The 72,089-nt window shown below is 45.5% G+C and overlaps 3 protein-coding genes, 2 long non-coding RNA genes and 1 pseudogene across 6 annotated transcripts; 3 read left to right on the top strand and 3 right to left on the bottom strand.

Moving 5' to 3' along the window:
- LOC136528261 (dehydrodolichyl diphosphate synthase CPT3-like) overlaps positions 1-398 on the bottom strand; it is a 1,034-nt pseudogene extending 636 nt beyond the window's left edge.
- Positions 399-961: 563 nt separating this feature from the next.
- On the top strand, positions 962-1,685 carry LOC136528263 (uncharacterized). Of its 2 annotated transcripts, none has more exons than XR_010777025.1 (3): positions 962-1,099; positions 1,208-1,379; positions 1,458-1,685. It is a non-coding gene; the product is annotated as an uncharacterized lncRNA (long non-coding RNA). The 2 variants fall into 2 exon arrangements; XR_010777026.1 differs by lacking the exon at positions 962-1,099 and adding an exon at positions 1,107-1,127.
- A 12,553-nt stretch (positions 1,686-14,238) lies between these two features.
- On the bottom strand, positions 14,239-17,948 carry LOC136525444 (expansin-A17-like). The gene is made up of 2 exons (XM_066518427.1): positions 17,795-17,948; positions 14,239-14,951 (listed from the first exon to the last, which is right to left on the bottom strand). The coding sequence occupies exons 1-2, from the start codon at positions 17,946-17,948 to the stop codon at positions 14,239-14,241; spliced, it is 867 nt and encodes a 288-aa protein (XP_066374524.1).
- Positions 17,949-37,138: 19,190 nt separating this feature from the next.
- On the top strand, positions 37,139-46,129 carry LOC136527658 (homeobox protein BEL1 homolog). Its single transcript, XM_066520449.1, has 4 exons — positions 37,139-38,173; positions 39,133-39,536; positions 39,705-39,765; positions 44,863-46,129. Exons 1-4 carry the CDS (start codon positions 37,568-37,570, stop codon positions 45,328-45,330), a joined length of 1,539 nt encoding a protein of 512 aa, XP_066376546.1. The 5' UTR covers positions 37,139-37,567; the 3' UTR covers positions 45,331-46,129.
- Positions 40,565-43,201, bottom strand: LOC136528548 (uncharacterized; the record flags this gene model as incomplete). The annotated part of the gene is made up of 5 exons (XM_066521523.1): positions 40,565-41,027; positions 41,112-41,356; positions 41,568-41,643; positions 42,236-42,332; positions 42,454-43,201. Coding segments are annotated over 5 exons (1,470 nt in total), but the record flags the coding sequence as incomplete, so codon positions are not given.
- A 13,344-nt stretch (positions 46,130-59,473) lies between the features above and the next one.
- LOC136527120 (uncharacterized) lies at positions 59,474-60,345 on the top strand. The gene is made up of 3 exons (XR_010776679.1): positions 59,474-59,604; positions 59,664-59,975; positions 60,048-60,345. It is a non-coding gene; the product is annotated as an uncharacterized lncRNA (long non-coding RNA).
- Positions 60,346-72,089: the final 11,744 nt, after the last annotated feature.

Raw genomic sequence — 72,089 nt, 5'->3', positions numbered from 1 at the left:
ACCCATTTCATAGCAGTACAGCAAGCTTGAAAGGCTTCTCAGCCTTCAGATCCTAGACCAAAAGAACACCATTTGTAGGAAATTCTGAAGGCTTGAAAGAACACCATTTGTAACCATCTCATCAGGCTTCTCTGCCTTCAGATCCTAGACCAAAAGCAAATAAATAACAACTGAGCAGAATCTTACATGTTGTAAGAATATTTGTCCATGTCAGCATAGCAAAAAGGTTATAGCTCTTTGAGGATTTTTACAAGCCTAATAACTGATATCTAAATGCTTTATCAAGAAATTAATCAACATATGCCGCTGCAAATATGAAACTCACCACAGAAGGTGAGGGAGAGATAACTGACCCCGCCATGATGAGGGACTATGCAACCAATTACCAAAGCTGCAAAGGCAAGAGAACAACTTATCTTCAGTGTTCACACAAAAGTTTGCACAAATTGTTGGGCCTTTGAAAACACAATTTGATAGCAAAAAAGTTGATCACTAAATACAAAAGAAAAGAACTTACTTTGGTGCCATTAGGAATTAGCTGCTGCAGCGTGCTTAGTCTTTCATTGATCCTCTCTCTTCTCCTCTGTTATATAGTATGACTAAGCCATCAGAAAATAAAAACTGCAGATTCAGTGATCATTGTGAAATTAGCATTAAGTATTTCTGACCTTTGCTGCTGCTCCAGAACATGGACTGCAGGTGAGCAATCATCTCAGATTCCTCGCTCCAAATAGAACTAATAATGCTATGCCAGATATCATGAGAACACAAGATTACTATGACACAATTAAGCAATGAGGTATATAGACATATATAGCAACTGGATCATGCAGACATTAAATAAGAAGCAACATCCACATCATTTGCCAAATTGCATATATTCAACTGAATTATTTTTAGTGCAAGGACAAACATTCCAAACTCGACAAGTGAGCACACAAATAAAATGTAGAAGCCTACTGTGCTGGTGCTTGGCCTGGTGGAGACCCTAATGCAATTGAAGTAGCAACATCTGCTTTACCGACTGGTGTATATAACCAAGCATTACATTGGATGGCCATTGCACATGCAGAAGCCTATGACTACATACATTCAGAAAGTGCGTTAAAAAACATACATTCAGAAAGGTATATAATATGTTACTTGAAATGCAATTTCTCATGAATTTCCACAATTCTGAGTTGAACTCTTTGGTGGTGTTTTACAGCAAAAGTAAAAGGAAGCCAATCGTTGGTGTCGCTCATCATGTATCGTTTACACGGCCCTATGGTCTATTTGATGTTGCTGCTGTCACACTGGCTAATTCATTGACCCTTTTCCCTTACATTGATAGCATATGTGATAAATTGGATTTTATTGGCATCAACTACTATGGGCAGGTAAATTAAATACTAGCTGCTTAGATAAATGATCTGAACATGTAAACAACAGGAGTTGATTACTCCATTTTCATGCAGGAGGTGATATCAGGCTCTGGTCTAAAGCTCGTGGACAATGATGAGTACAGTGAATCTGGTCGTGGTGTTTATCCTGATGGGCTGTTCCGTATCCTGATTCAGTTTAATGAACGATACAAGAGCTTGAATATACCTTTTATAATTACTGAAAATGGAGTTTCTGACGAGACTGATCTGATTCGGAAACCATATATTCTCGAGCACCTGTTAGCCATTTATGCTGCAATCATTATGGCCCGGTCTTAAATTAATTTGTGATGAAACATTCCTTACTGTCATGTATCTGTAACTTCCAGCACTGATAGACATTGTTTTGAAGGGTGTGCCTGTGCTTGGTTATCTATTCTGGACGATGTCAGATAATTGGGGATGGGCAGATGGCTATGGTCCCAAGTTTGGGCTTGTAGCTGTTGGTCGTGCTAACAACCTAGCACGTAAACCTAGGCCTTCATACTATTTATTCTCCAAGGTGATCCCTTATCTCAGCAAATTATTATACAGTATCCTGTGTACACATTGTCCGCAAAAGTATAAAACAAATCTGTAATGTTTGTGCATTTTGTTTCTTGGGTCCCTTGTTTTGCATAAATTGTGCAGACTTGTGATAATTTAATTTCTCACTCTTTTTTTTATACATATGAGCATTTGGTGTTTCTCTGATGATCTTAACAAAATGCACTTGAACTTCAGGTTGTTAAACTGGGAAAACTACAAGACAGGACAGGCTGGGTGCTTGGAGGGAGCTGCAACAGGCAGCATTTCAGAAGAAAACACGCCCATTTTTCAGGGCAGTAGATAAACATGGTCGGATGTATGCAGGTATGTGCTGATTCTTCCCGAAACATTCTGTTATATTATTAAATTGACATTATTCATGTGTAATGGCTTGTTTCTCTTAAAACAACTTGATAAGTAGGATAAACAAAAACTATTGACATATTGTAAAATATGCCAATGGCTACTGCCTTCAGGCTTCTTGGAGTCGAGAGTGTCGCTCCATGTTAGTTTTTCTTATATTGAATTCATACCACAACTCTTTACAACTCCTTCAGTTGAGTTACATAATTTTTTTTGATACAGTTGAGTTACATAATTACCAAAGGGCATATAGAGAGACAAAAAACCTAACTGAAATAGAAATTTTAGTTGGTATAAACTGTGGTTGCTGTCTCCACCTAAGAAAAATGAGCCTTTTGTTCTTCAGGGGGTTTAGATCGGCCTATCCAGAGATCATTCATATTGCGGGATTGGCGATTTGGTCATTATGAAATGGAAGGCTTGCAGGATCCTTTCAGTCGCTTTGTAAGATCCATTTTTTCACCAATTTTGCGCAAGAAGAAGATTCATTACATCGAGTATAAGGATATTTCTTATGCTATTTCTCCCTGATGCTTGTTACTCTAGTTGGTGAGTCGAGAGAATTTCAGAATCTGATTTTTGATTTTTCCCTTTCACCATATATCATCTATCTAAAATTGCTTGCTCTTGTTTCTGTAGATAAGTAGCATGATTTGTTCTCTAGATAAAGTAAATAAAAAGTTCTGTGAAGCAGAAGTTTCTCTTTTTTGTGGATAAATTGCAATGTGCACTATTTATCATGGCAGTAAGGATCTTATATATACCTTTCTTTTCTTTTATTATTATGTAGAATAACAACATACAGCAAATAAATCCAGTGAAGAAAGAAGTATACCTTTGAGTCTCAATCACAGGTCCTGAACAATTCTTCACTATCTTGAAAGTAAACAATACCTCCAATAGCAACCTTCAGTCCTTGCTTAGCCCAAAATCTCCACTGCAGTACATCAGAATCATGCTTTACTTCTGTATACATATAGCCACACATAGAGAAAGGAAGTATAATATATACATTTTCAGGGGAGAAACAAGGACCTGAAAACTCGATCCAGATTTGACGGAGACAACACCGGTGGCCAAATCCTGAGGGAAGCAGACTTCAACTGAAAATAGGGGCGGTGGAGATCGACGGAGAGACGAGGGGCGTCGCGCCGGGACGTGCGCTGGACGGGAGGGAGACCAGGGGCAGTCAGCCGCCTGGGGATGTTCCTGGCCGGCCGATGGCTGCCCTAGGGCCACGCTCGGATGGCCGGCGGCGGGCCTAAGGCCACGCCCGAAGGACCACCCGCAGGGCTAGGGCCACGCACCAGAGGGGCTACGGCTGCCGGCGGGCTGGTGGCTACGGCCGTCGGTGGGCTGGAGGTAGATCTAGGCGACAGCGGACCTAGGGCAGCGAGCAGCGGCCATGGAGCTGGGGTGCCTAGCGGCGGGCGGTGAGCGGCGAATGTGCAGATGGGGGTGGTCTTGTGTGGCGAGCGGCGGACTTGGAGCCGGGAGCGACGGGAGCGGCGGACTTGCGGAGTGCGGACTCTGGCGGCGCGTCTGGGATAGGGTTGGGGTGGCAGCCGCGGGAGGATTTACTTTTAGGGTGTTTTTGTTTTTTTTTCACTCTCTTTTCTATTCTATACCTCACGAAGGCAGGCGCCAATGACGAAAATAGGGCGCGACGAATCCATTCCTGTGCCTGTGTCGTTTTTTTTCTGTGAGTTAAAAAAACCCCCACAGAATAATTGCTATTTTTCTGTGGGTATGCATTATTTTTCTGTGTGTATTGTAACGCACAGAAAAATAACTCAATTATTCTGTCGGTTTTTTGATATTTCTGTGGGTATTTTTTGATACCGACAGAAAAATAACAAACTTTCTGTGTGTTCTGGGAAAAACGCACAGAAAAATAATCACCCACAGAAATATTCGAGTTTCCAGTAGTGAGTGCCATGGTCACAGCACTCGACAAAGCTGGAAAAATGGGCGTTTGGAAAACCATTTTTCCAGCTTTGCCGAGTGCCATGACCATGATACTCGGCAAAGAATGTTTTTTTTTTAAAAAATCAAAGTTTGCCGAGTGCCGGCCAGAGGGCACTCGGCAAAGAAATTTTTTTAAAAAAAATTTCAAACTTTGCCGAGCGCCGGCCAGGGGGCACTCGGCAAAGAATTTTTAGGAAAAAAAAAATAAAACATCTTTGCCAAGGGCCAGAATAGAGGGCACTCGGCAAAGAATTTTTTTAAAAAAAAATAAAAAATCTTTGTCGAGTGCCTGTAGGGTTGGCACTCGGCAAAGCGACCGTTGACGGGGCCGGTGCCGTGACGGTCGCTTTTCTTTGCCAAGTGCCCGATAAAAGACACTCGACAAAGAGGGCTTTGCCGATCAATTTTTTGCCATGCGTTCTTTGCCGAGTGCCGCACTCGACAAAGGCTTTGCCGAGTGCAATTTAGCCTTTGCCGAGTGCCTCAGACACTCGGCAAATAACTTGAATCCAGTAGTGTCCGGTTGTCTAGCGCTAACGACTCAACCTGCCAACATGAGGGACATGTCGATTTTACAACAATTGCTGCTGCTGATCAGGCGTGTGCAACGATATCAGAAAACAAACACATTTCAGGGATGCTAAATACTGTATTCATAGCGTACATTTGTCGACGCAAAAGATTGTTCTTTTTACAACAGCAAAAACACATACTCAATTCTTTTTTTCGCTAACGGGTTTTATAGCCCGTGTTTCATTAAGACGAAAGAAGTTTTTTAGTATAACCGGTTGTTAGACCTGCTACATCAAATCGTTTGGAGTGGCAAGCGATATCATTAGCAAGGCTAACAACCTACGACTATATAGCCCTAATATACTATACGGTGGTCGATGGTGCAACAAAGTCGGTGCCAGCAAGGAACGCCCAAACAGAAGCTAAGGGGGTAAAGCCCGCATCGATCCACTGTCCACCTTCGCCATGGATGCGCTGCGTGACAACCGGCGGAGTGGAGACCTCATTCCTGAAGATCCTCGTGTTTCGTTCTTTCCAGACCTCCCAAGAGACAAGGAGCACCAGTGAATCAAACCCCCGACGTTGCTCCGAACTAAGCAAAAGTCTTCGATGCAGCCACCACTCGATTGGGTCCCCTTCCCCCAAGTCCGCCATGAGCTGCTGGAGGCCGACAGGCTGCAAAACCCTGAACCAAATTTCCTTAGTCACCACACAGCCTGACAGGAGGTGGGCTACCGTTTCGGATTCTTGGTTGCAAAGGATGCAGCCGTCATCATCTTGCAAGCACTACTGGATTCAGGCGCTTTGCCGAGTGCCTGCGGCACTCGGCAAAGCCCTAAATACACTCGGCAAAAGCTTTGCCGAGTGCCGCACTCGGCAAAGAGCAGTCGGCAAAGAACCCGTCGGCAAAGGTTTCTTTGCCGAGTGTCACCTCAGCACTCGGCAAAAAAAATCCGACGTCAACTCTGACGGCCTCTTTGCCGAGTGCCACCTCAGCGGCACTCGGCAAAGAATTTTTTTCTTTTTTTTTTTGAAAATTCTTTGCCGAGTGCCATACTCTTGCACTCGGCAAAGAAATTTTTCCTTTAAAAAAAATCTTTGCCGAGTGCCATGGCTCTGGCACTCGGCAAAGCTGGGAAATTGGGCCTCTACTTCCCAGCTTTGCCGAGTGCCATGGTCACGGCACTCGGCATAGCCCTCTTTGCCGAGTGTGGCACTCGGCAAAGAGGAGAAAAATGCTATTTTTTTGTTTTTTTGCTTTCCATCCGCACAAACAAAGAAATCACATATATATCAACACACAGCACAGGATATATCACATACACATCCATATTCCATCACATACACATCCATAACCCATCACATACACATCCACCATCCATAATACATCACATACAAATCCATTGTCCATAATCCATCACATACATTCGCGTCATCCATGACAATATCCATCACAATATATATATATATGTCTCTAGTAGTAGTCCATAAGGCTAAGTCTAACACAAGTTCATGCAACATGAAAAGAAACAAATAAACGGTACCTACTTCCAGCCTCCCCACCCGAAGTGTGAACTGCCACCTTGAAGAGGGCCAGTTGTCCACCCGGCCTATGGAGAAGGGCCACCTTGAGGAGTCCGGTTCGAACCCGCCGACTGTTGCTGCACAAAGGAGAAGTGAATCCATGAGTATCTACAGGAGGACCGCACAAGCTAAAGGAATAAACAACCATATATACTCACTGGAGTCCCTACAGGAGGAGGAGGAGCCACAACTGGAGCAAGCAGCGACTGGGGCACGACCACACCTGGCAAGGCCTGAAGGCTCGCCATGAAGCTGAACATGTCCTGCAGCCTCTGCGCCTCGGCCACCCTCTGGGCTTGTACAGCCTCCATCTCTAGCCGATGGGCCTCCGCCTGGGCCGCCTGCTGGGCCACCAACCTCCGCAAGTCGGCCTGCAACATTCCACCCGCAATGTTTAAACAATGCAAAGGCAAGGTAGATGTGTAAAAGCAATGAACGACGAATAAAACAATACTAACCTGGAGTTTCGCCATCTGCTGCTGTGAGCTCTGCTGCCGAGAGTGTATGGGGAGGGAGGAGCTCGTGCTCCTTGCTCGAATCTCGGCGAGGTTGGGAATAGAGGCGGAGTCGACTGTGCTATCCGTCATCCAGTACCGGCCGTGTTGCTTCCCTCCTCCCATCCTCATCAGGAGGTCTGTGTCCTAGGGCTGGGTGGCCGGATCGAAGTCCTCCCCATGGCGCTCGCGGGCCGCCGAGGTGTACTCACTAAGCTTGCTGTGGACGCTTGCGTTGGTGTACGCCTCGGGTCCGTCCGTCGGGTTGTAGGTGACTTCCGGGGCCATCGCCTTGCCCTTGTGTGCCAGGGCGTACGCCATGAACTCATTGCATTCCTGGCCTTGGTGCGCCTGGGACTGCGAGGAAAACACAAAGATGATTACAAGTAATGAGAATTGAGCGTTAGAATAAATAAATAAAGATGAAAACACAAAGAAGATTACCCATATCTGGGCATACGAGCTGAGGCTCCGGTTGCCTTGGTGGTGTGGCGCCCCATCCATCTGCAGGCGGCAGTCCCGACGGATGTTGTGCTTCTCCGCCCACTCCTCTGAGAGCCACCTGTCCACAATAGCCTCCCAGCAGAGGCGGTGCCTGGCGCACCAATCAGGACATTGCTGCATGGAAGGAGTCAGTATTAATGTTTCGTACTTACCGAGAGGTACCGCTCCTTGGTGAGCGTCCTGGTCCTGGCATCAGCCTTCCTCACCACCTGACCAAGGACGTCGGCGCTGTAGTTGATGATGCACTAGAGCCACGTCTCATGGTACAGGTCCGAGAGTCAGGACCTACAGACCTTGTCCTGCACTCGCGCCGCCCCGGTCCTCAAACCCTTCATCGCACCTAAAGAAGTCCTGCATATAGACATCATGTATCGTTTCATTATTTCAAGAATGACCAATGAATGTGTAGTATTGACCAATTTAGTGCGATGAAGACTCACCCAGAACTCAGCCTTGATCCGCGCCGCAACGGTGCTGAACTCGCTATCCTCGACGGCGTAGAAGTGGTCCCACGTCCAGGGCGGTGAAGTCACTGAGACATAGGTGACCATGCCAAGGTAGTGTTGCTGAATCAGAAGGCCCAGGGTGCCATTGATGTGTCGGCCCATTTCGGACACAACTTCCCAGTTGCTGCAAGAGTCATTAAGAAGAATTGTTAGTCTCCAGTTCAATTTTCAACATATCATATGAAATAGTAGTGAAATAATACTTACTTGTCGCCGTTGGGTCAAATCACCAGGCGCCGGTGAAGTGGGATCGACCGCACCGAGAGCTGCGAGGGCCCGCACAAGTATACTCCCGATGAGGTAGAGCCAGAGACAGTGCAAGTGGAACCCCTTCTGTCGCTATCGCCGCCTCCCCGTGGTCTGACGAGTCAGAGGAAGTGCCACCCCCTCGTATGTGCAGGTCCACCGCCTGGTCGTCCTCGTCCACCAACAGGGTGGCAGCCAGCTGCACCCTCGTCCTCAGACGACCGTGGGGGCGGCCGCTCCTCATCCTCCTCGTCGACGGCTCCGACAAGGGGTCCTCCTCAGCGTGGGGTGGTGAGCGCTCCCTCATGTAGAGGGAGTTGATCCCCCCGACGGGCCTGCCTTCCGCCCAGCATTTTATCGAGTGCCTGCAATTTCAAAGAGTAAACCAACTAGCACAGTTAAATTACAAGTACTTATAAAGAGATGCAAAATGAACGAAACATAATTGCAATAATAATAATAATAATAATAATAATAATAATAATAATAATAATAATAATAATAATAATAATAATATAGTATTACATGAATTAGAAATATTCTTCACGATCGGCAGCAACTAGATCATAGGTGTCATCATCACTATCAATATTGTCGAGTAAATCGGGCTCATCTCCATCGTTGTCATCATTGTCATCGCCTAACTATAATCGCTCAAGCATTTGTAAGTCCTTAGTATTTTGCACCTCTTCCCCGTCGTCCTCATCTCCATCGTCCTGATCAATGTCATTGTCTACTTCCATGCCCATAAGCGAAAACATGTCTATGTCAAACCTCCCTTCTAGCCCCTCTGGTTGATAGAACTCCCGTGTGTTTGGGTCAAAGTTGTAATCCTCATCGTTTGGGACAGGCAGTTTACCGTGCGGCGATACCAACTACACAAGGTACCAACCGATAAGATTGGGGTCTTTTTGGCATACCCATGGGAGATAATAAACTTGCGTGGCCTGTTGAGCCACAATATAGACATCATCTCCTTGATAGACAGAATCCTGTCGAATTTCGACTTGTCCAATCTCAGGGGCTGTTCTCGTGACATTAGGATCGAACCAATGGCATTTGAATACGATTTGACTAGGAGCTTTGCGACACTCAAAATTGAGCTCGTATATTTCTTCTACTATGCCGTAGTAGTCGCGCTCATCGGTGCCGGGCGTACGAACTCCGGTATTCGTGGTTTTCCGATTGGGCCGACTCCGCTCGTAGTTTCTTGTGTGAAAGCGATAGCCATTCACATCATAAACGGTGAATGATTTGACCTTGTAGGCGAAGCCTTTGGCGAGCCCTTTCAACTCAGCATCCATTTCCGCATCCTTGCGAGCCTGCAAGGTGAGGCCGGATAGATCGTTACATTACTCGCTCGTAGGAGCAAAGTGGGATGTCAAAGATTGAACGAGGTAAATTGGACGGTACCTTCGTATTGAACCAGGATATGAAATCGGACACACCATCTTTGAGAAGACTATCTTCTTCTTGAGGGGAAGGAGCCCTATTCCCTCTCTATTATTTATTCAGAAATTCCCTGAAAAAACAAGAGATAAGGGGGTTCGATAGATGGAGGATAGTGACAAGGGCGTATGTAACAAGCTCATTGAGAACTTACTACACATAAGGCTTCACTTCGTCAAGGTTCAACAACACATACAGCATGATAGTGCGCCACTCATCATGCCGCAAGGTCTTGGTGCCCGATGCGCTTGCCTTTCCGAGTTGCCCTTTGAAAAGGCTGAGGTTCGATGAACTCTCGTCCGCGTTGTAACGAGGGGGATGATTGTGCACGCTGGGAAGGACATCCTTATAGTATGCTATTGTGAAGTTTGACACCTCCTCCAGAATGAATGCCTCTGCCACAGAAGCCTCAATTTTGGCTTTATTTCTACACTTTTTCCGAAGAATCTTTAGACATCTCTCAATTGTATAGCACCAACGGGCCTGCACGGGCCCCCCCATTCATGCCTCGTACGGTAGGTGCAAAATCAGATGCTGCATCACCAGGAAGAAGCTGGGTGGGAAGATCTTCTCCAACTTGCAGAGCAACACAGGTGCCACTTTCTCCAAGTCATCAATCACATCCCGAGATAACTCCTTGGCACAAAGCTGGCGGAAGAAATAGCTCAACTCTGCCAGCACGTGCCACACATGCTCAGGGACGTATCCCCGGGTCATCGCAGGAAGGAGCCGCTCAATCCATATGTGGTAGTCATGACTCTTCATCCCTAAGACTCGCATAGTGGACAAGTTCACTCCCCTACTCAAATTCGCCGCATGCCCATCAGGGAACATTAACGTCTGGATCCACTACAGTACTTCCTTCCTTTGGTCATTTTTCAAGACGAAATCGACCGGAGTCCTTCTCCATTTCTTGCTGGGCGCGGGAGGCTTCATCACTTGCTTTGGCCTATCGCACATCGTTGCTAGGTCCAGTCTAGCCTTAACGTTGTCCTTTGACTTATCAGGAATGTCCATGAGTATTGCAAAAAGCGCCTCGGTGATATTCTTTTCTATGTGCATTACATCAATGTTGTGTGGAAGAAGAAGGTCATTGAAATAGGGGAGCCTAGTCAAGCCCGATTTATGAGTCCACTGGTGTTCCTCACCATATCCAATAAAAACCACATTTCTCTTTATCATCTTTAAGAGCCTCTATCTCAGCACGGACCTCGGCACCGGTCATCATCTGAGGTGCAGGGTCGGTGACTTGAACCCCTTTCCTGAAGTTCTTGACGTCTCGTCTAAATGGATGGTCAAGAGGGAGGAATTGACGATGTTGGTCAAACGTAGAAAACTTGCCACCCCTCTTCAGCCAAGTGAACCTCACAACTGTCTTGCATATTGGGCATGGGAACTTCCCATGAACACACCACGCGCAGAATATGCCATATGCCAAAAAGTCATGCAGGGAGTAGTGGTACCACACATGCATTGTGAAGTTCTTCTTTGTAGCTCGGTCGTATGTCAGTACCCCCTTTTCCCAAGCAAGGATCAATTCATCAATGAGAGGCTCCATGAACAAACCCATCTTGTTCCCCAGGTGTCCATGAACAAACCCTTGGGTTGAAACATGACGCCGGGGGGGAGATTGAGGGGGATCACGAACACGGGCCAACAAGTGTACGGGGCCACCAGCAATCCATAGGGGTTGAACCCATCTGTTGCCAGCGCTACACGTACATTCTGAGCCTCCTCAGCTTTACCATGGTGTATGCCATCAAAATGGGTCCATGCATCGCCATCCGATGGGTGTACCATCTTGTCAGCATTGTATCTTTTGCCATGTTTGTGCCATGTCATCTGTTTCGCGGACTCCTCTGTCATGTACAGCCGTTGGATCCTCGGTATGACAGGAAGGTACCGTAGGACCTTCGCGGGGACACCAAGCTGTTCCTTCTTTCCATCACTAGTGTCGACCTCCAGATACCTAGAGGATTTGCACTTTGGACAGTGCGTTGCTTTCTCGTGATCTTTCCTAAATAGGATGCAACCATTCGGACAAGCATGGATGTGCTCATACAGCATCTTAAGGGCACGAAGAAGTTTCTATGACTCGTACAAGTTCTTCGGCAGAATGTGACCCTCCAGAAGCAGGGATCCAAGAACTGCCAACATACCATCGAAGTTGTCTCGACTCATGCTACACTGCGACTTGAACGCCATTAGGCGTCCAATGGCATCTAGTTGCGAAACCATTGTCTTTTCATGAAGGGGCTTCTATGCTGAAGACAGCATATCGTAGTACGCCTTTGCGGATTTCTCTGGCTCATCCTCTAATCCTTCACCGAACCGTGCCTCCTGAAAGTCATCCATCCAGTCTGCTACCCCGGCATCTCCATCAAAAGCCTCGAGGCGTGGTCTCACCACCTCCTCTCTAATACGGTCGGCTTCACCATGGTGGATCCAGCAGGTATAGTTTGGCGTGAATCCATACTTGCAAAGATCTTCCCCCACGTTCTTCCGATTCTTTCTTACACGGTTGTCACATTTGCTACAGGGACACGGCATCCGACTCGACCCTCTAGCAGCCTCGCCAAATGAATGCTCCAAGAAAGCATTAGTCTTAGTCATCCATTCTGGGGTCATACTTGCATGGCCCGTGTACATCCAATCACGGTTCTCCATCCTCTGGCATATACATATGTAAGCGAGTAATATAACCAGCAATTGCATCTGCACGGCATTCCTACCATCTAATAGGTGAGGATAGGTCCTAATCCCACCCGCGGATGCGTAGATGAGGTCAGTTTCAATGCTCCGCTCCTATCCGAGACAGAATTTCGGCAGCACCTCCCTGCTGTTCTCCCGATACACGTCCTACAAGGGAGAGTGTGTATCTGGAGAACAATAGGGAGGTGATGCCGAAAGTCTATCTCGGACCGGAGCGAACTATGGAAACTAACCTCATCTACGCATCCGCGAGCTGTCCAAAATATGTGGACAATCCGAAAGAGATACGGTCGGAGGTATGCATTGCATATCTGCGACCGTATCTCTTTCGAACGGGAGACGCCTAACTGGGCTACGTGACCATATAAAACATGCATGCAAAGAAGGAGGGGGTTATACCTAGGGTGGCGGTGGAGTCAAGCTAGCGGGGCAGTGGCGTGTTGGTGCAGTGGCGAGGCGATGCGGTGCAGGCAGACCAGCAGCGCCGACGAAGACGGTCGGGGTCGCCGAGTCCCTCCCACGGGTCCTTCTCCTACACAAAAAGGCAATAGGTTAGAATCCATTGAAAATTTCGGCAGCACCTCACCTGCACAGGGAGGTTTCCAAAACCTGCAAGAAACGTAGGCGCGATGGCCAACAACCACATATATACCAAACATAGGCACGAAGGCCAACAAACATATATATACCAAGACGAGCCATGTACTTTAGTTCTCTTTCCATGCAGATGAAAGTATCAAAGTAGTACAACAACAAGTACTACTACCACTACAACTACTACTAACACTAACACTACTACTACTAACACTACTACTATCACTACTTACTACTAACAATACTACTAACACTACTAACTACTAACTACTACTACTTACTAACTACTACTAACACTACTAAGTACTACTACTAACTACTACAGGTGTAGGGCATACCTTCGCGACGAGAATGGCAACAACGAGGGTCGGCGACGACGGCGGGGGCGACCGCAGCGACGTGAGGGTCGATGGGCCTAGGCCGGCACCTTCCTTCTCCTCTCCTTCTCCTTCTCCTCCTCTCTTCCCTCCTCCTCTCATCTCCCCTTCTCCTCTCTTCTCCCCTGCCTCCTCCTCCTCTCTTCTGAAGTGGCGCGGTGGCCGGGGCGGGGAGGCGCGGTGGCCGGGACGGGCGCCGCGGTGCGGCGTCGGCGGCTGAGGGAGAGAGAAATGAGAGAAAGCGAGAGAGAGAGAGCGCCGGCCGGGCGCGGGTGAAGGGAAAGGGCGGCTTTGCCGAGTGCCAGATCGACGGCACTCGACAAAGTCAATTTTCTTCGCCGAGTGTCGTGATCTAGCACTCGGCGAAGTTTTAAAAAAAATTCAGCAGCTCTTTGCCGAGTGCCAGCTGGGCGGCACTCGGCAAAGTTATTACTTTGCCGAGTGCCAACCCTAGGCACTCGGCAAAATAATTTTTTTTTGTTTTTTGCCACCAATTTTTTTTGAAGCTTTAGTACACTACCACAAATAACATGTTTAAATTTGGGACATTTTCATTGCCTTTTGGCATATTTCTATAGTTTATTTTGTTTTGTTGAATTTTTCCAAAAAATGTAAGTTTGAACTGCAGGTGCATCGAATAATGGATTACATTCATTCAAAAAATGTTATCCTTGTTTCTTAGTGTAAATTTAGGCTAAATCCAGGAACTGTCTCGAAATTTCGATCAACGTGCTCACGGGGCAACGCCGCCAACTTGCGTGGGAGTGGTTTTTTAATTGTATAAAATGCGAACGAATTCCGAAAATCATGAAACTTGTCGAGTTGTCGCCATATCGTATGCGTATGCCGTGGAAAAAATTTGAAAAAGTTTCGAGCACGTTGTCACGTACGATGCTCACAAACCAGCATATCAATCCATCGTCGTGGATCGACAATCAATCTGTGATGATACATGAATGAAGAAGGAGTATGATAATCAATAGAAGTTGTTGGATCCCTGGTAGGAGAGTCCAGTGGACCACCAGGCGGTGATGGCGTCGTCGACGACGATGGTCTTCCGCGGCGAGCTGTAGCTGGTCGTCCTGACGACGAGGCCCCGGGTGTTGCCGAGCGCGGCGAACACCTGGTACGTGATGCCCCAGTTGCGCGACGCGGGCACGTAGTTGCAGTCCGGCTCGCCGGCCCTCTTGACGGCTAGGTCGCCGAAGTCACCGCTGCCGCCGACGTTCATGACGTAGAGCAAGAGCCAGTAGTAGTTGCCCTGCACGTAGAACCTGACCCCGCCGGAGCGCTGGCATGGCACGCGGCGGAACTGCACGGGGACGATGCCCGCCACCCGTGGCGCGAGGATCAGGAACGACGGCGGCGCCATGTCGAAGTGCTGCCGCGGCGGGTTGCACCACCCGCCGTTGTCGCTGGGGAGATTCCAGTTGGGCGGGCACAGGTTGGTGCCGGTGACCACGACGGACGGCGAACCCGGGTTGCACCACCGGGAGTTCACGCACCGCAGCTCGTAGCACTGCCCGCACCCGCTGCCGCTCGCGAACAGCGGCGTGCTCAGCGCCGCCGTGCGCGTCGAGTAGAGCGACTGGATGTCATTGGCGCCGTAGCCGCACGCGCCGCCTCTGCATGCGTTCCAATGATCATTTCCATGCAAAGCCGCAAAGGCATAACACATACATGCATAGTCTAAAATAAACCTGTGGTCTTTGGGTCCTAAACTTCTTTTTTTATTTCTGGGTCTCTATATAAACTTGTTCTAGGCTCCAGCCCTAGTTTAAAATAAATTTGAACCCACTCCACACGCTGACATGGTATGCTATATAACTCAGCGTTAACGTGGACATGACATGTTTGGTTCAATACTTAAACTTATACGGCAGTGTCATATAGGTCCCTAACTTCAATATCTAGGTTCCTAACTTATAAAACTGTAAATCTTATCTTAGTTCTCAAACTTGCTAAACGAGCCACATAAGATACCTAAACTTGTATGGTGTTGCTATCTAGGTCCCTAACTTCCAAGGCTGCAAATACAAGTCCGCAAACGTGATAATTAGACCACACCAGATCAAAATTACTGTTGTTTAGCCCAATTAGCAAGTTTGGGGACCTAGATTAGCAATTTTGGATATAGTGTAACACCCTATATCTAAAATCTGCTTATATGGCCCAGCTCCGTACGTGAAACGGATCTACATATGCATATCATCTCTCTTACGCAAAATATTTTGGATCATGCCATGGGAGGGCGAGTCATGCCACGACACAAAATATTTTGGGTCATGCCGGCACGACATGAACGTGAGGGTCTATTGTGCCTGGGATCTCGGTATGATGGGCTACATGGCCCGACGCGCATTTTTGGCCGGCACGACACGAAAATGGCACGTAAGCACTCCGACAACGCTACAATGTGATTTTTAGCATTTACTATATTACCACTCATCTAATCCTTGAATCGATTATAAAAATCATTAATTAGAACTTTCATGAAAATAGTACACACGAATTTTTTTTTGTATATCACAAGCGGATAAAGAAAACTAAGAGAAATACTTTGAGGGTTGTGCTTGGGCCGGCATGACCTAAAACGTGCCGGCGTGCCACGGGCCGTGCTTGAGCCGAAGAAAGATTTATCGTGCCATATCGGCACGGACAAACGTGTCTCGCGTGCCTATAGCACTACCGGACTCCTTGAGTTTGCCGAGTGCCCGAAACACTCGGCAAACGACATAAAACACTCGGCAAATGGTTCGCCGAGTGTAACACTCGGCGAACAGCACTCGCCAAAAACAGTGACGGCAAAGCCAACTTTGCCGAGTGTCTTTTATCGGGCACTCGGCAAAGCCTCGGCAAAGTTGAAACCGAAAAAAACCCGAAAAAAATGGGAATTTTTACCCAAAAAAATGGAATTTTTTTTATCGATGGAGGCCCCCACCGGCCAGCGCCCACCCATCTACGGCATTTTTCGCGTGAATTTCATGACTACGCGGCCAACGCGATTCGAACCCGAGACCTTCCGCTGTGCGTACCTCCTCTACCACTGCACCACACTCTCACTTGTGTCTGTATTCCGTTTTAGTTCCCAATATATTATACTAAACCGAGTGTAAATTACATGTTTGAGGCCCTAAACGAATTCAAATAAAAAAGTTGTAAACTACAAAGTTTCATAACTTTTCGAGATCTACACTTTTAGTTTAGGAAGTTTTTCCATCCGAGGTCGTTTACAAAATTTGAATTTTAAAATTTTGAAATTCAAACACAGTTTTGCATGACAAGATGTTTTCAAATCAAAAAGTTGTAAACTACAAAGTTTCATAACTTTTCGAGATCTACACTTTTAGTTTAGGAAGTTTTTCCATCCGAAGTCGTTTACAAAATTTGAATTTTAAAATTTTGAAATTCAAACACAGTTTTGCATGACAAGATGTTTTCAAATTAAAAAGTTGTCAACTACAATGTTTTATAACTTTTCGAGATCTACAAAGTTTATTTTGGTTGTTTTTTCATCCGAGGTCGTTTGAAAAGTTCGAATTTTAAAATTTTGAAATTCAAACGCAGTTTTGCATGACAAGATGTTTTCAAATCAAAAAGTTGCCAATTACAAAGTTTCATAACTTTTCGAGATCTACAAAGTTTATTTTGGTTGTTTGGTCATCTGTTCATCCGACATGGTCGTTCTAACATTGTTCACAAATCTTATATATCTCTCTTGTAGTTTCATAAACTACAAGAGAGATATGTTAAATTTGTGAACAAATTTATTTTCACTTTGTCGTATGAAGAAAAAACCAAAACAAACATTGTACATCTTGATGAGTTATACAACTTTGTAGTTGAAAACTTTTTATTTGAATTAATTTACTGCTTCAAAATGTGCTTTGAATTTTTTTTGCCGAGTGTAAAAAAAATAACACTCGGCAAAGAGCCTCTTTGCCGAGTGTTAAAAAAAACACTCGGCAAAGAGCCTCTTTGCCGAATGTCAAAAAAACACTCGACAAAGGAGTCTTTGCCGAGTGCCCGAAAAACAACACTCGGCAAACCACCTGACACTCGGCAAGGAGCCGATCTTCGGTAGTGTAGGGCACGCTGAAGCGACATGACGCACGAGGGTGTGTGTCATGCCGGCACGGTATGGCCCAAGTCCCACCTCTATATATCGTAATTACTACATACAACTAATGGGTTGGGGTGTTACGTACACGGATCTAAATAGCATCGACCCACAAGTTTAGGTCCCTTTTCTGGTCCGTTTAGCAAGTTTGGAAACTTGATATGCATTTTTTTATGCACGGGGGGCCTAGATGACACGACGAAGCACGTTTAGGTACTATACCCAACAGGACTGATGCGACGCCGGTATGTGGAGCAAGTCAAAACTTATTTGAACTAATCCTAGAGTCTGAGACAAATTTAAAGATCCAGAAATTATAAGAAAAAAAACAGAAATTTAAGACCTGGATTTAGGACTTAAAAAAGATTATATATAAATTTAGGAACCGTCAATATATTTTGCTCTATAGTACATGCATACTCCAAGTAGTAGAACGTGGCGCTGCCTTCTTGCCAGTCCGACGTCGTGAAGGGCGCGGCGGCCTGGTCATAGCCGCTGCCGCTCGCGAGGTGTGCCGCCATGATCACGGCCGCGACGACGGCGATCACCGGAGCTCTCGACGCCATGGTGTGTGTATATATATATTATATATATATATTATATATATATATATATATATATATATATATATATATATATATATATATATATATATATATAGACACACACACACACACGCACCGTAATGTAATGTATGTATGAATTGAATAGAACAGAGCTAGCTAGCAAGCTCGCCGCCGTACGTACGTACGTCCGGCCGGCCGACGACGACCCTTGTTGGTCGACCGATGGAGATGGATATGACGACTTGTGCTCTGCTGGCCAGACGACGAGCGGGTTGACGTCGTTTATAAAGCAGCAGCAGTTAGCCGCGATTGCCCGGCCGGCGGACCGGCGGCTACGACGTGTTGGGCAGCACGTTGAGATGAGATCGAGGGGAGGGAACGAGGGATGATGATGTACCTGTACAGCTGCACTGCACAGCTCGTCTTCGCCTCCGAGAGTTCGTTGTTGGCCGCACGATACGTATTTCCAACTGGTCAAACTCCATGGTCGCGCGAGGAATGCTTATGCTTCCCATTACAGCACAACATGCTAGGCACGCAGCACTGTGTGTGAAACATCCGGTAGGTGGGACGGCGACGGTTATCCTATTCCGTTGGCAAGATTGGCCCTGTTCATTTTTAAGGGACGCAGCCCAAATCGAATGAGCAACGTGGGCCTGAAACGTCCGGTCCATAGCGACGTGGTGGTAATAATGGTATGTCTCAAAATAATTTTCTGCATACAGTTTACAATGTACATTTTAGTCTTTTGTTTTTCAGGTTTATGCATGAGTTACACAGCCAATTCCTATTAGTCCAGCCTCTGGCTATTAAAGAGCAACCTCACAGTGTTCACCCAAAAAAAAAGAGAGCTAGCTCACAGTGTCCCCCCCCCCCCCCCCCCCCCCCCCCCCCCCCCACCCCCAAAAAAAAAAAAGAGAGCAAGCCCACAAAAATAAAAAAAATAAAAAATAAATAAAATTTAACAGCAACTTAGCACTAAGCAAAATAACCATCCATACTTGGCAAAGACCATGATTGTCGTTGTCTTCACCATACGACAAGCCTATTTCAGTTTCGGGCTATCATTCTCTTTCTAGAGGCTGGACGAGAAGCACGTCCGATAAGTAGCCCAAAAATAGCCTACAAATAATAATGTTTTAATCATCAAAGCTCCCCCTTCATTTTTTATGAATTACAAGGATGCAGGAGTACACAAACACACATGTGCACCTCTATGAACACACACATGCAAAACCTATAATATCTCTATGAGCACCTTCAAATATACAACTGAGCCAATAAACCACGAAGTTGACAAAATTACCACATATGCCTCGCTGTCGACGGGCATATCACCTATCAATGAAAGAATAGTGAAACATCCTCAATTTTCCCGCGAAGGGAAAATCCACAGAATGAATTATAATATGATGAAACCAATAGTCGATTCCATCATATTATCTTATATCAGTCGATATCACAGTCATATATCGTAAGGTTACAAGAATACAAGATATTACATCACTGGGGAACACACCTATTACAGAGTTAATCTAGCGGAAGACTATTGAGTGGAGGCTCCTCCTTCGCAGGCATCATCAGAGTTGGCGTAGTGCAGCGTAGATTCCATCTTCGAACCAAACTTGAGCGTAGGCACGAGACCTCCTAATCCTTTTAAAGTCAGCTTCTCTGAGAAGCAGGAAATCTGCACACCGCCAGATGTGTGCAGGCCATGGTCAGCACCGATGAGCTTTAGTGGAAAAGATAAACAAGGGATCTGGCGATCCTAATATTTGGCTGTGGTTTGCATCCTTAGCGCATGAGAAGTAAATAAAATTTAGTAATATAATAATATCCAATTTTTAACACATTCATCACCACACCATCCTTATCCATCCATATCCATCCACCAACCCATCCCAACCATAACCACACCACCATCACCACATCTCATCTCACACACTCGGGTCGACGGGCCGACTCCCTCTCGGCACTTGTCTCAACGGCCCGCAGCCCCTGGCTCACGGCCGGAAAATACCCCAAACCCTGGAGGGAGAATAGAAGGACTCATCTCCTATCTAGTTTAAGCGAAACCCAGGAAATGTCCATAGCTGACAAGTCAGCATATGTATCGATCGATCAACCAAACACTCTGCAGAGGTTTTACATACCCACAAGATTAGCCATCCTCGGAGCCATGTATCTCCTAGGCAGAATTCCGGTCGCTTGCTAGCCTAGAACGATGCCACCCTACCTCTTAGCCCTGGAACATCCCAAGTCTAGTCTGGGATGGCTGATACTGTGAGTCGTAGACAGAGCCGGGGCCCACCGGATGTCAAGAGCCGGTCCACAAGGCCTCCTGAAGTCTCGGAAGGGTGTGGGGGGAAAATCCGCGCACCCCGTACCTCCTTGCACACGTTCGCCTAGCAGTAGTGGCATCGTCCTACCAAGTAGTCCGACCGTCCCGCACCATATAGGGCGAGTGGGATGTAAAGGATTCCCGGTGAGTCTGAGTACTAGTAAGTCCTTAGGGATGACCAAGCCAGAATGTCTTCGTCAGGGTTTCCATTTTACGTGCCACCACAGCACCTCTACCCCGGGCTCCACCTCTCCGAGGTTCACACCCAAGGTCACCTCCAGTTACCATTTACCCGCCACAGGTATTCCATATCCCAGTGCCCAGGTAGCACCACATGGCAAGACTCGCCCCAGGCTCGTCGTTATTCTAGCTCGGTCGACACAACCCTCACTCTCCATGCACCCAAGGCACACACGCAGCACGCTCATACACCACCAGGTCCGGCACCCATAGCCAAACCATTCCTAGGGGGGTTCACCACCAGCATCACATCCCCGATATAATGCGAAGTGGAGTTAATAATACGTATAGTGGTGTAATATGCAAGCAAGCAGGCAAGTAAGCATATATAAGTGAGCGAATGCGCAAAGCAGGGTGACGTGGTAGAGTGGGTTGCATTAGGGTGGTAATGGCTCAGGTAGTAGCATGCATCAATATACTAGCAAATGATTAAATATAAAGCGCTAGCAGTTCTAGATATTATGCAATGTCTAATAGGATTCTCTAAAAGAGGGTGCTGCCATGACACCTGCGATGTAGAGGTAGTAGTGGTTCAATTCTCCATCTGTTGGTGTTCAATCAGCGGGGTCGTCTCCTCCTGAGTCGACTCCATTCCGCAGTCCTTGTCGTCATCCACGTTCTCTTGATCCGATCGTCAGCTACTTCGCGAAGCGACACGCAAGGCAAGAGAGCACTCAACACTCGAAAAGACAACAAGACGTAGGAAAATCCAATAACACCGACGAGACACGTTAAGATACACGGTTTAGCCCTCTCGGTGGTTGTCCAATTTCCTCGGGCCCAAGAAATAAGAGTGGTGGTTTGCTATGCATAAGCTTAAGTCATGGCCAAGCCAGTATGGCTTTACGATAAACGGTTTAAGCCAGAGCTTATCCAGAGCAAACACCATGGCTCACGATCTTTCGATCCGGTGTCATTGAATTGACGAGGATTGAAGGTCGAGCCCCAAGAAAGAAGAACGACGGGGTTCGGCTCTTATAGCCTTATCCCGCAAGTCACAACTGGACACGAGTAGCAAACAAGAATGATTAACACTATTGTAACTTGGCTCCAACGTTCTTCGGTTCGCCCGCTATGGTAAAAAGCGGTAGCGCAAAGAGATTGGGCAGCAACGGTTCCTCTCGATCCACACGACATAATAACGTCGGGAGCCGAGAAGAGAGTCGCTCCACATGGCAAAAGATGCGGGGGTTAGCTAGGCACATCCATGTCATGTTCTCGGTCACATCTTCGGAAAAGATGGTTTTAGACGGTCGATCGGGTCGACACGCACGGGTCCGAGGTACGACATAGACCATAGCTTCGCTAACTTAAAGGGAATAGTCCGGTCTTTGATTCAATCGTCATTGGCAAGACGGAATCGAACAGAGCGGGCTATCGGTGCAACGAGAGCAAGAACAACAAGGGACAAGGTCTGCTTCTTCCAACACTCGCGCCACGACGAAAGACGGGGCATTGGAAGGAAGCGACAAACACCAAGTGCGTAAACTACTCGTAGGGTACCCGACCTGGGTGCACTGGCACTAAGTCATTTCTCAGATCCGCAGCGGTGCGGTTGTCACCGCGAGAATCAAAGAAATGCGATGGTCATACAAGGTACAAGCATACGGGGGTTTGAGTACGAAGAGTCAAGTAAAGGAAAGGAGTGGCGTAGCTCCATGGTCATGGCGAGGCGAACTCGCGGCCACAAGCTACACCAATCGAGTTGGCATCCATTGTTCCATGATTGTTATCTCCCAGGTTATCTCCCACAGGACTTGGTCTTGAAGGGCTCAAAGCGTGCGGGTGATATCCGCATTGATGTTAGTATCGAATCCATCACGACCATGTCCTAGGGCCGAAGGCAGGAGCTAACACTCGCGGTACAATGAAGTCAGCTAAAAAGCGAGGGGTTGAGTTACACTCGGCATCACGGTCATGGCGAGACGGATCCCACGATCGTAACGTCCGAACGAGGTACGATCCCTCAGCCGGCTCGAAGGCTCGGCACACAGGCAACAACACCAACAATCAGCGATAAGAACCAAACACGACCGAAGACGCATCAACTCGACACGACTGAGGAGTAGCACATTCCATAGCGATGGGGATGGGTAGACCTGCACAAGGGCACGGTGCAGACAGATATAGATAGATCAAGATCACGTATTGTAAGTGGTCGAACAAGTATAAGAATGAGCGGAAAGGGCTTTCGTCGGTGGTCGGAGATGTCACCGAGGTGGTCGATGAGATCACCGTCGTGGTCGGAAGGCTGGCCGAGGTGGTCGGAAGGCTGGCCGAGGTGGTCGGAAGGCTGGCCGAGGTGGTCGGAGTGCTTTGTCGACGTGGTCGGTGAGATCGCGGAGGTGGTCGGAGTGATTATCAATGTGGTCGATGAGACTGCCGAAGTGGTCGGGAAGGTTGCCAACGTGGTCGGAAAGGTGCTTAAGGGTTGGTCCACATCGTGGTGCTCGTCAACGGTGGTCCCGATATTTCCTCAACGGCACGCACTTGCAAGGCAAGGCGACCGGAACATCGGAAAGACTCCTCTTGTCATCGGTGCGATGCTAGGGATCATGCAGTTTCTCAACGGCCACATTGACAATGTGGCCAAGAATTTCTGAAAATCAGAGAAGGGATGGAAAGGGGCAGGCTTCAAGTGGGCTGCTTCTCCCTGCTGGTGGCCCATGGCAGGGGCTGTGCGGGCCACAAGCCAGAGTGGGCTGGATTGGCTTGCTGGCCGGCCCATCCACGGGGAGGAGAAAGAGTGGAGGAGCCAGCACTTGGGCTCCAGGCAGTCGGCGCGGCTGACAGCCCAAGAAGGGAAGAGGCCCAAGACTTGAAGAGGAGTAGGCCGGCCTGTTTGTTAGCCCAAACTGCAAGGAAGAGAGGGAGAGCCAGCACTGGGCTACTGGGCCGATGTTGCAGCTGCTGCAGTCGGCCCAAGAGAGAAGAGAGGGAGCTGGTGCTGGGCATTGGGCCGGCTGGTCTTTTTTGGTTAGCAAGTCGTCCAGTTGGGCTTTTGCTTGGGCTGCTATTGCTGGCGTAACAGCCCAATAGCAAGAATGAAGCCAGCGTTGGGCTTCTTGCCTTTGGAGGGGGCTACGCCGGCCAGGCCAATCAGCGGCGGCCGGCGATGTCGTTGTCTGTGCGCGTGCAGGGTCACGACGAGGTCCGCCATCGGCGTAACACCAAGGCGAGGCGGAGCCTTGACTGGTGAAGGCAGGGGCTGTGCGGGCCTTGGCAAGGCAGGGGTCGGCTGCTGCCGTGCTGTGCGTGTGCGGTGGGCTGGCGACGGCGAGCATGACCGACCAGTGTTCGCATACGTGCCTTCACGAGCTGTGTTCGTGCGATGGCTAGGCGAAGCGGAAGCCGCGGCGTGTGCGGTGGCTTGGTCTCGACACGGGGCTGGAAGGCGGCACTGGGGCTCCAGGTTGCCGGCTGCGTTCCCGGGCGCCATCGGCCCGGCAAGGCAAGGCCGTGGCCATGCACGTGAGTGTGCGTGTGTGTCCTGGAGCGGAGTAGCTCCGGGGTCAAGCCGGCGTCGAAGGCCGGGACAGGGTCGGGGCTTGGCGTGGTCGCGGCCGTGGACGAGGCGTGGAGAAGAGGTAGACGCGCGGTGGCGGACGGAGGACGGCGAAGGGGTGCTACAAGGCCTGCTGCTTCCCTGCGAAGTGAAGAAATGTGGCACGAAGGCCGGGCTCAGCACGAGTAACGGTGGTAAGGGAAAAGATGGGGCCCTGGGCTTGGCGGGTCTGGTGCTTACCGACGGGCTTGGCGCCAGGCGTCCGCGCGGTGCAGTTCGTGGCCGCGGGGAGGGCGTCGGCGCTAGGGCTCGGCGCGGCGCGGATGGTGGCCAGGGCAAGGCAGGGCGAGCAGAGGTAGGCTCCTGGTGGCTTCGGCTGTTGGCGAGGTGGCTCCCCGTGGTGGCGTCGTGGTGATGCCCCGGCGAGGACGACGGTGGCTGGGAGGAGTGGCGAAGCGCCCAGGCTGCGGCGGAGGCACGGCCGTGGCGACCACTGCTCCGCGCGGAGGCGAGCACGGAGCGGTGCCGCGGATGGTTGGCTCGGCAGCGGAGTTCATCGCGGGAGAAGAGGGCGACGTGGATGGGGAATGGAGAAGGAGCGGCGGCTTGGAAGAAGAAGAAGATGGCGGCGGTTGCTGGGAGGAGTTCCAGAACGGGCGGCGTCGGGGGAGTACTTGTAGCGCGCCAGCTAGGGCTCCAGGCGCTGTGGACGGCGATCCTCGGCTTCCGTGCGGAGAAGGGGCACGCGGCGCGCATCCAGCGGCACGGACGCCGAGAGGGAGCAGGTGAGGGCGCTGGGTTTTGGCGTTGCGCGCACGCAACATGCAGCGGTCGAGTGGCGGCGGCGGCTGGGAGCGGCTGCGGCGCGTGCGTGCTTGCCTAGGGTTCCGGAGAGATGGCTTGGGCCGGCTGGGCAAGGAGAGGGCAAGCTGGGCTTTCAGCTAGGAGGCCGGCCGTGCATGCAGCGCTGGTTGGGCCAAGCAAGGTGGAGGTGAGCGGGCCGGCTGCGTGAGAGTGCAAGCGAACTGGGCCACGTTGCTAGCTGGGCCAGGCTGGCTGCTGCGTCGGTTGGGCCAAAAGAAGGAGCGACGGGTTGGGCCTCCAGCGCAAGTGGAAGAGGCCGGCTGGTGAGGTGGTCACGGGCTGAGGAGGCGAGCTGGGCCGACTCTGCTGCTTGGGCTAGTTTGGCCTTTTCCTCTTTCCCCATCCTGCTCTATTCCTTTCCATTTCTATTAAATAAACCAAGGGCTTCTATGTGGGGTCCAGTCAAGGGTTGGCATTTTACGGGCATTGAGTTGAATAAGATAGTTGGTGGACTATAAAAATTAGGTCAAGGGGGGTTCGATACTAAGGAGATGAATTGAGAGAGAGGTAGAAGGATTTATGAGAGATTCCAGAAGGAGTTAAAAGGATTTGCTACGGACTTGTGCTCTCCAACACAAAACACTAAACCAACAAAAGAATTCCGGCAAACTCCTACAAGTAATTCTATATGTATGCAACAATTTATTTATAAATTGTTCCTAGTTCGACCTAGCATCTACATGCTTCACACATTGCAGGGAAAATTTTTTAAAAGTTCGTATTTTTGTTTTCCAGAAAAATCCGGGTTGTTACAAATAGTGTCTTAAATTCTGGATCTAGAATAATTTTAGAAAAAAAATGTGAGAAGTTAAGGACTTAACTTTGGGTGGATAGGTTTCACCACAAGAAAACTAACTAGCTGAGCTACACTCAGTTCACATAAACCTATTCATTCTGACCGAACAAAATACCCTAAGGAAAGCGTTTGGAACTTTGGATGTAGATATTGGAGGTGTTGAAACTGAATTGTATACAAAACTGCATCATCCTTGTTTTTTGAAATGGCTTACAATACCCAATCTATTGTTTGGATGTACACGATCCATCTTCTTCTCTTCCTCGCCACCGTACCCATGACCCGATGTCTCACATCACCGGAGATGGGGAAGGAGTACGTCTGTAGGAGGTAGGGAAAAAGGAGCATTGAGAGAGGCACTAGGGATCAAGGGCATGGAGAGGGTCAGGGCAGCAATAGTGGATAGCGTTGGGCTGGGGCAGCGTAGAGCTCTAGAGAGGGTGGAGCGGCGACGGATGCATCAAGGTTGGAGGTGCATGTCCCGAGAGAGTGGTCATGATTCTCCGACCAGGGGGGATTTCACGAGGCCACTTCTACTTTTAGTTTAGTATAGGGAATGGGGGTTGTAATTCTAAATCTCAACTCTACAGACATCCCAACAATAGAATTGGGGAAAAACCTAATTCCAATTTTCAATTCTAAGCTCCAATATCCATATCCAAGTGGGGTATAAATTATTTCACATTCTCCTACACAAACATGAAACGGAACACATGGTATCTACTTGTTGTCAAGGTCAAAAAAATCAAATGTATATTTATATATATGTACGTCTTATCTCTCTTCGTGTTCATGTACTAAATAGCTAGAGACCTAGGACAGTATATCTTTTTTCAAAGAAAAAACAAATATTCCTACAACTACAATTTTTATAGCTTAGATTAGGGTTACTTGAGCTAAGTTGGTAAAGTTTTTTGTCGTGATGGAAAGCTATCTATCGGGGTTCAAGTCCTCGATTTGAGCACGTCGACAACAAGGTGTATACGACGACTTCATCAATATCGAGATTTGTCTGTTCAATCTTTCAGAGGTAATCATAGAGGTAGAGTGTACGTACGTATGCTTGTAAGGATGAATGAACATGCATATATGAGTGTTTGTGTCTATATTGTGATTAACAAAGATTAGCATTAATTATCTATTATATATCGTAGAAATAAAAACCATGATCAGAAAGCAGCTAGGGCAAGCAATGCTACGCAAATAAAGGACCCATATTTTTGCTTCGCACGCCATGTCTTTTTTTCCCGAAAGATGTGTCTCAACTCTCACGTTGTGTCAAACACACTAGATTTACCGGTTCAACTCAATTCTTTAATTTAGATATGCTCATAGGGATAGTGCGTGTGCGTATGTTCATAGGGACGAGTGAATGCTCGTGTATATGAGGTCTCGCAAAAAAAAGGATACCAGAGCTAAATTATTTGCCTTAACCGTGCAACATGCCATAGCTCCTTTTCATTTTGATGATGTGGGACTGGGACCATAACAGGGAATCTGGCTACAAACAATAAAACTTTCCATCCAAAAAAAGATCCTTGCTGACTTTTCTTTATAGTTGTTGTTTCAGCTAACTTAATAAGCAACATTATTTGTTTATTTTATTATATTTATATAAACGTTCCTTTCATGTATGTGGTTTGGTTGATGGTGGTGGTTATCCCAGTCTAGGATCAAACGTGGCTGGTTTAAGGCCTTTCGTGTCCCTATCTAACATAGATTACGTCATTAATTGAATTGCTCCCACAATTTTGAGGAGCCTAATTTTGCCACGTCCCTTTTTTTTGTGATCTATGGTGATATAAACAAGATGTTTTTGTCAACTACATGGAATTTTTATTTTTTTCATCGGCCGTCGATTATATATATATATATATATATATATATATATATATATATATATATATATATATATATATATATATAACGGGTCAAGTTTTTTTAACCCGTTAGCTGCGGTAATAGACCAGCCAGCCTCTCGTGTGTGCCTAGGAGGAGGGAGTAACTACTCCTAGGGAGTAGGAAATTTTTTCCATATATATATATATATATATATATATATTCCTATTGCAATCCTATGGTCCAAAACCAATCGGAACCTATTCATCTTCTTCCCCTTCTCCTTTTCCCCAAATATATATATCTCGATCTCGTAGCAGCGTCGTGATACAATCCCTTGTCTTGGCTGAAGTGGCAGATCAAGGATTAGGACTTAGGAGTATGGGGCTCATTTGTTTGTTAAATTTGAGGGTTGTACATGTGAGGGTTTGATGCCTCCATGGTAAACTATCATTTTTCCTTTTGCTTGGAAAAAGCTAAAGCTATACTGCCTCCGTTTGGAAAGAAAAATGCAATTCCAGGACGATTGATGGATAAAGATAATTGAGAAAACATGCAACTATCGATCCATCGGTCATTCGCTAGATTACAATGCTATGAGCATATTTCATATTGTTGCCTCGTTGAAATATGAATGGAGGATTGTAGAGCAAAGCATATGACTGCATGGAGTCACCGAGTCAGTACATCGCAGCAGTGGCTAATGTCTTTGTGATGTGCACCTCCTAGTTTCAACATTTGGAAGCCAATTAACTCATTATTTGTTATGCAAAACAGTACTTATACATGTTGTATGCTGAAATTGGGACTGTCTCTGATAATCTAGAGCGTCTGGGGAGGGGGCATTCCGAAAATGGCTCTTATAAGCCTGCATCCCCAACATGGGAATAGACATATAAGAGAGTTTTTGGGTTCTTGAGAGCTTGGGTTAGGGAAAGGTTTTGATCTACCTCCACCACTAAAAGAGAGAGATCTGAGGAGGATTTGGAGCCTCCCAAAAGTAGATCTAGGAAAGCTTTAGAGCCCATTCAAAACTTAGTATGATGAGTATTTACTATAGAAAAAAAAATTCAATCCTTCAGATAGCATCCTAGCCGTCCTTGGCGCCAATGCAGCACAGATTGGTGGTCTATCCATCCTCGCTTGGTCGAGTTCATGGAGAACGCGCTGGAGCGGCGACTAGAGATGGGGAGCCGACCCCCTCTTCGCACTGGTGGCGTGGGAACTGTGGAAAGAGCGAAATGCAAGATGTTTCCGCCAAACCGCCTCCACAGTCCCCCAGGTGTGGGCGATCATTAAGAACGTTGACAACCAATGGATTGATGCCGGGGCGTCCAAATTAGGTTGCTTAGTACGTGAGTAGTCGCCAAATGAACACCTAGCTAGGGAGGCTTTGCTGGAATGTAATCTTCTTGTCCTCCTTAGCGCGCATTAAAATGGCGCGTCCTGTAAAAACTTCCTTCTACTTCATACAAAGATGCGCAAACCCGTTACGTATTCGAGAAAAAAATCCTTCAGATAGCATAACAACTTCGTTGCGTTTCATTGCGTATTCATCGAAAAACCTGGGCGGCTGGCCGGGGTCGCTGGCGGTGAGTCCGCCCCAGGAGCCTCCCGACACTTGTTGACTCCCGCCTCTTATATTTGCTTCATCTCATAATGGACTCCCCTCATCGCCGCCTGTGGTTTTTCCCCTTAGGGGTTTTCACGTAAATCTTGGTGCCCTCTCTTGATTCAGTAGTTCTCTTGTCATATGCGTTGATTAAGTTATCATCTTGCTTGCTATTGTTCTATATGTGAAGTGGTTGCTCATCTAGATGAGCTTGGGTTCTTTGATATATTGAGTATAAGATGTTGGGGCTGATGTATTAGTGAGCTAATTGATGCTAATATATTATTGCTAGAAGATGAGCCAGCTTATGGTTTGATGGATTCAAGTTTAGGTGCTCTTTTGAATCATGCACACAAGATGTTCAGTGATATGCTTGTGAGAAATTAATTTTACTAATTTTGATTATTTCACTGCCGGTCTGTTATCACAGCCTTCGACATGGACCAGCAGTATAGGTGGTCTGTACGCTCCAAACGAACCGCGCGCGATGCTGACATCGCAGGGACTCTTCCACATGCGTCCTGATTGACCTGCTGGTGGCTGCCTCCTCAGAGAAAGCATATGAGCTTGTGTGGGTCACTCCGGACTCAGCGGCGTTGGCTGCGGCATTCTTTGATCAACACTCCAATTAATTAACCAATGACATGAACAATCCAATGCGCCAGATCGAAAGCAAAGCCGGCCTCGGGTCGTTCTATCGCTGCTCAGGTCCGTGTAGTATGTAGCATCATATCATGCATCCATCACAATTCACACACGGGCAACATATGTATATATATATATATATCTATATATTTAATCAGTTTTGTTTGCCATCACTTGGCACCTAGCTAGGAACTGAAGCATGTTGGCGGCCTACACACCATACCATATTTATGAGACATAGTATCATGGTACAGAACAAAAAAACACAGATATATAAGTAAATATAATTTCTTGGATCCAATCTGCATACATATTATATATATTGCCACGGCAGCATCAGAGGGTGCACCATATATGTGAACAACACTTTCAATTCATTATCAACGGGAGGTATATGGTGCTTGTGGAGCCGTTGTGGTTGTATAGCTAGTGGTTTAGATCTTTGTTGTTGAGAGGTGCAACGGTTTAGAGTTGTGAAGCGGTGTGAGTTTGAGGATCCGGCCGGCCGGGGCTTCCATAGCTAGCTAGATGCTTGGTTCTGTAGGTACGTGCGCTGAAGGTGACGCGAACACACAATTTAGCCACATGCGAAACCCTATTGGGCATTGGCTTGGCAGGCAGGGAGGTCATTTCATCCGTAGCCATCATCGTACAGCCGTGTAGGGCCGTTGATGCTCCCAGCTCCAACTAAATTTATTGTGGTCCATCCATCCGAATGGGACCGATCCACCGAGATAATAATATAATAACATGTAAGTATAAGCGGAGATTATAAGCGCACGTGGAATTATTCACGTTCATTCCATGGATAGCTCAAAAGTTACTCATCCCACTCTCCCAAAAAGAATGCAACTTTGAATTGGTATCAGTTAAAGTGGATTATGTTTGACCAAATTTCAGGTGAATAGTATTTACATTTATGGTTCCATAATCAATTTATTATGAAAATATATTTCGTAGTTAATAATCTAATGGTATTTATTTGATATCATAAATATTAATACTTCTTATCAGTAGTTGGTTAAACTTATAAATCTTAAAACATGATACTGTGCTAGAATTACATTCTTTCTTGGACAGGGTGAGTATATAACATGTGATTGCTGAGTGACTATATCTAGGAATAATTATGGGATGTGGACCAGCACATTGGTTCTCTGTGGTGAATCGTCACACCAGCTAATTTGCTAAGACATGGCTACTTTGATTTGCACTGGTGTAGGATTGAGATGGTGGACTAGAGGAAGGATGAATAGTCCTTTCTAAATTTAATCACGCCGGCTAACTGAAACAAATGCGAAATTTGGGTCTAGCCAAGACTACACCCATCTATCTAAGTTCTCAAGCACCTTATAAAAGATCCTAGTTAAGCAAAAAGGTGCTGGGCTAACTAGAGCTAACCTAACAATTCTAGCTTGCAAGGTCACACAAACCTATGCAACTAGTACTAAAAGCAACCGGGAGAGCTCCTACACACCTAGTGATGCAAAACGCACAAAGCTCCTAAGCTCACTAGCAATGCTCAATAACAAGGCTACACAAGCCAAATTAGAGAGCGCAAATTATTTAGCTACATAAACTAAGCAATGCAACTAATAAGGCTACTCAAGCCAAATTAGTTGCATAAGGGAGCTACTTCTATGCTACACAAGCAAGAAGGTAACTAGCAAGCTATACAAGCTAACTAATTTCAAGAGCAACTACACAAGCACAATGTATATCAAAGTAATTACAAGCTTGTGTAAAGGGATTGCAAACCAACGGGAAGACAAGGATGACACGATAATTTTATCCCGAGGTTCACGTGCTTGCCAACACGCTAGTTCCCGTTGTGTGGAGGTGACCACCAGCCAAGCCCTAGGTGTGGAGGTGACCACCAGCCAAGCCCCCAAAACACTCACTCTCTGGAAATTTAGGGCGGTGCACCACCGTCACCATGACAGTGACCATGGCGGTGAACAACCCTGCTCCCCCGCTCTCTACCGAAAAGAGGCGGTGGAACCGGGCCGCACGTGGCGGTGCACCGCCCTCACCATGGTGGTGTGCACCACCACTTCCGGTGACCATCCCGACTCCTGTTGTGCTCGGCCAAGTCTAGGTGGGCACCGCCCTAGGGGTGGCGGTGCCACCGGACAAGGCACAGCGGTGCCAGCCTCCAATATGCTGCTCTCGGCCTCGGTCTGGCGGACACCACCCTAGGGGTGGCGGTGCCACCGAACAGGTAGTGGCGCTGCCCCGCCCAGGGCACCAGCCAACTCCTCCCTCTCGGTCTCCAGGTGGGCACCGCCCTAGGGGTGGCGGTGCCACCCAAGCAGTATTTCGAGCCTGGTTTTGCCTCCTCTTCTTTGCCTTTTCTAACAGCATTGCAAATGTGCTAACACCATCAAGTGAACACCACCTTGTGCACCTGTGTTAGCTTTTCACAAAATATTTCCTAGATGATTAGCACTCTTTTCACAACGCCACTCTATCCTAACACGTATGCAATGTTAGATCACTCAATTGGCACTAGATGGCCGATATGCAAACAAGTTTACTCCTCTTAATAGTACGGCCATCTATCCTAAACCCGATCATGTACTTCTCTACGCAACCTTTGACCGGTGAAATGAAATGCCCTATAAATATACCTTTGTCTTGCGCATTCCATTCCATCTCCTCTAATGTTGATGCAACATATGCACCAACCAATCATAAATGATATGATCCACTTCATATCATCACATGACCGTATTGGTTCATCGATCTTGACTTCACTTGCTCTTCTTCGTTGCTTCGGTCCATCAGCGCCAAGTCATCACTCAACTTGTCCTTCACACTTGCAACCGGTTCATCAAGCCAAGTCTTGTCTTGATCTTCAACACCTTAGTCACATGACTCAATGTCATGTCTCATATGCAATGAGCTCCTTCATCACAAGTGTGAGCTTTGCAACATCTCCGAACCATTTTCACCTTCATGTCATATGTTGCTCACACACATGTACCTATGGACTAATTACATGTGTGTCTCACATTAAATACAATTAGTCCACCTAGATTGTCACTCAATTATTAAAACCAAACAAGGACCTTTCATCTGGATTGGAGCACTTTAATAATTTAGGGATCCTGACTGCGCGTCGACCTCGGCATCGCCCTTCCTTCCAACACGGTTGCCTCGACGCTTTTCCATCACCCCCATGGTACCATGGCTCATCGTTGCACCCGTGGCCTCTGTGCGGTGCGTGGCCGCCTCGACCGCTACGTTGACCACGGCTCTAGCATGACATCCTTGACCATGGCTCCTCCACCCTCACGCTTGGCTACCTCGACATTGGCACAAAGGGCTACTGCCTTGCATCAGGACTCATCGGCTTCTTCTCCCAGCCACAGCATACGCGACGCATCGACTGTTTTGACTGTGAGAGGATGTTAGATTGTCAGCTTCTTCTCTAGTTTCACCGTTCTCAGCGCTCTCGCTGTAACCGCGGGGGATGTTAGAGTAAATAAGAATAGTACCACATTGTTTATCCATGCGATGTGTTAGTCCTATATACTCTATATAATCAGTCCACGAGGCTCAATGCAATATATAGAATATATTCCACACCATTCTATTTTTTCCACAGTCACGGACACACATTGCACAATAAAAATGTTAGTAGTAATAACTGGCTTCTCATTTTGGTCATACACAAATGTATTACTGATGCATGCTAGCTTTTTTTTGTGAGGGGAACTGATGCATGCTAGCTGATGCCGACAGTCACGAAATTTGGCCACACCGGCCCGGCCGCCTCGCTCGTGCCCACTTTATTAATTCCAATGTTCTGCACAGAAAATTGAATGAGGGCTGTTGGATGCTAGCTTATAGCTGTTTCACGAAATATATATAATTTCTTTCGATGCAGGCATGACCAATAATTATATATACCGGCTATGTTCGTTTCGCTAAAATTTGGTTTAAGCTGAAATACTATGAGAGAAAAACAATGTTTGTTCGCTGAAAATTATTGCTGAAGTAGTGGAGCAGAGCAAGGTCACTTTCTCTCTTTCAAATTGAAGTCGTCTTTGCTTTTGCAGATATATAATTTTTACTATGTACCTAGCTAGACATAATGTATATCTAGATGTATATAAAAACTATATATTTAGAAAAGCCAAATAAAATGACTTACAACTTAAATATATGGAGTATATCCCTCCTTACATGCACCAAATTTACAATATTTTCCTTCAAAAATGGTACAGACAGCCCAAATACCACGTGCAAAACGCTCTCACCCCTATTAACATACTCCCTCCATCCCAATAAAAGGATCATTTTAGAGCTAGACACATATACCAAGGAGGATGAAGAAAGACCCGTATACCCCTATATGTTCTGTCTCCTCTCTCCTCATGTTTCCTATCCATCCCCATCTAGATCCGGCACGTGGGCATTGCTTGCCGTCGTTGGGACCGTGCCCTCTCTCACCGGCACCCTCGCCTGGTGTGGACCCTCTCCAACGCCGGTGGCCTTGCCCGCCCTCAGCGGAGGACTCTCCTAGTGCGGTGACTTCGTCACAAATGAAGACTGGAAGAGGAGGTGCTTGCAAGCATGTCGAGATGGAGAGAGTAGGAGATGCCTGGAGGTTGGCATGGAGCCCTTGACCATCCTCGCCCTCGCCGGACCTCGGTGACGCGGCTGTGACCGGACGGTCGGTGCTTGTGCCTCCTCCTCGACCGGAGGTGCCCGCGAGCGGCGGCGGTGGATCTTGACGGGGATGGGGAAGAAGGGAAGGGACGGGGCCTGCTCATGATGCGCCGTCGGACTTCCCTCGACGTCGGGCTGCTCCACCTCCGCGCCGGTTGATCTGCCTGGGAGACGGTCGCTCCGCCTCGACTGCTCTGCTCCAGTCCGTGCCGACGCCGGCTTGCTCCACCTCGATGCCGCTGGCCTCCACCTTGGTGCCACGCGCGGAACAGAGGAGGGTGGGGGCGCCTCCGTGTGAGACTGAGGAGAAGGGGATGACGGGTGCGGTAGTGGGGATGTGTTGGGGATGGGTGCGGCGATGGGGATGCGCTGGGCTTGGGGACGACGGACGAAGCGAAGCGATAAGGCAAGGCTGTAGGCCTGCACCTTTCCTCAGTGGGACCCATGGTCTAAAACATCACTTTTTATGGGACAATCTCTCCACGCCAAAACAACAATCTTTTCAGGACGGTGTGGGAGTACACCTTGCCTCTATTGACTGCCTCCAGGAGATTGGATCTGCAGATTTTTTACAGTGACAAAGGGCCTGTTCAGCAGGACTAAAAAATAAGCCAAAATACTGTTCCGACTGATTGTTGTGAGGGAAAATACTGTTCTGTCTGAAAACACTGTGCAGGTGACCAGTGTTTTCGTGAGTACGCTGGCCAGCCCAACCCCAGCCGGCCAGCCAGCCGAACACTCGCAAAGTTACTGGATAGCGTGGCGTCAACGTCGTCACAAGTTACCACTAAAAGAATAATTAGCCAAGAATGTGCGTGCCTCTGGGGTCGTGTGGACAAATTCTACCACAACAAACCAAAACAGCTCCACTCTTTACACTGTCTATACATATATATACTTGAGAAAAAGTGGGAAAAATGCAGTATTGGGAAACCTGGCCAATTCCATAATTTCTAAACAGTATAAGCTTTATATTTTCTTTATGAGGATGGGAAATTAAGTGAGGTGGACATGTGAATGAGAAAGCATATAGGTGCAGCAAAAGTGTGGACAGATGCTGTACTACTGTACATAGAACAATGCAATGCAAGCTAGGTCCTAGGTGCATTAATCCGGACGGGTTATTGGTCTGTTAGGGCAGCTTCAACAATCGGCTTTTAAGCTGGCTCTAAGCTTTTTTTTTATATTTTAATAGAAGAGAGAAGTTACTCTCTCTCTCTCTCTCCTGTGCTACAGTGCAGTCTAGAAATTTTAAGATAAAATAAAGGAAAACATAAAAGACGCATGTACCCTCATTTTATTTATCATCAACATGATTAATAGTGATTGATTGATAAATGAAAAATATTTAATGTAAAACTGGTTTTTGTCCTCTAAAATGCATTATATTTTAGGACAAATTTTGAATGCTAGAATACACTATATTACAGGACGGAGCGAGTAGCTCTTAATCAAGAGCTAAGCTCTTTCACACATTTCAAAGTTACGTGAGACTGTCATGTGGGGCTATCCATATTAAAATCTATGTGCTAAAAGTTAGCACTATTAGAGAAATTGGCTTAGAGCTAGTAACTAGCTCTAACCATTGCGGGTGCCCTTAGGACAGCTCCAATAATCGACTTTTAAGCTAGCTCTAAGCATTTTTTTTCTTATTTTAATAGAAGAGAGAGAAGCTAGCTCTTGATCAAGAGTTAAGCTCTTGCGGTTATGTGAGAGTTTCAAGCTGTGAGGCTATCTATGTTAAAAGCTATGTGCTAAAAGTTAACATTATTGAAGAAGTTGTCTTAGAGTTAGTAACTAACTCTAATCATTCTGGGTGCCCTCATGATGGCCTATTTGGTCGACACTTAATTATAATTAGTTGCATGATGCTTTCAAGATTGCAGGGCAAATACATTTTCCTGTCGGAGCATTTATTTATAAATGAATAAATTGTTTCATTATCTCGAGTTTTTTTTTTTTTGACAACATTTCATTATCTCGAGTTGAATGTTCGTACGTCCCTACTGTGTGTGGCCAATCGGCGTCCATTGCATGCTGGACGCAGATGACAGGAGACCAAGAGGAGCTACTAGCTTAGCTGCCAGCGATGCAAATTGAAATGGTGTCGCAGTCCTAGCTTGGACCACAATTGGCAAGTTGCTGGGAAGCCAACAGGCCCACCGCCCGGAGGGATCCATCCATATATGTACAAGGCGAATAATTCATTGGAATATATATGCACGCATGATGCGTAGCACCACACCCAAATATATATACACTTTGCAGTTTATTATTTTGCTGGAAACCTCAAAATGCATCTTTTGTATTTAGAAGTGTGCTTCAGTATTTTAATTCATTATTTGATCATAAATCCATTTGACGCATGTTCTTTACTGTTATTAATTCGATCCTCACCTTACCTTAACAATCTTATATTTAATCAAATGGTAGCAACCTGATGTTATATACTATATATGACATAGTACCTACATTACTTTGATGTGACAAAATTTGATTTGAAGCAAATAGAGTTGGGAAGGGACCGACAGAGGGAGCTAGAGAGTGCCTAGGTACCATAGAATTTATTTCTGGGCATGTGAAGGTGACCACTGCATAAGCATAACAAGTGTCTCACAAAGCATATATAGCTAGGCCAACTTCTAAAAAGGCATCACTTTGCAGCAAAAAACAGTTAGCAACAATAGAGTGTGAATGATTCCTACTAGCCTCCACATATCCAATATACTCCTAGTTGAAGTACTTTTGAACCCCCACCTCCCTCACAAAACTCTACCTTCAAATTCTCCTCCATTTGGGAGTACACACACAAAAGCTATGCTATGTATGTATACACTCTTTAATTAGTAGGTATATGTATTTATGTGGTAAGGATAGCCACAAGGAAGGAACACATGCATAGCTACTAGTACGCTTGAGGTAGCATCTTTATTTGCAAGTTCTAGTCTTTAAGTCATATATAGAAAAAAAAAAGGTGGTCAATCTAGCTAGCTACAAAAGCTAAGCATAGCAGTGTGTGTGCGGTCACTCTCTTGCTCGCGGCCAATTGATCCAAGTTAACTGTGGTGCGACCGGCCGGCGGCGCGTGCGCCGATCGTCCATGGCCGTCCACCATCCGCACCTCCTCGACTTCTCGCCGCCTCCGAACACGGTGGGCATGGAGGCGCCCCCACCCCACTTCGACCACGGCCAACACCACCTCCTCGGGCTCCATATTGACGGCAACGGCATGCCCGTGGGAGGAGGCGTGCCTCACCGCGTCCTCGCCGACGACGACGCGGTGGCGGCATGGGCGCCGCAGGCCGCGGTCTCCCTCTCCCTGTACAACTACGACACGTCGGCGGGAGGGTCGTCGTCGTTGTTCGGCCATCACGAGCCACAGTTCGGCGCCGTGCCCCCGGCGGCGTCGTTGGCACTACCTATCCACCACCAGCTGCCGACAACGTCGAGCATGCAGCAGCCGTTCCAGCTGAGGAGCTCCAAGTTCCTGGGCCCCGTGCAGGATCTGCTGACCGAGTTCTGCAGCCTGGAAGGGGACCTTCACGCCATGGACAAGAGAGCTCCGAAAGCAGCAGCTGCAGGCAAGTGGGACGACGTGGAGACGTCGTCGTCTTCCTCTGGCCTCTGGGGCCACCCGTCTCTGAGCTCCATGGATATCTTGGAGCTTGAGAGGAGGAAGGCCAGGCTCTTGTCCATGGTTGAAGAGGTAGGCTATAGCTAGCTGTACATGTGCACGGTCTTTTACTCTTACATACATATATGCATGCAGCAAGCAATTCCTGTACTACTTTTTTTTTTGCTTCAATTGATACCATTGAGGTAATTTTTATTTTACCATATATATCTAATAAATAGTAGTACTCCTGCTTAACACCGCATATATGGTGCATGCATACCCTTTTTTTTTTTTGCAGTTCCATCCAGCTGCTAGATTTTTTAATTTCAGTTATTATTGTAGTCGTCGGTTCTTGGACCATTATTGTTAATCACTGTTGCCTTTTGATGAGTTCTTGGTCACAACTCATGTTACGTTCCTCGAAAGTAATCCACACATGTCGACATTGGCAAATAGTGGAAGGCTAGTGACACAGCCACTATATATGTACTTTCAGAAACTTCTGTTCTGATTTATCGCCTAGCTTTTCACCCCATTCAGAGGCATCTTGCTTTGCTATCTCAGACAAGACTAATATACTAGCTCCTGATGTGTGTCATGTACTGCTTTTATTTGATGCCTCCTCTTCATTCCCCCAGGATTATTCTTCCTTTATCAAGTTACATACATAATCCATATATTCCCTACTACAGCAATTGTCTGTCGTATTTATCTTCTCAAAAAAGAAAAATAAAAGGATTACCCCTACTAAAAACTTTAATTAATTATTATATTGTGTTACCTACCAACTAATAACCTAAAAAAAATATTTATCTGTCGTTGAAAAACACGTCCCCTAGCAAAAGGTGTCATTTTTCTTCTTTTTCTCAATAAGAAAGCGATGTATCAAATGACCTCCTAGAACCTTATTAGTATCGATCTGATCAACTAGACAACTACTATGAATTATTATACTCAATTTAGCATTTTGGTCAATTTTATCTACACTGTGGATGTGTATATATAAAGTATCACAAACATATGCAAACCGATGAATCATGCATGGTCAGGTGGACAGGCGGTACTGGCGATACCGTGAGCAGATGAGGGCAGTAGAGGTGTCGTTCGAGGCGGTGGCCGGAGCCGGCGCGTCCCAAGTGTACACGAGGCTGGCGCTGCGCGCCATGTCGCGGCACTTCCGGTGCCTGCGGGACGCGCTGGTTGCACAGGTGCGCGCGCTCAGGAAGGCCATGGGGGAGCGGGACGGCGGCGCCGGTGGCGGGGCTGCGACGGCGGCGGGCGCCACCAAGGGCGACACGCCGAGGCTCAAGGTGCTGGACCAGTGCCTACGGCAGCAGCGGGCGTTCCAGCACCCCGGCACCATCGAGAACTACCCGTGGCGGCCCCAGCGCGGCCTGCCGGAGCGCGCCGTCGCCGTCCTCCGTGCCTGGCTCTTCGAGCACTTCCTCCACCCGTACGCCGTCGTCCCTTCCTCCCGCTCTCTCTGTCTCTCCATTCATCACTCCATAGTTTATTATTTCCATATATCTTTACCCGATTCATTCAGATTAATTATATTAACAACCACGCGCAGTAATTAAATAATTAAATCAATCGATCTGATGATGATGAACTGATGCAGGTATCCAAATGATGTAGACAAGCACATTCTGGCGCGCCAGACAGGATTGTCAAGAAGCCAGGTAATAATTCATAGTATTTGCTAAATTTATGCATGGTCCATATTGTGCCTTCCAATTCCATCATCAGCATATGTACAGTACAGTTACTGGACAGCCACATACTTTTTCTAACAGTTCGTCAGGTACAAGATGAGCTAACCAGCAGACATATATATAATAATGTGCTTAATCCACACACTGCTTGTTATGCACTACACCCAACCACCACTTGTATCTGTCCCTATTATGAACGTGTGGACTAGATTTCAGTTTTTTTTTCCTTTCCACATCTTCAATTAATACTTGATCACTACAGGAACTGCTGGCTTCCCCGAGTGCCAGTTGCACTCGGGGAAGGCCCAGTTGCACTCGGGGAAGCCTTCCCCGAGTGCAACACTCGGGGAAGAGCCTCCGGCTAATCCTCCCACGGGAAAGGCGCCTTCCTCGAGTGTCGAAAATCGTGCACTCGGGGAAGGCTTTGCCGAGTGCCGTGCTGGCACTCGGGGAAGACTTGACGCCGTTGGCCGACGGCCGACGCCGTTTTCTTATTTTTTTTCTTTTTTGATTTTCTTCCCCGAGTGCAACACTCGGGAAAGATTTTTCAATTTTTTTTTTAAATACTCTTTGCCGAGTGCCGCAGCTCAGGCACTCGGCAAAGAAATTTGTTTTTTTTAAAAAAAAATCCCTCTTTCCCGAGTGCCACAGCACAGGCACTCGGGGAAGCCACCTCTAAAATTCTTTTTTTTTTTTGTTTTTTGCTTTTCCATGTAAACAACAAAGCATATATATATATATCACAAACCACAAATCAACACCAATATGTCACAAACCACATTTATATATCACAAACGACCAAATTTGTCCGAAATCCACAATATATTACAAACCACACGTTCAAAAGTACCCTAAAAATATTACATAGTCCTCATTTATAACACCACATTTATAACAGAGATATTTTCTTTTGACATTTCAAATATTACATACCGACATAGCCAAACAATACACAGTCTACCCAAAAGCATACTGTCATGTAGGATTGCACAGATGGGAGACCCCTCAAACCTCCCCCAAATTTGAGAGAGATGGGTGCACAGATGAGTGCTATTAGATTGCTGTTTTGTACAATGAGGAGAGAAAACAGACGGGGAAGTGTTTTAAGGGGTTTCCTTGGAGATGCCCTTACCTCTACCAAGGACACCACCACAGCAGCCATCATGCCGAATGAATGATCTGCGCTGAAAGTCGGGGGACCCCATTGCAGTGGGTAGGGAACATCAAACCTGAGGAGATCAAACAAGTTCATTCCATAAGTGTGAAAGAATGAGATGAAAATAAAGCAATGGTTGAAGCATCAATCTACAGACCATGGCATGGTTGTGATGAGGTTTGCACGGTCAGTTCGGCAGTTGAGTTGGGTGACCTGCGAACTATGTTTGTATGCCCCACTCACAGTGAGGATGTGGGCATATAACCAGACAAGTGCGATGGAGATGAGCACTGAGAACCTCTCCAATATCGGAAAATGGCACACTTGTACGTGCTTCAGATATTGGGAAAGTGCCACAAACAGGACAAGCATCGGAAGACCAATCTCCACACACGTTCCAATCTAAGAACATCAAATCGACTAATGAGCTTCTGGGAAGAATACTGATATACACTACTATAATGCACATTTAGGCTACAGTCCTTCATAGTAACTGAATTAATATGATTTAAACGAACTTCTCTAAAGCTCCCACGTAAGAAACATATATTCTGACAGTACAAGCCACGTATTATTGATAATGATAAGAGCAAATTATTAGCTGAGCCTTTACCACTGGGAATCCTCTCTCGAAAAGACCAAGCCCCGCCAATGCAATAACTGGAACCATCCCAAGTGGGCTGAAGAACCTGCAACAGGAACACCAAAACAACATCTTACGATTCCTATCGTCAATTCAAAGGTTGCAGCCATGTCACACTGCTTTTGGCTAATTTCACCCATTGATTATCATATCGGCATATTTTCTTTTCCTGAATGTAAAGCCCAACACATATATCAAGCTAAAAGTTACACACATAAAGAAACAATGACTGTTAGAAATACACCTTGTATGGAAGTTGCAACACAAGTAACCAAACCAGTGGCAGGGCGGGGGCTGCGGGGGCGTGCAGATGACCATAAACCATAAACCATTTTTGAACATTTTACAGATGATATGTGCTGTAAACATACACTTGACATAGAAACAGTGGAGAAGAATATAGAACGTTTGCAGAAGACAATTGTTTTAAACACCAAATCAGTTAAGGTGTGGTCCAAAATATTGCATAATAAAGAGCATACATATGTATGCATGAATGTTTGCCTTGCACTTCAACATGGAGAAAATAGAATATGAACAATCAAACTTTTGTCACTATAATCAATATTCAGGTCTCAAGATTGCTAAACTGTCTACTGCATATGAAAAGTTTGAACTAGCATCAGCAGAAGGCAAACCTCGAGAAGCAAGAGCCCCACGACAGCGGGAGTTTGGATTTCGCCTTACGCTCGCGAGCCCAGCCGACGTCTTCTGCAATCCCTCCGCGAGAAAGCCCTGCGAAAGCAAGCAAGAATAAACACCGCGTGTTAGATTCCAAGAATCACAGACACACTCCATGCACAGACGCTAAAAACTACCAACGCCTTGAGCTGTCAACATGGCCACGATTACGCGCCTGGAAGCAGGCGGCGTCGATGAGTCCGAACGCGGCGATGTCGAGCCAGGCCTCCCAGCCGGAGGGCTGCTTCCTGCCGCGCGCGGCGGCGAAGGCGACGAGCAGCGCGGCGGCGGGGAGCAGGCGCAGCGCGGCGACGAAGAATGGACCCGTGCGGGGGATGACCCCCTTCATGGCCACCATAGCCGTGCCCCAGAAGAAGAAGGGCGACACCAGGGATGCCCACTCCCAGAGCTCCCTCCGCGCAGGGGATGAAGCCGTCACTCGGGGCCGGCCGCAGGGGCTGGGGAGGGGGCGCGACGGCCGGATGGACCCCGACGCGCAGGGACAGGGGCGCGCCGGCGGGGCCGCGCCGCCGTCTCGGGCTGCGGGGGCGAGCCGGCGGGGCCTGCGGGGGCTGTGGGGGCGCGCGGCGCGGGGGCTGCGGGGGCGCGCCGGTGGGGCCGCGCCGCCGTCTCGGGCTGCGGGGGCGCGCCGGCGAGGGCTGCGGGGGCGCGCGGCGCGGGGGCTGCGGGGGCGCGCCGGCGGAGTTGCGCCGCCGTCTCGGGCTGCGGGGGCGCGCCGGCGGGGCCTGCGGGGGCTGCGGGGGCGCGCGGCGCTGCGGGGGCTGCGGGGGCGCGGTGGCGCTGGGCCGGCGAGCGGCGTGGCGGTGGCGCGGGCGCAGCGAGCGGCAGCGGCGGAGGGGGCTGGCGGCAGCGTGGTAGCGCGTACGGGCGGGCGGGCTGGCGGGCGGCGTGCGGGTGTGGGGTGGCCGGTTAGGTTTTTAGATAAGGCCTGCTGGGCTTTTTTTTTTTTTTAAGTCTTCCTCGAGTGTCTTGTCCTGGCACTCGGGAAAGGGCCTCTTCCCCGAGTGCCAGGGAAGACACTCGGGGAAGAATTTTTGTTTTTTTTGTTTTTTTTTGCCTCATTTTTTTATGAGGTCTTCCCACATTATTTAAAACTCTCTGTTCAAATTTGGGACAATTTTGACTTTTTTTGATATATTTCATTAGTTTTTTTTGTTTCGTTGAATTTTTTTGCATACTTCGAATTTGAACTGCAGGTGCATGAAATAATGGAATTTGGCGATTCAAAAAATTATATTAATGATATTTGGTGTATGTTGAGGCCTTATCCAGGAACTCGCATGAAATGTCGAGCATTTTGTTGACGTAACATGACGAACAACTTACGGGAAAAGTGTATTTAAATTATATAAAATCCAAACAAAGTCCGAAAATCACGAAACTTGTCTGGGCGTCGTGTTATCGTATGTAGAGACTATGATAAAAAATTAAGAAGGTTTTGAGCAAGTTGCGACGTCGGATGCCTAAAACCCAGACATCTCTGCATGTGATCACTTGTAGAGGCATGCGGGGATGTCTGGGTTTTAGGCATCTGACGTCGCAACTTGTTCGAAACCTTCTCGATTTTTTATCATAGCCTCTACATGCGATAACACGACGCCCAGACAAGTTTCGTGATTTTTGGACTTCGTTCGGATTTTAAATAATTTAAAAACACTTTTCCCGCAAGTTATTCGTCATGTTACGTCAACAAGATGCTCGACATTTCATGCGAGTTCCTGGATAAGGCCTCAACATACACCAAATATCATTAATATAATTTTTTGAATCACCAAATTCTATTATTTCATGCACCTGCAGTTCAAATTCGAAGTATGCAAAAAAATTCAACGAAACGAAAAAACTAACGAAATATAACAAAAAAAGTTAAAATTATCCCAAATTTGAACAGAGAGTTTTAAATAATGTGGGAAGGCCTCACAAAAAAAATGAGGCAAAAAAAACAAAAAAAAACAAAAATTATTCCCCGAGTGCCAAGGAAGACACTCGGGGAAGAGGCCCTTTCCCGAGTGCCAGGACAGGGCACTCGGGGAAGGCGGCCTCTTCCCCGAGTGCCCTGCTCTGGCACTCGGGAAAGGGACTCTTCCCCGAGTGCCAGGAAAGGCACTCGGGGAAGATTTTTTTTCTTTTAAGTTTTAACGGCGTGGGCGGGGTGAACCGTCAAGTAACAGGTTTCTTTGCCGAGTGCCGATCTTCCCCGAGTGTTGCACTCGGGGAAGAGGGCCTTTGCCGAGTGCTTCTCTTTACCGAGTGCCAGGATCTCTTCGGCACTCGGGAAAGCCTCTCTTCCCCGAGTGCAATTCTTCCCCGAGTGCAACACTCGGGGAAGATTATCTTTTCCGAGTGCCCGATTTTTGGCACTCGGGGAAGCCAGAGACACTCGGGGAATTTTGCCTCTCCCGTAGTGGATGGAACCGGTTACATATATGTCGCCACTGTCTACTACTTAGGTTGCGTAGAAGAGAGAACATAATCTATGTCAGAATCTACCTGCTTTCATATGTTTTCTCAAAAAAAGGATGTGAATGAATAAATAAATTTCTCTTGATAAATTTCTTCTCAGGTTTCCAATTGGTTCATCAACGCTAGGGTGAGGCTGTGGAAGCCAATGATAGAGGAGATGTACACGGAAGAAGTGAACCAGAAATCAGACACGAGTCAAAACCCTAGCGGTGGCAACATTGGCGGTGGAGTCGTCGTCATCAAACCTGAGCAGATGAACACAACGTCGGCGACCACCATTGGAGGAGATCATAGCCACTTCCGAGGTAGTGCTGGGAACCCTAGCAGCTCCATGATTACATCCTCCATTTTGACTGCCGGCGGCGGCGACCATGTGTTCAGTAGTTATCCGAGCATGCACGGGAGCCACGGCAGCGCCGTGTCGCTTACCCTAGGGCTCCAACAGCAGCCGTTTGCGTCGACGATGATGCACCAGCGACCATTGATGTTGCAAGGTGACGAGCAAGAGCCGGTGCTGCCGTACAGAGACCTTATGGGGTCTCAATTGCTGCATGATTTCGCAGGGTAGCTACAGGCCTACTAGGAGGGGTGGTTAAGTTTAAGAGAGGTAAAATTTGTTTTTATTTCGTGACTAAATTATATATAAAAACACACAAAATGGTTCCTAGCTAGCTAGCTTCAAGCCGGTTAAATCATGCATGCTGTATTTAATTTCTCGAGCAAGCTGCTATACTCATTCAAGTAAAGCACACGAAACGCCAATGTATAGGAGAAGTATCATTTTTTTTCTGTCCACAATTCACCTATTTATGTTTGGGAAAAGGTATATATTTTCTGAATGAGGAAGTATTTATTAGTGATAAGGGAATTATTATATTTGGCATTGTCTTTTGACACAAGATTTATTTAGGTAATTCATCTTACCAAACATTTTGTTATTTATTAATATTTTTGTGATTGTTTGAGTTGTGTAAATGGTGATATGGATAAGTTTTATTCACTTCTAGCAAGTTTTGTCAGAAACAACAGTGCAGGGGGAGGAAATCTCTACTGACAGTGAAACACTTGTCCAAGAATGCCATCAAGTCTGAAAATTCAAGATATTGTGTATCCATGATCCACTTGTATCTCCAAAGAGAATATCTATAGTAACCTGATCCTAGACTTCTAAAATCTAGCCAAAGGATGACGACTTTTTTTGGACTCGTTAGACAATAATCATTTAGGATTACAACTTAGTGTCTATTATCTAGAAATTTATTGATAAGTTCAATAGAGGAATTTTAGAGGGAAATTGGCCTAAAATCTCCAATTATCTCAAGGATTGCTTTTTTGGTTTTAAAGTAATGTAAGAGGAACAATATTATACAAACAAATATTCTCTTCCGAAAAAGCATCATAGAGCTTGTAGAATCCCTTGGCTATAATTGTCAATATTTCTTGAGTAAATCACTGTTCAAGCCATTAGGTTCTAGATATTTATTAGAAGGAAGGTTTCCCATTATTCTTTCATTTTATTCTTTGGTGAAGGGTAATTCTAACCAGTCAAGATAATCAGATGGAATTATAAGTGAGCTTTGTGGATAAGCTATGTCTAGCATACAATGATTCACCTCCAAACCTCTCTTCATCAATGATCAACAACTTGGGTAATTGTGGGGACTCGCCGCGTTAATTCGCCTAAAACGAGTGTCATCCACTTGAACAGCTCAATTTAAGCAAATAAACCTCGACGACCCCCCCCCCCCCAGGAGCGCACTTGGCAACTCCTCTTTAGGATCAGGTAGAATATCATACCACGATAGCCTCCACAACTCAAGATTATATCTCATCATCGGAGCACATAATAATTCAGCGGAACCACAGATTACAAGTCTTGTCGAACATAATAAATTAATTATACAATGTAAGACTAAATATAGTATGAACCAAACGACTCTCTTACCAACATCGCTATCCTATGAATCATTTATATATCTAGTAACTGGTGGTCGCCTTGCCCATGGGCGTAGCCACCGTAGCTTGGACAACACATGCCATTCACCCACTTTGCCACCAGCGACGGGGTGAGATGGCCACCATTGTCCTATACCTGCAAAACAACTTAACGGCAGCACCGTGAGTACATTGCGTACTCGCATGACTTAATTCCAACATATAGTATTTGATGGATGCATAGGGTGATTATCAGGCATTTGTATAAGTGCGGCAAGCAATGATGTTCATTAAGAGTATGACATGTTATGCTTAACTTTAGAATTAAAGCATTTATCATTTAGCCAAAGTGCTCATAATCCATCATTCATACTACACATGGGCATAAAAAGAAAGAACAACCGAACAGATCCGTCCCGAAGGACTCTAGGCTTTCAAGACTCTACAGAGGTGTACAACTGTACCCACACGGAAGGATGGGACTAACCACCATACCTCGTGCATGAGAGTAAGGGTTGTCTCACGCCTTCCAACCTTTCAAGACTCTACAGAGGTGTACAACTGTACCCACACGAAAGGACGAGACTAACCACCATACCTCGTACATGAGAGTAAGGGTTGCCTCACGCCCCGAATATCACATGAAAGGTTCGACTCGATGCCCGGGTCAGATTTCCACCATCTTCCCAGTACCTCGGGTCAGGCTTCTGTACTGTAACGAGTCCCCGGTTCATTACGTACACCATCTTCCCAGCGCCATCCCCCTTGCTAGTTTCACGGATAGACAGGTCGCAATTAGTTACTTGGCTTGTCGACCCTATCCACGACATATGGTCTCTACGGGTGGTTACTCAGACTAACGTATCCCAATACACGGTCCTTACTGCTCCACGAGCTATGTCGCTTGAGATCCCACACTCACGACGACGTACCCCTCACATGAGCAAGATATCCAAGTTATCATCAAGATTATCATATTAGGGATATTAGTCCTTAGCCAGATTAGTTAAATAAGTCAAGATGTACCCTCTTTGGTTTTAGTGGTTAATTATCCAGGTGTAGCATCCTACACGCGTGAGTATGAGTTCCCTTCTCAAGCTCGACTTCTACCGTTGCCCAAGCAACTAAGCAATAAGCATTAAGTGTTTCCATTCCCGTTGTTTAGGTGCGAGGCTCTTACAGATTATTAGGCTACTCTAGGTGTAATATAAGAGTGATCATTATCCAAGACTACATGTGATGCATGACTCATAATGCAACTTGATAATTATCCAAAGTAGGGTTTATAATAGTGGGGTGTCTGCCTGCTGGATGAGCAAGGATCCCATAGCTTGGAACATCACTAGTGAAAGGTCCTAATATGGCTAGAGGGGGGTGAATAGCCTATTTAAAAATCTACAAGATCACTAGAGCAATTCGATTAGTATGACAAATAGCGAAATGCAAACTTGCTCTAGCTCTACAAGGGTCGCAAGCCACCTATCCAACAATTCTAGTTACTATAATCACTAGGCACACAATTTGATGTCACTACTCACTAAGAGCTCTCACACTTGCTACACTAAAGAGCTCCACTAGATAAACTTAAGCTACAAAGCAAGCTCTCAATTCTAACTACACTAAAGAGCTTGCTATAACTAGTTTACGGGAATGTAAATGATTGAGTAGGGTGATTATACCGCCGTATAGAGGAGTGAACCAATCATAAGATGAATACCAATTCAATCATCGAGAGAATACCAAGGGGCAAGAGACAATCAATTTTTCTCCCGAGGTTCACGTGCTTGCCGGCATGCTAGTCCCCATTGTGTTGACCATCACTTGGTGGTTCGGCGGCTAATAAGTATCACACACCTAGCCCACCACAAAAGGCGCCGCAAGAACCTACCCACAAGTGAGGTAACTCAATGACACGGGCAATTTACTAGAGCTACCTTGCAGCTCTTCACTGAGGAAGGTGCAAGACCCCTCACAATCACCGGAGCCACCCACGAACAATCACCAACACGTGCCGAAGCTCTTCCGCTGCTCTAAGCCATCTTGGTGACAGCAAGCACCAAGAGAAATAAGAAATCCACAGCCACAATGATCCTCAAGTGCCACTAGATGCAATCAGTCAAGCAAATGCACTTGGAATCACACCCAATCCACTATGATGATGAATCAATGATGGAGATGAGTGGGAGGTGTTTTTTTAGGCTCACAAGGATGTCAAGTATGTCAAAGTACCGAGAGAGTGAGCCCCAAGCCAACCAAATACTATTTATATACATCCCCTCGAAATAGAGCCGTTGCTCTGCTCACAGGTTGATCGGACGCATTGACCAGACGCACCCCAGCGTCCGGTCACCCTTGTCCGTCCATGTGTTCTCTTTCATACCTCGCCTGTTCATCTCCAACGGTCAAGTCACAGTCGCGTGAAACATTAAGTCATGATCGAACTCACTACATGATCGACCGGACTCTGAGCCACGCAGCATCAAGTCGATTACGAAGAGGTTCTAGAGCCGTTAAACTTTGACCAGACACGTCAGATCATAGACCACCGGACGCGCCGGTGAGTCCGGTCGCTATAGCTCAACTATGCCCGATGACCGGACGCACGCCTAGCGTCAGGTCATAGCGTCTGGTCACGCTTCCCTGCTCTTGGCCAGTCACTGCTTCCCTGGCTATAAATGACCGGATGCGTCGGGGTGAGCCCAGTCACCCCGCGGCCAGCGTTCGGTCAAGGACTTTCTGCTCCTTTTCTTTTTCTAAGTCCTCAACCGCTTTGCCCTTGCTTCCAACTTGCTAACCACAAAGTGTAGAACTTGTGTCCACGTGTGTTAGCATTTTCCAAAGCATTTTACAAGGGTGAGAAGTTACACACTAGGTCCCTAAATGCAATGCATGAATCATGTCACCTAGCGGCACTTGATAAACCATTTAGCCAAAGATCTTCCCTCTTTATAGTACGGTTATCGATCCTAAGTCACTCACACCCTCTATGGTGTCTTGAGTGCAAAATAAAAACATATCATATACCTTTGCCTTGATCATCTTGGTTTTTTTTGTTTTTCTCTTTCTTCTTTTCCAAATGTGAAGCACTTGATCCATCTTTTTGTGACCATCACTTTCACCATGACCATCATCTAGCTCCATCACTTGGATTGGACCACCTTTTTCTAATTCACACACTTAGATCAAAGGTTAGTCCTAGGTTTCATCAATTATCCAAAACTAAACTAGGGCTTTCAATCTTCCTCTTTTTGGTAATTGATGACAACTCATTTACAAAGATATTCAATAAATTCTTTTTGGATTTATGTCGCTTGCCTAAGCATATTACCATGTGTAAAGATTATGGATAAGTTTCATCAACCGAAATTGGTAGTATTAGCTCCCCCGACATATGTGCACATATGCATGGATAGAAAGTTTGGGAGTGTAATAGCTACCAAATGATGCTAAGGTGTAAAGGATGGACCTTTGAAGTGTGATACCTATCGGAGTTGCCATTTGAACACCAACCTTAGCACCATGATTTTCAAGATACCACTTGAAGAACAACAAAGAACTAGATACCTCGTGAGATCAAAATTATAAGCAAGATTCTAGTACTACTTGTAAGAATAATTCAAGTGTCTAGCTTTCTTATGCATGCTAGTATTTCATTTCATCAAACATTTTCTATGATCTAGCATACACCACACAAGCATGGATATGGAATTTTGAACTTGTGCCTTGCAAGCAAACACATGTAATGCACATACAAATGCAACATACAAGTTTATGAGCTTGCTGCCCTACTTGTGTGCTTCAAGTCTTATTTGATCCCCTTCCTTTCACCTATCTTACTATCTTTGGTTTCTCTCTCCCTTTTGCTTATCTTTGGGAATTACTTCTCTCCCTTTGTCATCAATGACCACAAAAAGGTGAGATTATATTTTAGATAAGTTGTGTGAAACCATGATAAGTGAGGACCATCTTCCAATTCGGTCCAATCTAGAGCACTTGCAAAAGATATTTAACTCGGTTTGATCCAAGGGCAAGCTTCTTCACACCTCCAAATAAGGGTTATCATGCACCATGTTGAGTTAAACACTTATAGCTCATTTTCTAAATCAAACATTAGGTTCACAATCCCACAAACATGTTATATGCTACCACTAGATCATTTCAAGCATACAAGCAATAGTGGTACCATACAATCATTAAATTCATTTGATTTTCATGAATGAGCCAATTTAATCATGAGGAGTGACTAGATGCACTAAACAGGTCCTTAGCAATTGATGAATGACATGTCAATCAACTTTACCTTGCTTTGTTCGAAGAAGAGGCATGACATATAATGGGGGTGCATCAACACATATTGGAGAAGTCAAGTATGTTTAATTCATTCCTTAGCTTGCAAAATCTCATCTCATCAAGTGGCTTGGTGAAGATATTGGCAAGTTGATCATCGGTGCCCACACTCTCAATGCAAATGTCTCCTTTTTGTTGGTGATCTCTTATAAAATGATGGCGGACATCTATGTGCTTTGTTCTTAAATGTTGAACCGAGTTGTTGGTGAGCTTCAAGGTAGTCTCATTGTCACATAGCAATGGCACTTGTTTGATTTTGATTCCAAAGTCACTCAAAGTAACCTTCATCCAAAGCAATTGAGCACAACAACTACTGGCCGAAATGTACTCCGCTTCGGCGGTTAAAAGTGCTACACTATTTTGCTTCTTTGATGACCAAGACACAAGCGATCTTCCTAATAGTTGACATGTGCCCTATGTGCTCTTTCTCTCAACTTTGTATCCCGCATAATCAGAGTCCGAATATCCAATCAACTCAGATCTTGCTCCTTTGGGATACCACAATCCAACATTTTGTGTATGCTTCAAGTACCTCAACATTCTCTTTATTGCCTTCAAATGACTCTCTCTTGGTGAGGCTTAAAATCTTGTACACATGCATACACTAAACATTATATCCGTTCTTTATGCGGTCACATAGAGTAGGCTTCCAATCATCAACCAATACATCTTTTGATCCACCATGTTACCACTAGCATCACTATCCAAGTTTCCATTTGTCCCCATTGGTGTACTAATTGCTTTACTTTCATCCATGCCAAACTTCTTCAGCATGTCTTTGATGTACTTGCCTTGACTCACAAATGTGCCATTCTTCATTTGCTTGATTTGAGGACTAATGAAGTAACTAAGCTCTTCAATGATGGACATCTCAAACTCACTTGCCATCACCTTTCCAAACTCCTCACAAAAATCTTGATTGGTTGATCTAAATATGATATCATCAACATAGATTTGTAACACAAACAAGTCATTGCCTAGCTTCTTGGTGAAGAGAGTGGCATCAACCTTTCCCATCTTAAATCCCTTAGAGAGTAGGAAATCCCTCAATCTTTCATACCATGCTCTTGGTGCTTGCTTCAAGCCATACAAAGCCTTTCTCAACTTATAAACATAGTTGGGCTTCTTCTCATCTTTAAAACTAAGAGGTTGCTCAATATACACAAGCTCATTGATGTACCCATTGAGAAATGCACTCTTCACATCTATTTGGAACAACTTAATGTTGTGGGCACAAGCATAGGCTAATAAGATCCTAATTGCTTCCAATCTTGCAACCGGAGCATATGTCTCTCCAAAGTCAAGACCTTCAACTTGAGTGTAACCTTGAGCCACTAATCTTGCTTTGTTCCTTACAACTATACCATCTTGATCTTGCTTGTTCCAAAAGACCCATTTTGTTCCAATCATATTATGATCCTAAGGCCTCTCAACTAACTCCCATATTTGATTTCTTGTGAAGTTGTTTAGCTCTTCATGCATAACATTTATCTAATCAACATACTTCAAAGCTTCATATATCTTGTTTGGTTCAATGGATGAGACAAATGAGAAGTATTCATAAAATGATGACAATCTTGATTTTGTTTGCACACCTCTAGAGATATCACCAATTATAGAGTCCAATGGATGATCTCTTGCAACATTGGTTGGTTGGAGCACTTGCACTTGATTGCTTGCATTTGATTTATCACTTGATTGAGATGATGAACTAGCCACTTGTTGTTGATCTTACACTTTTTCATCACTAGCACTTGAATGATTTTGATCATGAGAACCACTAGCTTGCACATTTGAGTTAGAAAGCACTTGATTCTTGTCATCTTCCACATCAATCATCTCTCTAGGCCTTATATCACCAATGTCCATGTTTTTTATTGCATTGACTAATTGAGTGTCTCTTACATCATCTAGATTCTCATCTTCCTCTTGTGAACCATTTGTTTCATCAAATTCCACATCATGAACCTCCTCAAGAGTATCACTAGCCAAATTCCAAACTCTATAAGCCTTGCTAGTAGTTGAGTAACCAAGCAAGAAACCTTTATCACATTTCTTCTCCAACTTGCTCAATCTTGTGCCTTTCTTCAATATATAGCATTTGCAACCAAAAACCCAAAAGTATGCAATATTGGGCTTTCTTCTATTCAAGAGCTCATAAGGTGTCTTCTCCATCATGGGGTGGCAATAGAATTGGTTGCTATAGTAGCAAGCTATGTTGATTGCTTCGGCCCAAAATGAATGACTCACATTGTACTCACTCAACATTGATCTTGCCATGTCAATCAAGGTTCTATTCTTTCTCTTAACTAGGCCATTTGATTGTGAAGTGTACTTGGCCGAGAATTGATGTCTAACCTCAAACTCATCACACAAATCATCAACTCTTGTATTCTTGAATTCACTTCCATTGTCACTTCTTACTTTCTTGATGGTTGTTTCAAACTCATTATGAATTCTCTTGATACAAGTTTTGAAGGTTGTAAACACATCACTCTTGTCAACAAGAAAGAACACCCATGTATATCTAGTGAAATCATCCACAATCACAAATCCATATTTATTTCCACCAATGCTAGTGTAAGTGGTTGGTCCAAACAAATCCATGTGAAACAACTCAAATGCCTTAGATGTACTCATTATGCTCTTCTTAGGGTGTGTGTTGCCAACTTGCTTTCCGGTTTGACATGCATTACAAAGCTTATCCTTCTCAAATGTGACATCTTTCAAGCCTCTGACTAGATCATGCTTAATCAACTTGTTCAATTGTTTCATTCCAACATAACCAAGCCTTCTATGCCATAACCAACCCATGCTAGACTTATTGAGCAGACATGTGGACAATTTAGCTTCTCTAGCATTGAAATCAACCAAGTATAGATTCTCATATCTAAAACCTTTGAATATCAAGTTAGATCCATCTGCAATCATCAATTCCAAATATGCACTTGAAACCAAGATCACACAATTGAGCTGACGATAATAGGTTAACATTCAAGCTCTCTACTAGTAGCACATTGGAAATGCTCAAGTCATTGGATGTTGCAATCTTACCAAGCCCTTTGACCTTGCCTTTGCTATTGTCACCAAATGTGATACTATCAGTCCCACTGCTATCATTCTCATTGATTGAATTGAACATTCTTAAATTACCAATCATGTGTTGTGTGCACCCACTATCAAGCACCCAATGCCTTTCTCTGGCTTTGTAATTGACCTACAAAAGAGAATCAATTATTTTTAGGTACCCAAACTTGCTTGGGTCCTTAAAGGTTAGTTACCAAGGTCTTTGGTACCCAAATGTCCTTCTTCTTTGGGCCCACAATTGGTGTACCAATGAACTTAGCCTTCACACAATTGGCACCCTTAACAAGCATGTAACAATAATCAAATTTAATTGAGGATACACTAGGTTGCTTGTTCTTGTTAGTCTTGCAATATTGCTCTATATGCCCAACTAGCTTGCATCTATCGCAAAATCGATCATTGCCTTTCACAAAGTGACAAAGGCCGCTTTGCCTTTCTTGGGGGTATTGCCTAAACCCTCCTTGTTGAGAGAGAACCTTTGGCTATCCAAGCACTTTAGCAAGCGGGCATCTCCACCATAGGCATTGCCTAAGGCACGAGTGAGCTCATCCACCTCCTTCTTGAGGGTCTCATTTTCCACCATTAGTGAGGCATCACAAGTGAAACCATCACTCAAAGGTGAAGTAGTGGTGGTGGTGCTACAAGAAGGGTTAGTGGGAGCAACAACAATGGGTTTATAAAAAGATTCATTAATAATATCACAGGTTAGTCCCATATCACATGTCACAATCACTTGCTCCTTCTTGGCTCCCTCCTTCTTAACTTTCTCGAGGAGAGAGGAGTGAGCTCTTTCAAGCTTAGTGTGAGCATTGCCAAGCTCCTCATGGCCTTCCCTTAGACTCTCATGAAAAGCATTGAGCTCATCACTGTTACAATCATCACTTTCACAAGTATCATCATCACTATCATCATATTTTACCTTGGTGGGCTTTGCCATGAGACAAGTTGATGAAGTATCGAAGATGGAAGGCTTGTTGTTGATGGCTATGCTTGCAAGTGCTTTCTTCTTGGATTTCTTGTCATCATCACTTGAGTCATCATCCTTCGAAGAAGCATCACTATCCCACGTCACCACATAGCCACCACCCTTCTTCTTTTGGAAGGTCATTTTTTTCTCCTTTTTCTCCTTCTTCTCCTTCTTTTGCTTCTTCTTCTCATCCTCATCATTGTCACTATTGTAGGGACAATCCACCACAATATGGTCTAGGCTCTTGCAATTGTAGTATCTTCTCACATATTCTTTGCTCTTGTTATTGTCTCTTCTCTTTCTTACACCATATCCCTTCTTCATGAATTTTCCAAACTTTCACACAAAGAGAGCCATGGCCTCATCATCAATGTCACTAGCATCTTCATCATCACTTGATTCTTGCTTCCTTGACTTGCCCTTGTTCTTGGATGATGAGCTAGCCTTGAATGCTACACTCTTCTTTTTCTTGTCTTCATCTTCCTTCTTCTCATCCTTGTCAACCCCCTCCCTTTCCACACGGTATGTCTCTTGTGTCATGACATCACCTAGTACTTGGTTGGAGGTGAGTTGCTTCAATCCTCCTCTAATGTTGATCAATCTCAATGTCTCAAATCTAGGAGGTAAGCATATCAAGAACCGATGAGAGACATCATCATCATTGATCTTCTCTCCCAAAGCCTTCAAGTCATTGATAATTACTTGCAATCTATGGAACATATCTAGAATGCTCTCATCATCCTTCATCTTGAAGCTTGTCAACTTGTCCTTGAGGATGTATAGCTTGGCACTTTTCACCACCGATGTGCCCTCATAGGTCTCCTCTAATCTCTTCCACACTTCACTAGCTTTCTCACAATCCTTGACTTACTCAAACACCTTGGAATCAATGGCATTGTAGATAGTGTTGAGAGCCATTGTATTGCATTGCTTGTTGGCCTTGTCGTTGTTGGTGAGATTGTCTGGATCAAGAATCACATAATCACTCTCGGTCACATCCCACACTTGGTCATTGATTGAACCAAGATACATCTTCATCTTTCTCTTCCAATAATCATAGCATGTGCCATCAAAGAACGGTGGTTTGCCCTCCACATGGTTGAACACAATTTAAGCCATAATTTAACACTGAGGTTGTTAAGTGTTGATGCAAAAGTGGATCTGCAAACACAAAGGGCTAATACCCGAATCGATATCCAAAGCGTGCCAGTCGATTTGACCTGTTAATCGACAAGGATGAAGATACGAACACTTTAGTCCTGACAACAGCGATACGCCCGGAAATCACGGCCAAGAGGTGCTCACGCGGAACTCGAGAATCGCCGAAGGTCGCACTGAAACGATGCAGCTCGCCGATTCAATGAGAACTCGTAAAAAAAGAAAAAAGTATGCAAATTGACGAAGTCGCCGAAAAGTAAGTAGATGCAAATAGGAGTAAAAGTTGGTTTTTATGTTGATTGATATATCTCTTACATTGCCCCTTACTCCATATTTATACCCTGATCTAAAGAGACACAACCAAACACAACTAGGACACCAATCCCATATCTAAGGAAACACGTGACTCTTACATGAATCATACTCTAACTAATATAGAAAAGGAAATCAACTTCTATCTATTTCCCTGTCCGCCTCAATTACGATGGAAACCTCACTGTCCTCCTTCCCATCGGCATACTCCCTATTTCATCGGCAGTAGTCTTCAAGCCTTCCTTCATCGGCATATTCCCTGTTTCATCGGCAGTAGTCTTCCAGCCTTCCTTCATCGGCATATTCCCTGTTTCATCGGCAGTAGTCTTCCAGCCTCCCTTCATCGGTATTGACAACAACACCTCCAACCTCATCGGCAACGTCCGAGTCCAAATCAACCTTTCCATCGACCATCACCAGCTATCGGCAACCATCTTTACAAGCTGGCTTTCATCGGTTATCAAAGTATTCAATAACTTTCCCCTTGCCGATTAGTCCACTCCGATTATTTTGACACGTGCAAAAAACGGTGTCAACACATGCCCCCCAATTTCGGAGTATAAAACCATTAATGCTCCGAAATTTACTCCAAATAACGCTTGCCTTCGCCCGATTACCGTAACTCATTCTCCAAGCCAAAACTTGATTTGTTATCAAATCCAATCAAATCTAATCTTGATTCACGCACTTCAGTAAATATCGCACAATCGCCAACCACTCTTGCCCTGATTATGGTTAAGATACCGAAGCAATAACCCATCGGCAAGATCTTAACATGATAATGCTGCCATTTTCAGAATTAAAATATCCTGTATCGATATCCCTTCCAAGTCATGATTACTTGTCATCAACTCATCTGTACAATCCCCTGATTATCGTGCGAACAGTTACCATATCCTTCTGAACCGTCTCGACCTTCAGCCTCCAATCCTTGGCATTTTCTCTCTCCGGCGGCGACTCCGACGAACAACCGCGCGACCTCAACCAAGGAGAACCCTTCCCCGGCGCTAACTTCAAGTTTCCTCAGGACCATGGCCATCAACTTCGACGTCCCCGCGGTTCGCTCCACTTCCATTACCCTTTACTTTAATCTTTTCGCAAATTCATTCAGTCGGTGATTTTTCCTTTCTTCTGTTCTCTGGATTCCATAACCTTAGGAACTGCGCAACAAATTAATTATCCCAACCGATCAACCGCACGTTCAATGCCTCGGTCCAATGGGCAACCCAGATCCAACCGATCTGATCAATGCAGAGGTTAACAGAATCCCCTTTAGAGCCCAAAATTTTTCTCTGAATTTGTGGAAAGACACATTCCGATCTTGGCCCAAAACCACCAAGGGGTGGAAAGATTGGTACTTGAGAGTTAATAGATCGATGCAAGTATACTGGGCAGAACGAAGATTAGACCAATGCATTAGGCTATCTATTGCCGATATGCAGAAAAATGAATCAATGATGATTGCAGCTGCTTATTTCTGGTCAGACACGACCAATACTTTTATGTTTGGACATGGCCCAGCCACTCCTACCCTTGCCGATATCCATATGCTTACTGGCTTGGACATCTCATCTGCCGATGAAGGCTCCATCTATGGTAGAAAGCCTGAATACAGGGTAAATACCCGTAACATCGGCGGTTGGACAGGATACATTCAAGAATACCAGAAGACCGGGACAGTTAACCAGAGGGAACATGCCACATTCCTGAATATGTGGTTGGAAAAATTCATCTTCTGTGGTCGATCAGTAGGACCAACCAACGCCTTCCTCCCTGCAGCTGAGCTTTTGGCTAATGGCGTAAGGTTTCCTCTTGGCCGATACCTTCTGAGCTCCACTTATCATCTTCTTCATCAAGTGTCTCAGAAACTTTTGCTCGGCGAACCCATCGGCAACCTGGGAGGCCCGTGGTGGTTTATCAACATGTGGCTGAATGCCCATATGCACAAACGTTTGCAATGGGACTTTTTCGCTCAACAATTCCCACGAGAAACTGCTGAAGACTATGTGCTTGGGGATGATGAATCGGCAACACGCTCACCCCTCAATTTTGGTGAAGCCATAATTGTCCTTCCTGGAACAGAAGCTAACGAAGACCAAATCGGCAGATTCTTTCAAAGCTTCTACAATGGTCTTTCTCGTGATCATAGGGCCTGGGTGCCTTATATTGACGAAGACAACAGATTCCCCCTTCTTTTCAACTTTGCCGATAACACTCTGAATCAAGATAATGAGCTCATGATGGCTATCATTACTCCCAGGGCAATTCCAGTAAACACATTCGGCAGCGGGAAAAACACCAACATTACTTATGAATTTTACAACCCATCGGCAGTATCCCGCCAATTGGCTTTTGGGCAATTGCCAATCAAACTCTGCTTTGCCGATGTGATCAAACCCAGGGAAACAATCACCTGCGGAACAGATTGGAACAAGGTAGTACAACTCTCCCCCGATGCCGATACTACAGATGTTGATATATCCACCTGGACACCAATATCTTTCATCACCGAGTCATATAAGCAATGGTGGCAAGAGTGGAAGGAACAACTGTTCGCAACTTCTGCTCACACATATCGGCACATGATCGACCCTGAATACGCCATCCCTGACGACGCGGTAAATTTCCTTTAACTCCCTTCTGCTTTTCCCTTCATATATCAGTAACCGATTCTCCTGTAACAGGTTAACAACCCAGCACCATCGGTGAGCAAAAGTGGGAAACCCTTCAATCTCCGGCCTGTTTTCCCAACATCGCTGATCGGCTACAACGCTCCCACCTTAGCCGCTTTGACCCACCAGAAGATTCGTACCAAGACCATCACTTCCAAGTCCAAATTGGCTACATCCAGGGCTACTCCATCGGCTGCTGCTACAACCTTGGTCAAAGCATTTAAGGTAACAACCTCGTTTATTTTTACTTATGCCGATCACAAACTGTATTAACCTTAATCATCAGGGGGTAAGAGCTACTACTGGATCGTCATCGGCAATTCCGCCGATATCAAGCACCACTTCCTTCGATGAACCTTCAGAGGTAGCTTCTTGACTTTACATTTTACTTGTTAAATATCATCTCTTACACTTGTTTTGCAGCAACAATTGGGTACATCGGCAAACGTACCAGATGTCCAAGCTTCACAACCAACAAGTGTCGATGCCCCCCAGCCCATCGTTGCCGATGCCCAAGCAAAACGCAAAGCTTCAACAGATACTGAAGCACAGCCAAAACGACAAAGGTCTATGCCGATCCCTACATCTGCCCCAATGTCATCGGCCGTCATACCTCAAGAGCCCACCATCGATGAAGTCACAGAGGATATCCCATCGGCAAGCTCAGCCGATCCCCCACACGACATACTCCAGGTTGCTTCCTCCAGTCAAGCACAAGAAATTGCCTTGAAACAGGTAAACCGATCAGCCTAGTTGATTTACAATACTCATACTTACCCCTAACTGATCTCCCTCTCTCTCTCTCAGGAACAAGACTCCCCGAACAGCCTATTTTCCTTTGCCATTGATATTTCTGACGACGATGGAGAGGAGACAAGTTCTTCCCTTGCACTGGGAACAATATCGGCAGAGACTAAATCCAAGTTGGAAACCCTCCTGAACTTGCTACAACAAGGTACCGCCCAACTGGTAGATGACTCGGACCCCGCAAAGGCAATCTTCAAAACAATTCGGGGCCAGGTCCCTGCCGATGTTGAAGAAGTACTCTTCCCAGCAGCTCACCTAGAAAGCCGCCAACTGCAATATCAACGGGCCGCTCAGCGCATTGCCGATAGAGCAGCTCAGGCTCAACTCAAAGAAGAGATGCTACAACTGAAACAGATTGCCGATGAGAAGCACAAGGGCATCGGCAACTTGCAGACTTCGAGCGCTGAACTTAAGCAGAAAATCTTAGATTTATCAGCAAGGAAGATGGCTCTATTGGCTGAACTGAAAGAAGTTGAGGCAGCCTTAACTCATGCCCAACAAGAAGAAAGCCAGCTACCCGATGCCATCAAGACCCTTCAGCAAGAAAGAGATATCCAAGCTCGCAAAGCTTTAGCCATGAAGAAAAAACTCAAGCCTGTGGAGGGTGCCGCCGATGACGATATCAAGGAAATGGAGGAAGCCGACCAGATTCGCCTGCGTGCGATATTAGCTATCCAATCCTTGTTGAACGTGTAATCTTATTTATTGTATCGGCACTTTATACTTTTATGCATCTATCCAGATACTAGGGTAATATTTCTTTAAATATTTCCCATTTATCGCTCTGGGAAACACAACCCCTTCGAGGGTTTCTAAAATATATGCATTACCAGGAACAGACTGATTTATCCGATATGGACCTTCCCAATTAGGAGACCACTTTCCAAACTTTGAACTTTTAGTCCCAATCGGTAAAATCAATTTCCAGACCAGATCTCCATCGGCAAACTCTTTTACTTTCACCTTCTTGTTATACCATCTAGCTACTCTTTTCTTATTTTCTTCGATACTAACTAAAGCCCTTAACCGATGACCCGCCACATCTTCCAACTCATCCTTCATAAGAGTATTATAATCATCGGCTGTCAGCTGATCTTGAGAACGTATTCGTCTAGAGCCAACCTTAATTTCCCAAGGCAATACTGCATCGTGTCCATATACTAACTGATAAGGCGTTACTTTGGTTGCACCATGACATGACATCCGATATGACCACAAGGCTTCATTTAATACTGTATGCCACCTCCTAGGATTTTCTTCAATTTTGCGCTTAATGAGTTTGATGATCCCTTTGTTAGAAGCCTCAGCTTGACCATTAGCTTGAGCATAATATGGAGAAGAATTTAAAATTTTAATTCCCATGCCTACAGCAAACTCATCAAATTCTCCTGATGTAAACATAGTGCCCTGATCGGTAGTGATAGTCTGAGGAATACCAAATCGGTAAACAATATGCTCTTTCACAAAATCAATCATATTGACCGATGTCACCTTTTTTAAAGGAATTGCCTCAACCCACTTTGTAAAATAATCGGTAGCAACCAGGATAAATTTATGTCCTTTACTCGATGGCGGATAAATCTGACCAATGAGATCAATAGCCCATCCCCGGAACGGCCACGGTTTGATTATAGGATTCATAGCCGATGCAGGCGCTCTTTGAATATTACTAAACTTTTGACACTCCTGGCATCCTTTAAAATACTTAAAACAATCTTCAAGAATAGTCGGCCAATAGTATCCATTCCTTCTGATCATCCATTTCATCTTGAAAGCCGATTGATGTGCCCCACATACTCCTTCATGAATTTCACCCATCAAGCTTTTCGATTCATCATTGCTAACACATCTAAGTAAAACTCCATCTATAGTTCGATAATATAATTCATCATCGAGGAGCACATATTTGGTAGCTTGGAACCTTATACGTCTCTCAACCTTTCTATGTGGATCCTTTAAGTAATCGACAATCTCTTTCCTCCAGTCATCGGTATCAACTGCCGATGTTAGCACTTCCTGAATAGGCTGATACCCTGAAGCATGCTGAGCTAGTCGATTAGCTTCCTCATTATGCAATCGAGAGATATGTTCAAGACGAAAACCTCTAAATCCTTTCAACAATTGCAAACATCTTTCATAATACGAAATCAAAGCTTCACTTCGGCATTCATAACTTCCAGTCAATTGATTTATAACTAGCATAGAATCACCAAAGATTTCAACAACATCGGCACGTATCTCCTTCAGCAATTCTAACCCTTTTATCAAGGCTTGATATTCAGCTTGATTGTTTGTTGCTGTAGCAACAATCGGCAATGAAAACTCATACTTCCTCCCTAGAGGTGAAATTAACACAATGCCGATACCTGCTCCTTCACCACATGTGGACCCATCGAAGAAAAGTGTCCAGGGAGCAATCCCCAGAAAGTCCACTGTATTACAATGCTGAGTGACAAAATCAGCCATCACTTGTCCTTTAACTGCCTTAGTTGATTCGTAACGTAGTTCAAATTCTGATAATGCCAAAATCCATTTGCCGATTCTACCACTTAACATCGGCATCGACAGCATATACTTGACCACATCGTCTTTGCATATGACCGTACATTCGGCAGTTAACAAATAATGCCTTAATTTGACACAAGAAAAGTATAAACACAGACACAATTTTTCGATGGCCGAATACCTCGTCTCAGCATCCACTAACCTTCTGCTCAAATAATAAATAACACGTTCTTTCCCTTCAAATTCTTGAATAAGAGCTGAACCGATAACTGTATCATCAGTTGACAAATATAACCTGAAAGGCTTCCCATGTTGAGGTGGAACTAACACTGGAGGATTTGATAAATATTTCTTAATTTCATCAAGGGCTAATTGCTGTTCAACTCCCCATACGAATTCCTGATCAGCTTTTAATTTAAGTAGTGGGCTGAAAGCCTTGATCTTACCCGACAGATTAGATATGAATCTTCTAATGAAATTAATCTTACCGATCAAAGATTGCAATTCAGTTTTATTAGCAGGAGCAATCACCTTGTTAATTGCATCAATAGACTTCCTACTGATTTCAATGCCTCGCTGATGCACCATAAAACCCAAGAATTGTCCTGCCGATACACCAAATGCACATTTATTAGGATTCATCTTCAATCCATGCTTCCTTGTGCACTCCAGTATCTTTCGCAGATCGGCTAAATGCGCTGTGATATCTCCAGACTTAATCACTACATCATCAATGTAGATCTCCACTAATGTGCCGATGTATTCATGAAAAATAAAGTTCATAGCTCTTTGATAAGTAGCACCGGCATTTTTCAAACCAAACGTCATGACTATCCACTCGAACAACCCCACATGACCTGGACATCTGAAAGCAGTCTTGGGAATATCTTCCTCAGCCATGAATATTTGATTGTAACCTGCATTACCATCCATGAAGCTGATAATTTGATGTCCAGCCGCAGCATCAATCAACAAATCAGCAATCGGCATTGGATAGCCATCCATTGGTGTGGCTTTGTTGAGATTCCTGAAATCAATACAAACACGAAGCTTTCCATTTTTCTTATAAACAGGAACCACATTAGAGATCCACTCTGCGTATCGACATTGCCGAATAAACTTTGCTTCAATTAATTTAGTTATTTCGGCCTTAATGTCAGGAAGTACATTAGGGTTGCATCGGCGCGCTGGCTGCTGATGTGGCCGAAATCCAGATTTGATAGGTAACCGATGTTCAACTATCGATCGGTCTAATCCAGGCATCTCAGTATAATCCCAAGCAAAACAATCTTTATATTCTTTTAACAAATCTGTTACTCGCTGCTTACACTTGGAATCTAACTTAGCACTAATAAAAGTAGGTCTTGACCTATCACCATCACCAATATCTACTTCTACTAAATCATCTGCCGATGTGAACCCTTGACCTAATTTTCCATCATCGGCAAACCTATCCATTAAAACTCCTCTTCAGAACCGACTGCTTGGATCGGTGGAATTTCATAATCAGCAACTCTAAGGAACTCTTTTTCCCAAGCTTCTCCTGATATGCATTTAGTTCGCTCATAAGTATCTGATTCTGCCGATGCGATGATATAAGAAGAATCACCAGGGACGACCTCAATCTTATCCCCAATCCACTGTACGAGGCATTGATGCATTGTAGAAGGAACACAACAATTAGCATGAATCCAATCCCTCCCTAGAAGCAGATTATATGCACCCTTGCCGTTGATAACAAAGAACGTCGTTGGCAAGGTTTTGCTGCCGATGGTTAATTCCACGCACACTGCCCCTTTAGCCGGTGACACATTGCCTTCAAAATCTTTCAACATCATATCGGTTTTGGTCAAGTCTTGATCCCCCTTACCAAGTTTCCGATACATCACATAAGGCATAATATTAATCGCAGCCCCTCCATCAATAAGTACCTTAGACACAGGCTGCCCATCAACTCTGCCCTTCACAAACAAAGCCTTAAGATGCTGTCTCTCGTCATCGGTAGGTTTCTCGAAAATAGCCATCATTGGATCTAGTGTTAACTGAGCTACTTGATCAGAGAGAACAACTTCTTCCTCATTATCAGATAGTGCCAAAAACTCCATCGGCAACATGAATACCATATTAACATCTGCCGATGGACCCTTATTTTTGTGTTTTACCTGCCACTGCTGACGACCAGGCTTTTCATTGGAGGAATTTTCCTCTTGGTATAAATCCTCCTGACGCTCACGTTGCATCCTCCTCCTCTGCGTCTTTGTCAGACCCTCTGGGCACCATCGAGGAAACTTGGTTTTCCAAACCGGCTGATAACAAGTCCTAGTTGATTCTACACGACGTATATTAGGGTCCCTGTAGAATATTTCCTCATCGGGAACTCTTGCGTTTGCCATCTCCTCAAGCTCCTCTTGATTCCTTGGAAAATATCCAGCGCGTTTACCAAGCCTCTCATGTACACTAAGTCTGCCCCCCAGCCGATCATGCACTGATGCTCTGCCTCTGATCGGCTCATTGACAGATGAACCCTGATTACCAAGTTGAAACCTCCTTTCTGAGCGATTGACTCCGTAATAACCATTACACTCAGGGCAATTTTCAACAGTTGGCAATTTAATACCTTCTTCCCAGCAATGGATGAAAAACGGACATCTCCAATGATCTTTATGTCGATTCCATTCCTCCCGACGTCTCACTTCTTGCTGTTGTCGATATCGGTCATTACGTTGACGCCAACCCTCCTGCTGCCTCCGATGAGTAATCACAATGCCAGATCGAGGAGGATTTTTGGAACTACTGCTTTCTCCTAGCAAACCCTTACTTTTTGCATCATCGGTAGTTATCCGATGTTGGGGGTCCACTGACGCGTTTTTCTCAGCAGCCTCTGACGTCAAAACCTTGGTCTTTCCTTTGGCATCCAACATATTTGCTGGAAAAGGGTGTTGATCAATTTTCATCGGCTTCTGGGCTTTGGAAGTACCAAACTTAATCCTCCCAGATTCAATAGCCGATTGTAACTGTTGCCTGAATACCTTGCACTCATTTGTACTGTGTGAAGTTGCATTGTGCCATTTGCAGTACAAGATCTTCTTTAACTCTTCTGCCGATGGGATCACATGATTAGGTGACAGCTTAATTTGGCCCTCTTGAAGCAAAAGATCAAATATTTTATCGGCCTTGGTGATATCAAAGGTAAACTTTTCTGGCTCTTTTTGACCAAAGGGACATGATATTGGCCTTTTATTCTTAACCCACTCAGCTAAGCCGATAACTGGTTCTTCATCAGAGTCAGAATCTCCTACTTCTTCAACAAATGATACCTTTTTACTCCAATTCTTTTTAGGTTCAAAAACCCTAGTATCTTGATCAGAGATCCTTTGCACAAGATGACTGAGGCTTTCAAACTCCTGAGAAGCATATCTGTCTTTAAGATGTGGCAATAACCCTTGGAAAGCTAGATCGGCAAGCTGCCGATCATCCAGCACCAGGCTGTAGCACTTATTTTTTACATCTCGTAGCCTTTGCACAAAGCTCTCTACCGATTCATCATTACGCTGTCTCAATTTTACTAAATCGGTAAGCTTCTTTTCATGGATTCCAGCAAAGAAATACTTATGGAATTGTTTTTCTAGATCAACCCAAGTAATAATAGAATTTGGTGGCAATGAAATGAACCATGTAAATGCTGATCCAGACAAAGATGATGAAAATAATCGAACTCTTAATTCATCTCTGTTAGCTGCTTCTCCACATTGAATAATGAAGCGATTGACATGTTCCATTGTTGATGTATCATCTTGCCCAGAGAATTTAGTGAAATCCGGTACCTTGTACCGATTTGGGAGAGGAATTAAATCGTATGCAGGAGGGTATGGAGTCCGATAAGAATAAGTATTGACCTTGGGCTTTATCCCAAACTGATCCTTCATAATTTCTGCTATCTTGTCGGCCCAAAAAGCATCAGCCTCCTGCTGACGAACCGGTTGAATTTCTACAGGTGCCTGCTGACATCCCTCCACATATCTTTGTGGCCCACGATCTCCAGCAATAGGCATATTTGCCGTTACTTGTGGTCCATTAGCCTGTTGGAAAGGATTCATCGGCTGGGCTGCCGATGCTTGATTCTGGAAACCAGCTTGCATATGACCTTGTTGAATCCCTGCAACCTGCTGATTTCGCTGAACTGTATGTTGAACAGGTAACTGTCCTGACCAATCATTATTAGAACTCATCGGTACAAAACTTACCGATGGCTGGTAATTTGCTGATATTGTTGGATAATTAAAACCGGTTTGAGGCATGAACTGAACCCCAGTTTGACTCATAGCAGGGACTTTCTGCTGCATCGGCAGTAAGCTCGCCGATGGACTTGAATTGAATGTTTGAACCATAGGTATCTAGAAACCTCCTGAAGTTGGTTGCACAGAAGTAGTTGCGGCATATTGAGGCACTTGAGCCATCGGCGAAACGGCCGATGGTATAGGTGCTCTCCCTACTGCATCAAACACTTGAGGTAATCTAGGATTGAAAGCAGATGACTCTGGAGGCATGCCATATCCCCACCAATTAGTAGGAATCTGGCTATTCTGAGACACAGGGCCTGACATAGCTGATGCCGATAGATCTGTATTAAGCTGAACTCGCCCTCCTGGTAGTACCTGTTCTGATTGTATTGGTGTAGATTGAACATTAGGTGAGCCCGCCAATACTGGAGGGGAAGTAACTTCTGTACCCACAACGGCCGAAGGAGCCGATGGAGTTTTGACAGATGCTGGCTCTGGTTGATGATAGGCAGGCCCAACGTAATGTGGTGCCGCTTGTCCTTCTTTGAGAGTTCGAACCACAGCATTATGAACAGTATTGGACAGCACACTGGAGTGATTAATCAAAGCATGATTTACTGCAGAATTAACCATCTCTTGAAGTTTACCAGGATTGGAGTCAAAGGTAACCTGCCGAGGCAACGGCAAATCTTGCTTCTGGATGACTTGTCCACTCTTGTTCAAGCTAAACGATCTCAGACAAAGCTGCTTGTATTCTTCTACAGCCTTTTCCATAGCCTGCCTCTGTTCTTCCTTGAGATCTTCTTCTGATACTGCGATAATGTTCCCTGAATCGATCTCGGAATTGAACATATTGATTGATTTGTCCCACCGGGCGTGCCAAAAGATGTGTTGATGCAAAAGTGGATCTGCAAACACAAAGGGCTAATACCCGAATCGATATCCAAAGCGTGCCAGTCGATTTGACCTGTTAATCGACAAGGATGAAGATACGAACACTTTAGTCCTGACAACAGCGATACGCCCAGAAATCACGGCCAAGAGGTGCTCACGCGGAACTCGAGAATCGCCGAAGGTCGCACTGAAACGATGCAGCTCGCCGATTCAATGAGAACTCGTAAAAAAAGAAAAAAGTATGCAAATTGACGAAGTCGCCGAAAAGTAAGTAGATGCAAATAGGAGTAAAAGTTGGTTTTTATGTTGATTGATATATCTCTTACATTGCCCCTTACTCCATATTTATACCCTGATCTAAAGAGACACAACCAAACACAACTAGGACACCAATCCCATATCTAAGGAAACACGTGACTCTTACATGAATCATACTCTAACTAATATAGAAAAGGAAATCAACTTCTATCTATTTCCCTGTCCGCCTCAATTACGATGGAAACCTCACTGTCCTCCTTCCCATCGGCATACTCCCTATTTCATCGGCAGTAGTCTTCAAGCCTTCCTTCATCGGCATATTCCCTGTTTCATCGGCAGTAGTCTTCCAGCCTTCCTTCATTGGCATATTCCCTGTTTCATCGGCAGTAGTCTTCCAGCCTCCCTTCATCGGTATTGACAACAACACCTCCAACCTCATCGGCAACGTCCGAGTCCAAATCAACCTTTCCATCGACCATCACCAGCTATCGGCAACCATCTTTACAAGCTGGCTTTCATCGGTTATCAAAGTATTCAATAACTTTCCCCTTGCCGATTAGTCCACTCCGATTATTTTGACACGTGCAAAAAACGGTGTCAACATTAAGCCTTCAATCAAACGGTGACCATGGCTCCGATACCACTTGAAAGGTCCTAATATGTCTAGAGAGGGGTAAATAGCTTATTTAAAAATCTACAATATCACTAGAGCAATTTGATTAGTATGATAAATAGCAAAATGCAAACTTACTCTAGCTCTACAAGGGCTGCAAGCCACCTATCCAACAATTCTAGTTACTATAATAACTAGGCACACAATTTGATAAGTCACTACTCACTAAGAGCTCTCACACTTGCTACACTAAAGAGCTCCACTAGATAAACTTAAGCTACAAAGCAAGCTCTCAATTCTAGCTACACTAAAGAGCTTGCTATAACTAGCTTGCGGGAATGTAAATGAGTGAGTAGAGTGATTATACCACCGCGTAGAGGAGTGAACCAATCACAAGATGAATACCAATTCAATCACTAGGAGAATACCAAGGGGCAAAAGACAATCAATTTTTCTCCCGAGGTTCATGTGCTTGCCGGCACGCTAATCCCCATTGTGTCGACCAACACTTGGTGGTTCGGCAGCTAATAAGTATCACACACATAGCCCACCACAAAAGGCGCCGCAAGAACCTACCCACAAATGAGGTAACTCAATGACACGGGCAATTTACTAGAGCTACATTGCGGCTCTTCGCTGGGGAAGGTGCAAGACCCCTCACAATCACTGGAGCTGGCCACGAACAATCACCAACACATACTGAAGCTCCTCCGCTACTCCAAGCCATCTAGGTGGCGGCAACCACCAAGAGAAACAAGAAATCCGCAGCCACAATGATCCCCAAGTACCACTAGATGCAATCAATCAAACAAATGCACTTGGAATCACACCCAATCTCACTATGATGACAAATCAATGATGGAGATGAGTAGGAGGTGTTTTCTTAGGCTCACAAGGATGTCAAGTATGTCAAAGTGCTGAGAGAGTGAGCCCCAAGCTGGCCAAATACTATTTATAAATGTCCCCTCGAAATAGAGTCGTTGCTCTACTCGTGGGCTAACCGGACGCACCCTAGCGTCTGGTCACCCTTGGCCATCCATGTGTCCTCTTTCAAACCTTGCCCGTTCATCTCCAATGGTCAAGTCACAGTTGCGAGAAACTTAAGTCATGACCGGACTCACTTCATGATCGACCGGACTCTGAGCCACGCAACATTAGGTCGAGTATAGAGAGGTTCTAGAGCTGTTAAACTTTGACCGGACACGTCAGATCATAGATGACCGGACGCGCCAGTGAGTCCGGTCGCTACGGCTCAACTACGCCCGATGATAGGACGCACACCCAGCGTCAGGTCGCAGCGTCCGGTCTCGCTTCCCCGCTCTTGGCCAATCACTGCTTCCCTGGCTATAAATGACCGGACACGCCGAGGTAAGTCCGGTCACCCCACGGCCAGCGTCCGGTCAAGGACTTTCCGCTCCTTTTCTTTTTCTAAGTCCTCAACCGCTTCGCCCTTGCTTCCAACTTGCTAACCACAAAGTGTAGAACTTGTGTCCATGTGTATTAGCATTTTCCAAAGCATTTTATAAGGGTGAAAAGTTAGCACACTAGGTCCCTAAATGGAATGCATGAATCATGTCACCTAGCGGCACTTGATAAACCATTTAGCCAAAGATGTCCCCTCTTCATAGTACGGCTATCGATCCTAAGTCACTCACACCCTCTTTGGCATCTTGAGTGCAAAACAAAAACCTATCATATACCTTTGCCTTGATTATCTTGGTTTTTTTGTTTTTCTCTTTCTTCTTTTCCAAATATGAAGCACTTGATCCATCTTTTTCCGACCATCACTTTCACCATGACCATCATCTAGCTCCATGACTTGGATTGGACCACATTTTCTAATTCACACACTTAGATCAAAGGTTAGTCCTAGGTTTCATCAATTATTCAAAACCAAACCTTATACCTGGTTGTGGGGACCCACCGTGTTAATTCGCCTAAAACGAGTGTCATCCACTTGAACAGCTCAATTTAAGCAAATCAACCTCGACGACCCCCCTAGGAGCACACTTGGCAACTCCTCTTCAGGATCAGGTTGAGTATCATACCACGATAGCCTCCACAACTCAAAAACATCTCATCATCGGGGCACATAATAATTTAGTGGAACCATAGATTACAAGTCTTGTCGAACATAATAAATTAATTATACAACGTAAGACTAAATGTAATGTGAACCAAATGACTTTCTTACCAACATCGCTATCCTATGAATCATTTATATATCTAGTAACTGGTGGTCGCCTTGCCTATGGGCGTAGCCACCGTAGCTTGGACAGCACATGCCATTCACCCACTTTGCCACCAGCGATGGGGTGAGATGGTTACCGTTGTCCTATACCTGCAAAATAACTTAACGGCAGCACCGTGAGTACATTGCGTACTTGCAGAACTTAATTCCAACATATCGTATTTGATGGATGCATAGGGTGATTATCAGGCATTTGTATAAGTGCGGAAAGCAATGATGTTCATTAAGAGTATGACATGCTATGTTCAACTTTAGAATTAAAGCATTTATCATTTAGCTAAAGTGGTCATAATCCATCATTCATACTACCATGGATATAAAAAGAAACAACAACCGAATAGATCTGTCCTGAAGGACTCCTAGCTTTGAAGACTCTACAGAGGTGTACAACTATAACCACAAGGAAGGACGAGAGTAACCACCATACCTCATGCACGAGAGAGTAAGGGTTGCCTCACGCCTTCCAACCTTTCCCTAATCTGGCCCAAATGTCACAAGAAAGGTTCGACTGGATGCCCAGATCAGGTTTCCACCATCTTCCCAATACCTCGGGTCTGGCTTCTGTACTATAATGGGTCCCTGATTTGTTACGTACACCATCTTCCTGGCGCCATCCCCATGCCAGCTTCACGGATAGACAGGTCGTAATTAGTTACTTGGCTTGTCGACCCCATCCGCGACATGCGGTCTGTACGGGTGGTTACTCGGACTTACGTATACCAGTACACGGGCCTTACTGCTCCAAGACTATATCAACTGAGATCCCACACTCACGCTGACCTACCCCTCGCATAAGCAAGATATCCAAGTTATCATCAAGATTATCATATTATGGATATTAGTTCTTAGCCAGATTTATTAAATAAGTCAAGTTGTACCCTCTTTGGTTTTAGTGGTTAATTATCCAGGTGTAGCATCCTACATGCGCCAGTATGAGTTCCCTTCTCAAGCTTGACTTCTACCGTTGCCCAAGCAGCTAAGCAATACGCATTAAACGTTCCCATTCCCGTTGTTTAGGTGAGAGGCTCTTACAAATTATTAGGCTACTCTAGGTGTAATATAAGAGTGATTGTTATCCAAGACTACATGCGATGCATGACTCATCATGCAACTTGATAAGTATCCAAAGTAGGGTTTATAATAGTGGGGTGCCTGCCTATTGGATGAGCAAGGATCCCATAGCTTGGAACATCGCTGGGTGCCTCTCCAATATCACGTACCTATATATATATGTCCATGTA

The sequence above is a fragment of the Miscanthus floridulus genome, chromosome 19 (assembly GCF_019320115.1).
Source record: "Miscanthus floridulus cultivar M001 chromosome 19, ASM1932011v1, whole genome shotgun sequence".
NCBI classification, from domain to species: domain Eukaryota; kingdom Viridiplantae; phylum Streptophyta; class Magnoliopsida; order Poales; family Poaceae; genus Miscanthus; species Miscanthus floridulus.
This window is presented reverse-complemented; position numbering and strand designations above follow the sequence as displayed.

Coding starts and splice junctions, on each gene's coding strand:
- LOC136525444 (XM_066518427.1), bottom strand. CDS start 17,948: ATGGCGTCGAGAGCTCCGGTGATCGCCGTCGTCGCGGCCGTGATCATG. Junction 14,952..17,794: donor CTACTACTTGGAGTATGCAT/GTACTATAGAGC, acceptor GGTTTATTTTAG/ACTATGCATGTATGTGTTAT.
- LOC136527658 (XM_066520449.1), top strand. CDS start 37,568: ATGGCCGTCCACCATCCGCACCTCCTCGACTTCTCGCCGCCTCCGAAC. Junction 39,537..39,704: donor TTCGAGCACTTCCTCCACCC/GTACGCCGTCGT, acceptor GAACTGATGCAG/GTATCCAAATGATGTAGACA. Junction 39,766..44,862: donor CAGGATTGTCAAGAAGCCAG/GTAATAATTCAT, acceptor ATTTCTTCTCAG/GTTTCCAATTGGTTCATCAA.